Source organism: Puccinia triticina, chromosome 18A (genome assembly GCF_026914185.1).
Source record: "Puccinia triticina chromosome 18A, complete sequence".
Lineage (NCBI taxonomy): Eukaryota > Fungi > Basidiomycota > Pucciniomycetes > Pucciniales > Pucciniaceae > Puccinia > Puccinia triticina.
The window spans coordinates 261,779-323,116 of NC_070575.1; the positions used below are offsets into that span (position 1 = coordinate 261,779).

A 61,338-nucleotide genomic window follows, 5' to 3' on the forward strand; every position below is an offset into this window, starting at 1 on the left:
CTTCTGTATTTGACATGTCCCCGCTTTGTTTATGCACTCCTTGCATTAGTATGACATCATCTTTCATTTCTCACCCCACTTTTTGCCTGTATTTAGTATCTTCTGACACCACTTGTATGCAGCCCACTAGCTAAATTTCCTCATCCAGGGTCCCCCTTGTAGCTAAAATCCCTCACATTTGTCTATATAAGGAGCTCTCTCTCCCAGTTGTTTTTCCCTCAGTTCAGTACCCACCAGTTATACAGACATCACCCATTAGCCATTATCTTTATCCATATACTTTATATCATATAACATACCACATCATCCCTCTCATCTGCAATAACCACTGAACTCACTCTCATATTCTCAACTCTCATCTCTCTTGGTTGACATATCACGTGCCTGTCACAAGTTACCCCGTTCTTGGTACAGCTCCCAACTGAGACATATACACTTCTCAGCCTAGGCACTCCTCTCAACTTTTTATATCACCCTCTTGAGAACCTGTGTTCAACCCCCACCGGAAACATCAGGTCAACTTTCACCCTTCCCACTCCTCATAAACTCTCTCATCTTTCACATACCTGTCATTGAACAACCTCATCTGTAACTAGACCAGACCTATCACTTGATTAAAACTTGCCAAGCTTAGCTTGGTGGGTCTTGATAGTATAGAAGGGCAGATTTTGCACCTCCATCATCCCCTTCTCCATTCAGCAAAAGGGTTTCACAACCATCTTTTGAGTCTTACAACGGGGCAGGTATCAGCTTTGCAATTACTCCATAAAAACTGAAATCTTTGGCAGAATTGTGCCAGCCGGCAAGGAAAACCCAGTTACCCCTTAACTTGCCAGATTCCTGTTTTGCTACACTGTCTGCAATTATTCCTAGTTTCAAAATCACTTCAATCATTTCTTTAAATTTCACACTCTTTTATTTTATTATTTTCATAGCTTATATATGCTTGTATCTAGTGAAACTCAACAAGCCCAATATATAATTTGTCCTCCTCAAACTCTATCACTGCCAAAAAAAAAATGTGTCAACTGTGAGCACTTGACATGTGGTAACTCTGAGGAAGCTTGTGGTGTTACACCAGCCTTACTCAAGGTTTGACTCAACCCAAGCTTCAATGCACAGTCACTGGGCACCTTGCACAGTCACTGGGCACCTTGCACAGTCACTGGGCACCTTGCACAGTCACTGGGCACCTTGCACAGTCACTGGGCACCTTGCACAGTGACTGTGCCAACAAAGCCACTTGTGCATCCAGGTGGAGTTACATTGGCAGATTGACTTGAGTATCCTGCGTGTTAACTGCAAGCAGTTGAGCAAGTCTTTTTTGCAGTGTATTGTTCCCTAGGGCCTGTGGTGAAGTTGCTCTAAGTTTTTTGACCCCACAACACTGACTTAGACTTCAGAACTGGCACTGCCAGCATAATTGGCTGGGTTGAAGTTATCCCAGTTTAACTGGGATGCATTCAACTAATTTTAAATGGGTTGATATCAACCAATGAAATGTAAAACCAAGGGAGGTACCTTGTATTTATATTTCATCAGTTGAGATCAACCAAGTTTAAATTGGTTGGATGCATCCCAGTTTAACTGGGATCAATTCAGCCCCCCAATTATGCTGGCAGTGTGGTTTGCTTTGCTTACCAATTTTCCGCAGCGGTTTTTCATCCCGGCATCAATATCAATTACTCAAACTTGTGGGAGTCCCTACTTCTGCAGCTAACTTAACACAAGCCCCTTGCTTTGGAGGGCCCTGGTACATCCTGGGCTGGTGCAAATTGCAAGCCTTCAGTGACTAATTTCAAAATGTTGGCCTGAGAGCTTGAGGTGCTTTGGCAGGGAAAATTTTGCCCTCAAAATTGCCCCAGATTCCTGGAGGAAATTCTTCAAGCCAAATGGACTGGCCAAAAGGCCTGATTTTCCTCCATGTTTCTGCGCTAGGCAGATGGCTAGGGGTTGTGGAATTGACTGTCCATAAATAATATTATTGAACTTTCTATTTTTCCAAGAGAGGACCCTAGGTTTCTTCTTACTTCTTCTGTGACCTTTCTTCTCTGTGCCTTATGCCGCAATAAATCCTGTATAAGTATTAACCACCTAGCTAAATACATAACCATACTGCCCTCTACAACTTGTTTCATACATAAACTTTACAAATTGATCAAGTTCAATCTGTACAACCCATAGTACAAGGGAAACCACTGATTATGGGATACCTGTAAAATCCAAGCTTCAAGAGAGACTCTCATCAACACCTGAGAGAAGGGATACCCATTCTTGGAAATTTGTGAGGAAAAAAATATGGCCCCAAAGTCAAGATTATTGCCTACATGAAAAAGTGCAAGGCATGTTGATTGGCCAGGTGGTTTGGGAGCTATAAGTGCAATAGCCTCAAAGAGGCAAAAAATCCATAAAGCTTCTGCAGGGGCGCGGGCAGCCCTGGTGACGGAGCACCTCTCCCAAGGAGGTACTTGAGTCTAATACCAAATTACAACCACGTCACGGTTGACTGGTTTTGGTGTAGCTAACTTTTGGTTTGCTGCACCTCCTCCACATCTATCTCCCCAGAGTTAAAAAGTAGGGTGGGAGGTAAAGGAAGATTGTGCAGATCTCCTCATTCAATTTTCAAAGGAACCCTTTTGAAATTGGACCAGCAGGATTTTTTACAAGATCAGTAAAATCCAAAAATATTGGCTCTCAAGGTAGAACACAGGTCATGTATTTTTTTTTTAATCAGTATCTCTCCCCAATAGAATTTCTCAATATTTTTTCTACCATAGGATTTTAGTCCCAACCCTTATTGATTACATAGAAAATGGTCATTTTTAAAAATAAAAAATAAAAAAAATGAAGCTGGGCTGAAATTGGCTTGTAAAGTTTCCTACTCATACAATAGCGGGTATCAAATATGAGAAAATCCACCATTATGTAATTGACGGGTTTGAAAAAACCCACCATTTTTAAAACATGCTGGTCCTTCTTCTACTCAATTTTGGGAACCACTGGTGAGAAATTTGATTTTTGGCTAATTGACTGGTTTCTAATTGTGGATTTCTCATATTTGATACCCCCTAATTGTTGGACATTTGGAAATTCTTCTGGATGAAAATGAAGATCCATAAATTTATCTTTTGGACAAATAAGCTGCTGTATTTTATATGATTTTTATAACCCCAATTGTGACACACAAGCATGCACATTCTAGATACAAGCCTCTCCCGCAATTTGTGCGTTTGACAGAGAGGCTGTACATGCTTGTCAATTAGTGATGAGTTCAATGCCTTTCACCTGGTTTTTTATTCTTAAAGATAGAATACCAATTTAACTTGGATAAGATCAACCCAGCCAATTATTCTGGCAGTGTGCAGTGTCAAATGAAATCTGAGGTGCAGAAGCATCATTTGGCTCTGGGGCTGGTCTGCAGGAGCTGATGGCAGGCTGGCTGAGGCTTAATATTTTCCCAATCTTAACAAAGCCTCTCCAATCCAAGGAGGTGCAAAGTGTCTCCAAAGGAGAGGCTTTCTAATTTCACATCATTGGCCCTACAGACTGGAGTTTTTCTTGCAAAGAACAGTATTTCTTTTTTTGAAAATGATTCAAAAACTGTAGTGTGTAGTTTAAAAAAACGAGTAGACAGACTTGTAGCCTGCTATCTCAGCTTTCATTCCTTGTTTTTTCAGCTTACTAGCCCAATCCAACTACTGTGGACTGGTTCTGAAGTGGTCTTCCAGGCATTTTTGAGCTCAAAATTTGAAATTACCTGAGCTTGTGTGGGCTCAAAGGGACAGAAATCCACCTTGTAAAAACATTTACAGGATGTTTCTTGCCAGGGGGGGGTAAAGATATGAAGGTTTTTGAAGTGGGGGAAAATTAGCTAAGCTTTCAATTTCAATGTTGCAAAAGGCATGGTCAGAATCAGAATTCTAGATGGAGGTATTGGGGAAAATAAGGCAGGGTGACATCTCCCCTGCCATTTGGTAGGATCATGTAGGGCAAGAAATGCCAATTTAGAGGTAAGTCCCTCCTTTGGAGGTTGCTACGCTCCCCCAAGGAGGGTACGCTTGTGTTAATTTCAAATAACATCTCTCCTACCATTGGGAACTTCTTTCTCACTCAAATCTTTTCTGCAGGAGGGGCATTGCCGCCAGCCACAGCAAGCCTCCTACACTGGTCTCCCCTGACTTAACTAATCCTCCAGGGACTGGGCGTGCAGATCACCCCAATGTGAATCATCTCCCATTCCCAATGGGAGGCTTATGAGTTATTGGCATTCTTCCGTGTGAGAGCTTCAGGAAAATTGTGGCTTTTGGCAAACTTTTTTAATCAAATTGACATTACACAGCACACACTCATTTTGATTCAGTTAGCTGAAGTGCAGAGGATTCTAGAAATGGTGAAAAGTACACCAACGGGGAAGTCTTGCCATCCCCCATAAGTGGAGGTGGTTGGAGGATAGAATTCTGTATCTCAATTGAATCCACATGGAATTTTGGGGAATTTACATACACAGTTGTGGCCAAACACTCAAAAATGAGAAAGTTTGAAATGGGAAAGGGATAACAGTGTGTGGAGGAAAAAAAATTGATTGGCACCAAAAGGAAGAGAAAATTCAGGCCTTTAATCTGGTTCCACAAGCGTGAAGTAACTGTAGGCCGGGGAAGACACCGGAAAGGGGGACGGGAAAAAACTCCCACCAAAAGGGTGAAAGCCCTCGCACCCAAATCTTGTGATTACCTGCAAGTCCCTCCTTCGGAGGTCGCGCTTCGCGCCAGGCTCCAGCCCAGGGGCCCCGAAGCGAGGGACCTGTGATCAGTCAGGGTCTCCCTGCGGATGGTGCTCACTGCTCGCGCGCCGCGCGCACGAAATCGGAATGGAGTGGTGTTAGGTTCGACCGGGGGGTGCCGGGTGCCAAAAATCTCATCGAGGCCGTCAGCGTGGGGCTTCTTCCTCCTTGAATCCCGGTGCCCAGTCCAGATGAAGCCATCGATCATAATCCCCCAGATCGCCCTCAGCAAGAACACCTCAGCATCCAGGCTGCCTCCCTCCATCGTCCTTGGATCGAGGAACCCGTTCTCAGGCTACACCCCCAAGGCGGCTTTGCATGTTTCACCGCCGACCACTTCATTACCCTTCTCGATCGATCAAGGACTTGAACCCTTTATATCCGCAAAGACCGCAAGGTCTTTAGCTATCGACTGGCAGGACGGGCTACTGGACAGACTCAATCAACATGTCAAAGGTTTATCATCAATTTACCATCCCTTGTTTTTTTTTCTCATAGATCCTTGCTGGGGTAGCTAAATATTTGCCATTTGATAATGGTATAGGTACGCCGGCTGAAAACAAGTCGTTGTTCGATACCATCGTCGACCTGGCAAAGGATCGCACACAGGTCATCCCATTCAATCTGGCTTCTGAGGCGCTCAATAATTCATTTTTCCTCAACGGTCTCGTCAGTCTCGATTACCAAACTCTAGAAATCTTCCAAAAGAATGGGCAAGCAACACAAAAGAAACTGACATTTATTCCATCGTGACTGCACGCATTGTCCCACAAAAACAAAGAAACCAGCGGATCCTCGCAATGCCCCCAACCGGCCATCGGATGGCTCTCTGCTTGCTACAGCAATAGACGAAACGTATGGCTCGATCACACAGTTTATATCATACTTCTCAAACGCAGCAATGGGTATGTCAAGCTCGGTGAGTTAGCCTCTAGGAGAAGACTCGCGCTGACCATCGGCACAAAAATTAACAATATTTTCTCATTTTTTTGTTTTTACAAAGGGTTATATTTGGTTAGTTTGTGACCAAGATGGAACTCTAGGAATTTGTGCGACATACGGCGCTGGAACTATTCTAGTCCAAAACCGTGAGCAACGTGGGGATTGGCCAACTGCCATCAAGTCATCTCACATCGGATTAGACTCTTCCGGTCGGCCGATTCCTAAACAACAAAATCCCTCAGTCGGGCAACCCACTGGGTCCTCCGCTCAAGAAATATCGCCACACTCACGAGACCATGCTCAAGGCGTATCGAGTTCGAACATGCGAACTTTCTCGACCACCAGGTCGCTCCAGAGGCCCACCGAAACCACTGCCGATTCCAGCAGCTCGGATTCTAAACCCGATAAGGTCAAGCCAGCGGTCTCCTTTGCGGATTCGTTATTTGCCAGCCCTACTCCCTCGCCTCATCCAACTCGCCAAACGACCAGCCTACCAGTCAATCGAGCGATCACCCGGAAGAACACGAACCCTGCTGAACGGTTCAACCACCTCCATCCACTCTTGAATCTTGCGGTTGCCGAACGCGCTTATTTGGCCGATCATGGTGTCTGGGGTAAAGACTCATACCTTCGAAACTTCTGGAAATGCGTCGATTGGAGCAAGGTCGAGCAATCTTTCGTCAAATTTGCTCCTAAACCGTCTTATCAATCTCACTCTAGCATTTGGAAAACTTAAACAGCGACCTGTCTCTCCCCCTCACACAATCATGCTGTTTAAATTTGTCTTTTCCCCTCCGTTTTGTTCTGGTTCTTGGTAATTTGTTGATGCATCCTTCCCTGATCTGACATCTCCCCACTTTGTTTGGAGGGAGGAAAGAGAGGGAAAAAACTAAAATTAGAGATTGTTAATAACAGAATCATTCAACTTTGGAAAAGATGCAAATGATACATGCTCATTAACGTCTCTGGAGCCTGGATCATGTATATCACCAAAATGTAACAGATTGCGGCGATTGCCGTCTGCCTTATCCTGTCATTAACAAAGACACCCGACAATAGCTCGGCTATGAAGCTTAAGAACAATCAGAATACGAAGCTTAAGAACACTCAGAGCCAAGGTTCACCAACGACACTTCGCTATCCGTGCGTTGGGCTTTCCTGGGAGTGTTGCTTACTCGCACATTTTCTATTTTCTCACAGTAGAATTGCCGGGGCAGTAAAATTTAACATTTTAAAAAAGGAGGATGAAAGTAATGCGAGAAGAAGCCATACAGGTCCAAACAAGAACAAGAGAGGAGAAATAAGTGTGGGTGTACCAGCTAGAGTTTACGGATTTTCGTTTTACTAGCGCTTCTCTCGATCTTCCTTTTCCGAGTCCTTCCAGATAAATTATCCTGGTCGAGGGATTGGATGAAATTTTCTTCCTGATCACGAGCGATCGACCCTTTAGACAGACCGATTCCAAAGTTTTCGGCAGCTTTAGGTCGTTGTTGAACGCTCTTCTTCGTGCTGGAGTTTGCAGTAGTGTTTGAAGGGGAAGGATTGAATGAGAATTCCATCGAGCCTCCACCCAGTGATCTGAGTGTTTCGTTCTTGCTGGCCGCGGACTCGGTGGAGGATTGTCCGGCTTCGTTCGGTCGGCCTTTCTTGTTAATGAGTTTTTGGCCGAATGTTTTCTCCCGAGTGTCGAGGTCGCCGATGATTTGAGTAGGATCGTGATCTTTATCTGTATTGATATACATTCTGGGTTTGCTTTGATATGGTTGAAGGGGTGTTGAAGTTTCTTCTGACCGATCGCCTCCTCTGCCCGACCGATTTCGTTCTTGGACGGCGTGCTTTTTAAGCTCGCCCATTTGTCGACGATCTCTCTTCTTCCAAACGTCGTCATCCTCACTGCTATCTTCCGATTCAGACTCCCCGACATTCTCTGGCTGACTCTCTTCACTGTTACTGTTTGAATACTCGTCTTCTTTCGGTTCAATGACTTGATTTCGAGCGGTTGCTGCACTTGATGGATTGATAGCAGCATACTCTCTAGAATATTTGTCAATCTCAAAGTCTTCATTCGTGAATAGATCTCCAAATCGTTCGTCCGTCAAGAGTGATCCAGATGGAATATTCTTGGCCTTGTTCTTCTTCGAGTGCGTTTTCATAGGGATAGAGGTTTGTTCTTGTTCGATGAGTTTTTCTGCCAAGTCTTTGTTGATCTTCACGTTTTGAGCCACCATCGACTTGCTTTCGTTCGATTTGGTTTTTAGTTTGCTTGTCCGGATTCGACTTTCCTGCTCTTTCTGAATTCGTTCTTTGACCAGTTTATCGCGATGTTCCACATAAGCAAATGGGTTGGCTATCGCCTTGGCTTTGGCATACAGCCTCAGATCGATAAAGTAACCATGCATGTATGGACGGAGTGCTGGGGTTCCGACTAAGTGATCCAAGCTCAGTGATGCTAATTCGGAATCCGAAACAAACTTGTAGTCATCATAGATCGCTACTTCTTTTGAGTCTTCCATCTCTTCCGTCATGTTCTCGAGGAATCTACACCATCTGGGTGCTGGACCAAGACTGGGAATGAAGTAACCAGTCATGGGACTTGCTTCGTTTGCCAGAAATACTAAGCCACTGTCTGGGTAAATGTGCATATCGTTAATTGGAGCCAGAGGGTTGACTGAGATAAGATTGTCGGTCGTATGGCGTGACCAAATTTTGACGACTTTGGAGTCGGCTGTCGCTACTAGTCCTTCAGTCTGACCAAATCCACTAGCCGCAACAGAAGTAGGCCATTCAATTTTCTTGATGGGTAATCCGTAACCTTGATCCTTTATTGTGTGAGCCAGGGGTGCTCGTAGATCATAAAGTAATGTATGGCCAGTCGATGTCCCAACGGCTACAGTGAGTCCGTCCAACCTGGAAGCTAGTGCTGAGACGGAAACTGACATGCAAGAGTCATCCCAACTGCCGCCGACTCCAGACAACTTTGCAAAAGGTAACTTGAGGATTCCAGCAGGAGCTCGGGCACGATGGTCCCAGAATTCCACAGTACCTTTGCCATCGTCGGTTTCTGTGCCCAATCCGACCAAGCCATGTACCGGATTGACATCGATAGCATTGATTCCAGTCACGTTGGAGGAAAGCTGAAAGGGGGCCATAAATCGACCCTGTTCAAGGTTTAACCGCCACAGTTCAGATCCAGCACCTCCGCATAGCGCATCGCAAGAGGGAAAATGATAGGCCAACGCTCGTCCGTGTCGGGGGATGCGGACTCTATAGTAGGATGCCGTTTGTGTGTGAAGATCGAGGGTGCGGTCTGTCTGCAAATGTAGCGTTTTTGTCCAATCTGTAGAAAGGATCTATACATTTTGGAAAGAAAAAAAAGATTGGCAACGGTCTTATCGGAATTCATCTGATTAAAGCTAGTTTTTGAGTCACCCTAGAGCTCGATCAACGTACACAAAAGTCGACGTTTTCACTATCAGTAACTCTGTCGAATTTGAGTGCCAGCTCATCCAATTCGTAAACTTTCATTCGAGGTTTATACGTTCCAGTAGCAATTAAGAATTTCCCATCGGAGGTCGATTTAACTTTATTTGATGCCTCGGGAAAGTCCAAGTCCTACGCAGGAAATTGGCAGTGAAATACAGGTTCGGCGATGCAATTTTGGTCAAAGGGTGCGGCTCGCAATGTCCAGAAATGAATAACTTGAATGCTGACTTGGATTAAACTTTTCCCTTCGGTCCCAGGCCCGACCGCTTTTTTCTTTTTCTTCTTAGCCCTTTCCCTGTGAGCTCTCGTGATCGTACTTCCTAGCCAGTCAGGTTGGTTTTGGCCGGGGGCCACTCCGCCATTGACGGTATAGATCTTTGCTTGGTGAGTATTTGAAGTGAAGGGCGGCATCGTGACGGCTTGGGATGGAGGTTGCATAAACTTTCGCAGTTGTCCTCGCACCAAGCATGAATCATAATGCAAATTGAATATTCCTTATCCACTCTGCGCAGCCCCCCCCCCCCCCCCCCGTATGAGCCCCACTCCCCCCGACGGAGGGCGAGTGCCCGGTGCTTGTTCAAGTTCAACACATTTGCCCGACTTGCACTCCACAACTATAAAACAGGGGGTTTCACGTTGTGATTGTACGAATTCTGAGCCTACTTCAAGGCCTTCATCAGCAAAATTTTAAATTTTGGGACCATTCAAAGTTGAACTGCTTAAACTAGGCCCAATTTGTTGTGTTATACAGAATTGTTTCTTTGTGAAATATGGGAAGTTTCACACAGATTTCACTGGAATTGACATCATTTATCACACAAGCAATGGCTTAGGCTCTGCTTGACACATCATAAATGTAGGTGTTATATTGCACAAATCATTAAATAAAAAACAAACTATTCAAAATGTGGTACCTAAATGTTTTTTCAGGCAAGCTGGTGAGCAAATCATCTCCTAAAGATTCCCATCAGTTTTTTTTTTTAAAAAAAGGGGCTATCTTCAATGCCATAATAGCAATATTACACTCTTGACCAATACAAAGTTTAATATTGCTTTTATGGTGCTGAAGTTGGTCAAATTATTTCAATCTGACAAGAATATTGAGGGTATCAGGTGTGTTCACCTTGCCTGAAAGAGATATCAGGTACCATATTTCTAATGTTTTTTTATTGAATGATTTGTGCAATATAACACCTACATATAGGTCAATTTTGGCAGTGTTAGAGAATGTCAACTGGTACCCATTGAGGGGTACCCAGAACCGCTTGATGGGTACCCCGCCTGCTGTCAGTCCACACCTTCAATCAGCCGCAGTCCATCTCTAGCCCTCTGCTCCACTCCGCTATCTGGTCCAGCTACTGATCTGTCCTTCCCACAATCCACAAGTTGTCCTGGTTTTCTGATTTTCCCAAAGGTGCATTCTTCTGCATGGATTTTTCTGAGCTTTCTGACATAATCAAATGGTGCTTATGTCACCAAATGCACAATGGACTCAGCCATGCATGCATTCCCACCCGCTCTACCACCAAGTGAACATTCTTTCAACCTGTGCCCATATAAACCACCACATCAGGTGGCTCTTTTTTGGCAAAAAGTGGCATGGTGCCCAAGTAAGCCTGAACCCTCAGGGGGAACTGGGTAGCCTGGGCCCAGAGCCACCTTGGGCCAGCCATTTAGAGGGGTCAGTACCAGCCAGCAACATACACATTCCCTTGATGGCTGGTAATTTAGCCATCAAGAGCAGCTTGGGTGGCTACTACAGCTGCAGGCCATTGAGGGAGCTGTGTACATACTCCTCCTAATGGCCAGCAGTGTCAATAATGAGAAGTGCATATATACTCCTCTCTAGCTGGTCAGCACCCTCTCAATGGCCAGCACAGAATAGTCATTTAGAGGCCCTCAATCCATGTTGTAATCATTTATTGCACAATAATCACCCTGCCAAACACAACCACATAATGCATCCAAACAGGGCCTGAGTGGTCTTCAAAATTGACATCATAAATGCATAAACATAAAAACATAATTAGTGACTTTGGAAGGTACATGCTTACATAATCCCAGCCAAAAGCCATGTATGAATTTATGTTTATGCAGCTATGATTCAGTTTTGAAAACCACTATTCATAGATGCTTAAATTTCACTTTCTTAAACTCAATTTTCAGGCAATACAAAATTCAAATTTTTCTAGTCTATGAAGGTGTGATTCAAGCATTTAAAAATTTATGCATCCCAAACTTGAACACCTAATTTTAGAAAACGTTGCTGATAAATGGCTTAAAATGGGCCCTCAATCTTTTTCAAATTCTAAGTATCATTAACCCCCCCCCCCTCCCCTAGGGCCTAGAATCACATGTCAAAAATTCACCTATTGGATTTTTTTCCTTAAGTCACAACTGGAAATAAAATTAGGGGACTAGGTGGCAGGTGACATGAAGCTAACTCCAGCCTTCACACCTCATGGTGTTACAACAGGCTTGAAACAAATAAAAATTATGTTGATTTGTGAAATATTATCTATTACATAGCCATCCAATGAAGTCATTAGGGGCCCAGGTGGATTCAAAGTTGGCCATGCATGACTTGCAATCCCTTTTGCAAGTTGGTGTTCAAGGCTTTTCTTGATTAGGGGGTTTCAAACATGGTGCAGGTCCCAGTTCAGGAGCCCCAATTCAGGAAAACAAAGTTCCTGCAAAATGAATTTTCAAATTATTTATTTATGTTTGTTGGGTAAAATTGGGTGGGTGTGTTGCAGGTGCCCTGATTTTGTGAATTGGGGGTTCCTGAAACAGGACCTGCACCATGTTTGAAACCCCCTATTCTTGAACACCAAATTTCAAAAAAATATTCAAGCAGATTTGGGGTGTGTAGTACAATGTGACTTGCATGAATTTTGCAAATCAGTGTTCAAGAATTAACTTGAACACTAAGGCCCTGTATGGAGCCAATATAAATATAGGTGATATAATCACTTGTAAATTCAATAAAAAATACAAAACTCAACATAAAGAATCCAATTTTTTTTGTAGGAAACCTACAGTACTGGTCTCATCAACTATGAAGTCAGATTTAACTGATTCAGCCATCTTCAGCACCATAATACCATTATATTGCTTTGTTTTGGTCAAAAGCGATATAATGGTACTACAGTACTGAATATGGCTGAATCAGTTGAATCTGACTTCATAATTGAAGAGACCAGTATTGTAGGTTGCCTAGAAAAAATATTTGGAGGCTTTATGTTGAATTTTGTAGTTTTCATTGAATTAACCAATGATTATATCACCTATATTTATATCGGCTCCAAACAAAGCCTAACTTGCAAAAGTACATACAAGTTGCACATGGCCACCTTTGAAACCCCCTATTTTGTATGTGAACATTAGTGTCAAGACATGAAGATGACTGCTTGTGCGTGTTTTTTTTTCTTCAGAAAGTATTTCAAGGCTCAAATTCAGCTCCAACTTCAAGATCATTGAATTCTCTAATTTCTGCCAGCCTTCCAAGATACTTGCCGGTCCTCATGGCCTTAGGGATGAAGGTACTTGAAGTCTTCCAACAGCGGCCAGCACTCACCAGCATCTAAAACCTGATTCAGCAATTGTTTTGACTAAGTTGAAAGCTTTCTTCGCATGTCAGATTTGGCCGGTTTGGCGTACATCGAGAGCACCTTTGGGGCCACATGATCGAAGAAGCTTTGATGAGCTTGAACCTCAGAAGAGATTGTGCCTTTGGATGTCAATCAATTGCCTAAGTATGGCTGTCGATAATTGATGCCTGAAGCAAGATTCGGCCCAGCTGGATGACATACAAACTTCTCGACCGGGAAGGACCCATCCTTGCCATTGCACGCGAGGCTCAAGGCAACCTCACGACGTAGCTCTCGGGCTCCCGATTTCAGACCGGTGCATGGCAATAAATTCAGAGTGCCTCTCATTCGGAAATGCGCTGTTCGTCTGGATGAAGAAAAAAAAAGTGCTGGAGAGCGCCGTTTGCATTTACAAACACTTCGGTAGATCATGAAACATAGAAACGCGGAAGCCAATTCGCGCTAAGTTTATGTGGTCTCTTTTACAATCTGTCTGATTTTCCATTGTCGAGTTAAAAAGGCAATCCTCTTGGCCCCAAGAAACTCTCCCTGGCCTTTTGCCGATCCTCTTCAGAAAACAATGGTGGCTGGATCAACGAAGCAAAACGAAACATTAGGTACATTTTGTCTTTGAAATTAAGATTAAGTCATAAAACCCCGTGTGATGCAGGTACAAGAAAGAAATACATACAGGAAGGTTCCTTTCCCATTTGGTTCCGTCCGCGGCCGTTGGGGCTGGATCATCAATTTGAACAATGAGACATTGGATTCAGTGCGAGAAGATGGCTGGGTTTCATAAAAGGGCCAGGAATATCGGAACTGGCAGAGAAGGTGTTACAAGAGGTGAGCTCAAATTAACATTCTACTTACGTCGATACGGATCCGGATGCTCGGTTTTAGCCAGGAGGAGTTCGGCCTCATGCAGTAGCTTTGTCACCGCTCGTGGGTCCCGCACGTCCCGGTTGCGCTCGAACTTCACCCGTATCTCGATGGCCTTTTGTCTCCAAATGTCTCGGAATACGACCTGTTTGGTTGTGGTGACAAAGCCTGGACTGAATAAGCCGAAGCCATCTAATGTCATTTTCTTGATCGAGCACTCACCCAATCCAGGGACTGTTTCAACGCTCTTCGATACAATCGCTATTGGTTCAAAATCGATATAAGGAAGATGTTAGCGAGAGTATCTTGGTAAGATGTGAAACTCGTGGGAGCCTACTTGGACGTGAATCCGATGCGCATCAGTAAAGGGCCGGACGACAGCTGAAGACGAAGCCATTATTGCTGCCTGATAAGTTGAACTTGGGGAGGTGAGGTGAAGTGCCGTCCCTCGCCGAGCCTGCTGCCGCACTTCTCGAGCCCCGGGGGAGACTGCGGGAGACCCGGTCACCCGCACTGGCGATCGAGCCTCAGTTTACCACCGCTCGGGTCGATCGCTCCCACAATGCACCGGCACACCACGACATACGATGACCACTTCTGACCAAGAAACCAGGCATCGGTCTTCGGTCTCACTCGATGGTAGATACTTCATTGATTCAGAGTCTCATCAGGTCATTTCCCTCCGTGGCGTCTCCCTATCTGGCTGCTCGAAACTGCCCTCGAAACCAGACGGGCGGACCCATCAAGCCGAACTTTTCTTTGAACATCGTCAGGTCTCCTTTGTGGACCATCCACTAAAATTGGAACATGCACCCCACTACCTAGCCCAACTTGTCCGTTGGGGATTTAATCTGATCCGTCTGGTCATCTGCTGGGAAGCCCTTGAACATGCCGGCCCTGGAATTTACGATCTCGAGTACATCCAATACATCACTGAATTGGTCAACCTCTGCCAGCAGCATGGCCTCAAGGTACTTGTCGACGCCCATCAGGATGTTTGGAGCAGATTCTCTGGTGGCTCTGGGGCACCCGGCTGGACCCTCGAACTCGCAGGCTTTGAAATAACCAATCTGTCCGAAACTGGCGCCGCTGCTCTCCAACAACTGGGGGCCCCCAAGGGGGTCTGGCCTTCGGGTTATCAAAAACTGGCTGCGTAAGCACCATATTCTAAATGTCACAATAGTGTTTCAGTTTTAAAAATAGTTTTTAGTGGAGCAAAGGTTTTTTTCTTCGTGGCAAAATCGGGCTGATCGATCGGAAAATCTCAATTTGGTCGCAGTGGGACGATGTTCACGCTTTTCTTTGCTGGGGATACGTTTGCGCCCAATCGAAAAGTCAAACGGAATTTACATCGCCAATGGGCAGAAGAAACGACCGGAGAAGAGTTGATTACTTTACAGCAGTTCTTACAGGGAAGCATGGTCGAAGCCTTTGGACAACTGGCTGATTCCTTATCATCTTTCGAGTGCGTCATTGGCTTTGAAGTGAGTCCAAAAATATCTATAGACCCCACAATATTGCGATTGGCCTAAATTGAACCCCTACTAAATTTAAATCGCATGATTTGTTTGCAGCCGATGAATGAACCTCATAGAGGATTCATCAATCTGTATTCTCCTTATCAATGGAACCCGATGACTGACCGTCAGTTGAAAAAATGAAATGCAGTATGACATCAAACTAATCCAATGAACCATCCGGTCACTCTTAGTTTTCATACGCGATTGTCCGTCTTTTCTCGAAGCTGTAGCTCTAGGAGATGGTCATTCACAAAGAATAGATGTTTACACGCCCACTTGGCCGATTCCTTCATTTAGATTCCACACTCGTCGTATAACACCACACGTCAGAGCATGGCAATCCTCGGTAGAATGCATCTGGAAGGAACACGGCGTCTGGAGATGGGATGAGAAACGACGAAAGCCAATTGTCTTGAAACCGAAACACTTCAATCTGGATCCAGCTACCGGCAAACCTTTTGATTTTTATAGCCAGGCTTTATATCCTTTTGTCTCTCGGTTCGCCGCGCGAGTTCAAAGCCATCGACATGAGTGGATCATTCCAGTCGGGCCAATTCCCAATGAAGTAAGTCACAACACATGCACCCTGTAGATTGCTTTGTCAAAGATCGATTGACTGACTAACTTCATGAATTACAATTACGTAGTTTTATCCTAAATGGGATCGCTCTCAACGGCCCCAAAACCTAGTTGCTGGCCCACATTTCTACGACTTATTCTCACTCGTGCATAAGTCACATGGGACATTGACGATGGACGTCCAAGGGATATGTATGGTACTGCAAACTAATCATTTCTTCTCATCTCCTGGATTCTAATCCTGTACGTTATTCACTTGTGCATTTTCGTTCAGAACAAACCAATTTGGAAATGGATGCACTTTGGACATGTCGCAGCCAGGAAGAAGTGGGTCTTTTTATCATCAACTGGCATAGACTAGAGATGTTTTTTTTCTTTCCGTCTAGAAAGTCATATCTGTTTTGACTAATGCGCATTCTCAATCATTCAAGCTATACGGAACAGATCAAAAACATTGTTGATTCGGTCTACAAGAACATCGGTGAAATACCTTGTATGATCGGAGAGCTTGGAATTTGTATGGATCTTAACAATGGTGAATCGTTCAAGACCGGAAATTTTTACTGGCAACATCACCAGGTCAATGCTCTGCTTGCAGCTTGTGAATCGAATATGGTGTCTTTCGTGTAAGAATTTTCACTTTTTTGTTCAATCATCTGGAAGTAACATCTAATTTCATTTACCTATGTAGACTATGGAACTTCAATCCTTACAATACCGACGAGTATGGAGACGGTTGGAATGGAGAAAACTTCAGCTTTATCAGCCAATCTGAAGGTGATGGCTCGAGTCCACACAGTCAAGCTAGGATTCTTTCGGCTATAGTTGTACGTCTTCAGATTTTCACATTGCATATACCAAATACTAAAGGTCTATCTCAAAAAGCTGATCTTTCGAAGGGTCGATTTTGAATATATTCAAGAGACCTAGTGCCCAAAAAGTTGCGGGGATTCCATTGCGTTCAACTTATGATTCAGAACAATCTACCTTCGACTTCGAATACAAGAGCCCTGAAGCCGGTCTGGAGAGTAAACAAGCAAGCCTGTTAAAGACTACGAGGACTGAGATCTTTTTACCCAGTGAACGATTTCCAGCCAACCAGATCAAAATCTCCGTCAGTGATGGAACTTACTCCCATGAAGTAAATGTAAGATTCTACTAGGTTGAAAAAAAGACTCACCTCCACCGCAGTGGTTTGTGCAGTTCCGGTTAAGCAATCTCACTGATCAGCTTGATCTTGTCTATTTGTAGAACCAACTCTTGATCTGGAACCATTCAAACCTCGAGCCAGGAGCGAGACATATCATCAAGATTACGAGTCCAGTGCGAGTTAAAGTTGACAAACCGGATGGAACCCGACGCGTCTCTGGATTCACACTTGTTCTCCTTCTATCTCTCTTCGTCGGCCTCTTGGCTCTCTGGTCGGGCGGCAGCAAATCACTCTAATGTCACCCTCCCTTATCAGATCATCATCGTTGTTCCTCTTTCTTTGTCTTGGTTTTGTAGAGCTTATCTTGAGAAAAATTGTTGTTTCCAACTTGTCGACCAATAGATATATTTATATTTAGATGTGTTACACAGTACTAGCAGCTGATAATCTTGGCAAAAAAAATGTAGATCTCTTGATATTTATGTGATATTTATATCTTTATCAAACCTAGATTATGAAAAACAGAATGAGGTATGAAAAGCACCAATGCATCAAGTTTGTGGATTACAGATTATTTAACCGCAACGTCCATGCGTTGGCAACTCTGGGAAAGACTTTGGCCGTAGATTTCCCCGACAAAAGAAATGTTTTTTTTATAAATTTAATAGTCTTCATTTCTAGCCATCCACGTGTGAGCTGGCCTTCGGATGTCGTGGATGACATTGTACTTGGACCGGGAGGGATTTCTGCCGGCCGGCAAGGCATCATAACATGGTTGGCAGGAAGAAATCCCTCGTGACTGGGGAGCTTGCATAACTTAATCAGCTGGGGTTATGCAGCCCCACTGAGCAGAAGGGATCCCTCCAGATCAGATCAATGTGGCCGCTGGGAGGACTCCCTCCTGCCACTGGAAGGTTGTATAGCCTCGTCAGCCAGGGGTGACTGCGTCTGGTCAACCGGATCTGGGAACATTCCACTCCCATTCAACGTATCCTGGCACTTGATCCCTCTCCTCTTGTCAAGTTCAAAATAATTGTAGGGCAGACTTGCCTTTTCTCAAGTCGGTACTGCTGACTCCCACGATTGCAAAATGGAGGGACGAGAGAAGAGATTGTGTATATTTTAGGGATTGGAACGGAAGGAAATGATAAGAAAATATGTACAAAAAATTGGTTTTGTTGGGTTAAGCTGAAAGGCGAAGGATACATATTCTAAATGTGTGTAGTATTCAAGACTGGAGATGGTTCTACCTGTGTGTGTGCAAAAGATGCTTATTCAAGAAAGAAAGAAAGGGGTATGAAAAAAAGGGAGATCAACTGCGAGAAGAGTGGACTCAGTGGGAGAGGAGGGGGAGATGTAGCGAGAAGGCTCAGATAGTATTTTGAGAGTTGCTTCGGGCTCTCTTGGATTGAAGTCTGGCCGAGACCCTCCGGACGGGGATGTCGGTTCCTTGACTCGCGGAGAGCGGAGGAAGGCAAGGTTTGGTGGCCCGAGTGACCGGCTGACTGATCGGCCTATTCTCGTCGGTGTTCTGTGGGCCAGCAGTCTCCTTTGCCGATGTTCCGGAGAGAGTGCGCTTGCCTCGCAGCTTGGCCGTCTTGCGCTTGGGGAGGGAAGGCAGAGGGGCTTCGATCCTCGACCTCTTCCGCTTGGCCGGCGGAGGCAACGGTTCTTCCGCCTTGGCTTTGTTCTGGCTCCGGGCTGGGCGTAGTTCTTGACGTGAAACCGAGCGCGTCATCCGAGGTCCGTCTGGAGCAGCGCCAACAGGCTTGGATCGTTTTGTTGGAGGCCCGGATGTCGTCGAGGCCGACCGCTTGGCTGGACGCGTGGCAACCGCAGAGACTCGCCGTGTGGATGGGCCAGCAATACTCGTGGAGACTGACTGTTTGGATGGACCAGCAGTGCTCGCAGAGACTGCCCGTTTCGCTGGGGGCGCAAAAGCGGCCGAGATCGAGCGCTTGGCTGGGACCGCGGAAGAAGAGGAAACGTGACTCGCGGAAACGGCCCGGGTAGCATTTCGAGAAGATTTGGTCCGTTTCAAGACTTCTGGCGAAGGGGCTTTGGAGGCGGTGTCGGCAGTTGAGGAAGGACAGGCATCAGCAAATTTTGAGGGGATCGAGCTGGAAGGTTTGGGAGAAGTGCGTCGGGGAAAGGGACGCTCGAGCCCAGTCGACTGTGAGCTAAGCGGGAGTGATGATGCGGCAGAAGGAGAAGGCCGTGAGTAAAGGCGTGGTGCTGGGGGAGGTGATGCTTGGGGCGAGACGGGTGGTGATCTCTGTCGGGCCGGGACTGGCGAAGGCGAGCGATCCTGGGATGAACGACTGCCGCCGACGCCTTGGGGATTGAGATCCCTGGGAGGAGACTCGGATTCGACTCTGCCGAACCGCTCATCGTCGTCGATCTTGAACTCCGGATTCTGACAGAGTGGGTCTTTTTCTTTCTGCACCAGACACACGTCCTTGTTTTCGCCTGAGAAGAACTTTTTGAAGTCTTCCTGGCTGATCAAGCCGCTGGAAGGTATGTCGTCTGCAAAGACGTAGATTTTCCTCGAGCCGGCTGGAGCTAGTTGAGAGTACCCGGGGTATGATGAACTCGGCAGGGGGGCTTCTTGGGAGTGTGGAGGGAGGGGCTGAGAGCATGCAGGGAGACAGCTGGGTACATCGCGTTCACTGGCAGACATGATGGAAAGTGGCTGGAGATAGGAATTGACGGCAGACTAAGTGGAAGTGAAGACTGGACGCGTCGAGGGGTAGGGTAGATGGGGGCTAGTGAGCTGGAAGCGGTGGGTCTATGTCTATTGGGAGGCAATGTGGTATAGGGATACTTGTCGTGGAGGATGTGTGCTGGCACTTGCCGATGGTCGAGGCAGCTTTTATATTCCTTTTCCCCCACCGAGGCTCGAGTTGAGACTTGCGCTGCCGCGTTAGGAAACCAGGACTGAGACTGAGTGGCCATATGTATGCATGGGGGCCATTGGTATCCAGAAGGTTATGTTTGCGCTCAAAGGAACGCCTTTTACATACAAACAAACATCAAGCTTGAATATCATTTTCAAATTATGAGTGCTCGGAGAACTGAGTGAGACAGAGTGAGACCGGGACGAACGTAGAACGGATCTGCGGTTACTTGTAACCATAATTCTACCCTTTTCTACCCTGACTCCTGAGGCTGTATCATGGATGCACGGAAATCTGTCCACAGCACCTTCTGCACGAGGCAACCAGGCTCGCCGTATGTGACGCCTCTCAGCCGCACCCTGCTCTGATCATGACTGAGGGATTGGGATGTCGCAGGGCAGGGAAACCACAAAGGTGCTGTCACTCGAGTAACTCACAAGAGGACGAGGACTGGGACGCGCTAAGAACACGTCCATCCGTGCTCGCAGCGCGCAAGTGATAGAGAGAGAAAGCAACACACATTTTAACAAAGCAGTGAGAATGTGGTGATATGTGCACTTGAAACGGTACTCAAACCGAGAGTACGCCCTGAAAAGTAGAAGGCCACATCTATAAAAACCCTGGGGAAGGAAGAAAAGGTACCACCCGACTACACGATTATAGCGGGCATCAACTCTCCCCCAGAGAGGTATAACACCAGGCCATAACAACATCAAGGAAAGGATCCTATACAGGAAGCCAGAAGGTATAAGACAAAGCTGAAGGAAAGGAAAATATTCAGCACACCTACCTTCCTTGCTTCTCCGCTAGTCTTTAAAACCACCTTCAAGTCCTCAAACCACTTGGGTGCCTTCCTCACATTAATCCTTGCACAGTTTACCGTTGCGAAAGTGCCAGTAGACATCGCTGTGAGTGGTTAGTACATTCAGCACCACTGGCGCGATAACGCTGAATGGTGGTGGGGAACAGCGGTAATAGACAGCTAAACTTAGCTTTAGCGCATCGCCCTGACCGCTGCGCTAGCACTGTTTGGGCTGGCAAATTGCTGATCCTCCAGTTCAAACCAAAGAAATGACAGGCACCATTTTGTTTGGTTTGGGGCCAATGTGAATTTAATTGGCACAGGTGATGAAATCACTAAACCAATGCAACTTCACAAGATTAGCATGCAACAAGAAAGTTTATTTGGCTAGTTAGAAAACACAATACCTGATTACAAAGATGGTCTTCCATTCCTCTCAGTTCCCTGTTTTGAGCCATATTTTAGCTGAGACTCAGATGATCACCTAACAAATTAACACTTCCAGCATAATTGGCTGGGTTGGGGGTATCCCAGTTAAGCTGAGATTACACAAACAATTTAAAATCAGTTGGTCTCAGCCAATTTACATAGTCTGAAGGTTTCTGAACAGAGGTTTATGAATTCTTGATTTACGGTTTGTTTGTAATACATGATCTGGTTGTGAAAATGAAGAAGTAGAAGAATAAACATGAAAGAATGGTAGGAAGTAAAAATGTAATGTTTATGAGTGTATCAAGGAAGGAAGGAAATTTTCAATGTACAATCCAAAGAGCCCAAAACAGGTGATATTCCAAGTTGAAGCCCTTATCTTTCAAAGCAATTGCTGCAAACTGTGAAGTACATGAGCATATCTCATTCCTTTTTTTAAAAGAAGTATTCCAACTAACCAGCATCATCACCTGTTTTTTGCTGACAGGTGAAGGTTCCCTTTTTGTTCTTACAGACTGATATGTTTTTGTTGGATATTTGATGTCAACTCTCTAATCTGAAAGAATATTGAAGTTTGACGACTTACGGTAGCCAGAGTTTGTTGAATCTTTAAGGACCTGAAATCCTGTCAAACATTCCTGAGATGAACTTTGGACCTTTTTGGCATCATAGCAATTGTATCCAACTATGTTACTTGAGCAGTCTCCACTGCAATACTGGTCATTGTTACAGGCTGGGTCCAAGTGGAAAAAGTTGGTGTATGAATTAGGCTTGCTGGAATTTATCATGACAAAAAATAAGCTTACTTGCTGCAGGATCTGACCCTTCTGGTTTTATATCGAAACTGGCACATGTCGTGGAGGAGAATGTGCTGTAAGTAGCTACTGCCGAAACAATGACCAATATGATCACAATTCTGAGCCAGAAAAGCAGACAATCAAACGTGGACATGTTTGTCGGACTTGTTATCAGGCTAATCAACCAAAGAGCTTTGACAAGATGACACGGGATGCCAAGCAGGCGAGAATATTGCGTGAGTCTTTGTTGGATGGAACACCTAGTTCACATTTTCAAAAAACTTTCAAGATGATTGTTTCATCCCCACTTGGCTCCGTAATCATTTGATGGAGTTCCCATAGTAATTTTACCCGAGTGAGGATGGTGCCATAGCAGTTAAGCAGTTCTTGACAACCATGATTGTTGTCTTTCAGATCATGACCAGGGCCACCCCCTCTGCCCTTGGAGGGGAGAACAATGATACCCCTGGCTATTGAGGCATAGGCCGGGCATACTCTCATGTGCCGTGCTGCGGGCTTGGACCGACTGGGCTTGAACCTAGTTGATGAGCTTGCAAACCCTAATCGTAGATGTAGTATTTCAACCGCGTGTATTCTCTGTTGTTCTTATTCATCTTCTTCATTGTTTCCAATCACATTTGACTCACTTCAAACTCATCACACTTGGTCTTAGGTTTGCCTTTCTTTCACCTCATTGTTCTTCTTGTTCTCACATTGTCATTGTTCTTCTCAGGTGCGCCTCCACCGCTTCCGTGTCCTCAGCGTGTTCGTCTCACTCATCACAGCCTCCGTGCTGCATCGGGTTAGTATCATTGTTGTTCTCATTCATCTTCTTCATTGTTTCCAATCACATTTGACTCACTTCAAACTCATCTCACTTGGTCTTAGGTGTGCCTCCACCACTTCCGTGTCCTCAGCATGTTCGTCTCACTCATCACAGCCTCCGTGCTGCATCAGGTGTGCCTCCACCGCTTCTGTGTCCTCAGTGTGTTTGTCTCACTCATCACAGCCTCCGTGCTGCATCAGGTCTCTCCCTTTTCGCCCATTACCGGCGTGTACATAATCATCTCGGTAATCGAGGGCGGTGACTGCCAATGCTGGGATAGCACGTGTTAACTATAGAATTATTTTTTCGCTCTTTTGCTTTCAGAATAGAGGGCGGGCAACTGTGCGTACAAGGATGTACATGCACGTGTGTTACTAAAGCTCCGCTTTAGCTACTCGCGTTCAGCAACTGATGGCAGGCTACGTTTTCAAATCCTACAGAGGCATAGGTCTGTCTAAAATTGTTTGTCAACAACCTTGGAAATCTTCTCGTCAACTATTTCACATGCTCATGATGATGCTATACAAAAGTGGGCAACTTAGCCAGCTCGCATCCATAGTAAAAATCTGCCTAGTTTAGCATAAGCCCTCGGGGCCTTGCCCATGCTACGACATTTGATACTAAACCAATGCAGGTAACTTGTAAGCATCCAAAAGGCTACAGCTTCCATTGGTCGCTTCCCAATAGCTTTTCCATTGAAAACTGTCAGGTAGTTTTTTCTCTTCGAACATTTCTTTTATTCTGTATTTTTTAAGAATGTCTATTTATCAAAGTACAAGGGCAATTTGTGTTTTTCAGAAGCTACAAAGTGAAAGGTGGGAAGAGTGGACTAAAGTAAAAATGTACATGGCCGAGATATTGAGCTCTCTGGTGAACTAGATTGTTTTACTCAGATTTCCTAGCCGTTCTGGTACGTTCATGGGTTAAGATGTGAAATGAAAAAAAGTCTGGGTCGGGTGGGTTGACAGGAAAACTAATCATCCCCGTCACAATCTTCTTCTGGTTCGGAGTCGGTATCTACAATTCGAAAAGTGATTAGATAGCCTTGATCAGGAAGAGCACGAACAACTACCAGAGTTCTACTCTTACCAGTATTAGTATCTCCACCGTTTCCCGAGCCCCCAGGCCCAGGCCCGGGTTTATCGCCACTTCCCGAGTTACCAGGTCCAGGCTTGCCCAATGCGGTGGAATCGCCGGAACCCGTGCCAGTCTTAGACCCTCGGTCGTGTGAACCCCCTCCGCCGCCTGTTCCGGCGGTTTTATGATCTTCCGTTCCACCTCCACCGGGATTGTTACTTTCCGAATGTGTTGAGCTTCCCAAGGTAGGCTGGCCGGAACCCTTCGAACCGATTCCAGAATCAGTCGTGGAACCCAACTCGCTCCCTGCCATCGTATCTGGCGATGAATTTGAATCAGGATTTTTTGATTCAGCTCCATGACCTCCGAAGGTTTCATCGTTTCCTGTGGTCGAGTTTCCCAATGAAGATGCCTCAGAACTGCCAGAGCCTGAGGTTCCTAGCCCAGAGTTTACCTCGCTTCCCCCCAGGTCAGAATCCAAATCGGTCATTGAACCCTCTCCGGAGTTTGTGTCGGTAGAGGCATCACCATCCAGAACGGAGCTATTTGGAGTACCAGTTATATCGTTCAAGCCGCTACTGTTTAATAATGTATCCATAGATCCCATCGCGTCCGCGCTGCCTAAATCTCCGCAATCCGGGCCTTATGTCCTCATTCCACAAATGGGCCCGTTAGACTCAGCCCAATGAAAAGATAGTTATGTATGGAGCTAAAAGCGAAAAAGGGTTCAAAACCTACCTCCTGATCCATTCGAAGACGAGGAGCCGTCCTTTGAAGGGGGATCACTTGAACTATAGGAAGAAGACGAATAAGAAGTGGAGCCAGATTCACTGATAACAGTGTTGCCTTTGGTATGCTTATTGTTCCATGAAGTAGTCTTTGGTGGAGAATTGTGCGTCCCTTTCGGGATACAGGGAAGCAGACCTATTTCATTGGGAGATTGACCACCGTTGATACCAAGCCAACTATTCAAAAAATCTGTGATTGATGAGAGCGATGATCCAAGTGGAAGCCCCAAAGTGAACAACGGAGCGAAGGCCAAAAGTAGCACGTGAGACGTAAAGAGCAGGACGTAGAATTGTCGTGGAGCACTTGAGAGCATTTTGTAATGATACGCCTAATCAAAGTGCTGCTGGTTACGTTTTTTTTCTTTATCTTCTGACTTTTATCTTCTTTTTTTTTTGGATATCTGAGCCGCGTATTGCGAGTACCCGGGAAATGGACTCTGTCCCTGGGATCTAAGTGCCCTAAGCTCTTGCCTCGACCTGCTGTATTTCTAAATTGAAGGAAGTCCGAGTTGAGTGAATTCAAGTTCAGAACTTGAGGGACAGAAGCAGCAAGAATCGTAGTAAACAGACTATCACGACTGCGTTATTGAGTGTCTTTGGAATTGGTGATATGGCCCTATGATATCTGTAACTATTCAGCTTGGTGGGAAGACTTCTGGTCTTTTGAATCTAGAAATGTAATCCCTTGAAGAAGTTTTTCTTTCTTGGGGATAAGAATCTTTGCCATAACTGCGACTTATATGTGTGATTTAAAATCAGCGCTGTTGTCAGGAGCTCGCAGGTCAGATGTGGAAACGATGCCTTCGGGTACAACTTTTAAGATTCCGGAGAGATGGGACTTGGTTTCGAGTCATTATCCGGGCGAGGGAGCGGAGAGATTTGTGCTAGGCGGTGAGAGTTGTTGGTGACCTTGGTGATCTGAACGAGTTCCTCAGTGAGAATCGGGAATAGAAGAGGGTGCTTCGAGCTTGGTTGTGAAGTTGGAAGGCCTTGAGTTGATGTGCCCTTTCAGGGGACAGATCGGGTCCGCCAAACGTCCCCTTCGGCCATAGTGGAACCTCAGAAGGAGAAGCTTCACCGACGACACTCGCTGGCCGATGGCGGTTCACAAGGGTCACTCAACATCATGTTTCGACAAGGTGCCAGTTTTCAGAACTGTCAAGGGCTATGTTTGAAAACTGGATACTATTACATATCCATTTGAGTCTTTTGTTGTATAACAAGTTGCAAATGCAAGTGACATTGGAAGTCGCATTTTGTCGAGGCAATCAGCTGTGCATGGAAAAAAAAATCTCGCTGGTGCCCCTCTACCTTTGGGCCTCCAGTTGTGCAAAGATCCCTTCCTGGAGAGCTGGAAAATTTATTTGCATCAAAACCACATGCAAAATATAGTTTCCTAATGCCTTGGATCACTTAATTTGCACCAGCATTCCAGCTCATGACGTCAGGTCAGGCTGCCATATAATCTGGATATCTGGCTGTAGCTACAAAAAGTCAGCAGCCGCCGGAGCCCCCAGCAGTGCACCACGTTGATGATGAGTGTTTTTTTTAAGTGAAATTTGGCCTATGGCATTGCACACTATGAATCTAAGTGACAAAGACCTAGGGTGGTGTTTATGTTTTTCAATATGTTCACGCAGATGGACTGTCATGTCTGACCTCGGACTCCGGAGGACGATAATCGGTAAGAGTTTCTTTAGGCAACTTGCTGTGTGCTGGCCAGCACTACGTAAGATACATATTTATTTACATAAATCCACCCACCCAGCTATAAATTTCCAATTCCATTCGCAGCACGATATTCCTGTTGACCATTCTCCGCATCGACTGATCAGAACCTCCCAGGACTTGCAACTATTCACGATGTCTTCAACATCTCCCTTGGAGTTTACACCCACCGATCATATTAAAGAGGTCTGTCATCTCTCCTCCTCTCTTGATCGAAATTGACTTCAGACTGACTTCTCGCTGTACTCCGGATCGTCCTCGTAAATGGAATATGCAACCCGATCGTTTCCTCAACACACACCACACACGTCTTTATATCTCTGAAGATATATGCAACTGTCTCTCAAGGCCATTCGAGTGGTATCACCAAATCCTACGAATGGAGAGAGCATGTTAGTTTTATGTTCATGGCTATGCACCTCGCACAAGATCACTCTTGCTAACTTGATGCTCATGAGACTTTTCGTCATTAGCAACTTAAACAACTCGGTTATCTATTGCAAGAGAATGAGTCCCTCCTTGAAGAAGCGCTGCGCATTGATGTATGTTCACACTTTAGTCTTCTTAATCTGCCTCAAGAACTTAGCAATGAGGATGCTAATTTTCTTGCTCTATCAATATCCATTTCAACGTGACTAGCTTGGCAGACCAAACCTTGAAAACCACGTGGGCGAGTTGGTTGGGACGAGGAACGAGGTACTCTCTGCGTTGAAAAATCTCAAGAAGTGGATGAAGCCTCAAAGTGTGAAGACCGAGCTTACATGGATCATTGCCAAACCTCGAGTCTCGCATGAGCCCAAAGGAATCGTTGCCATATTTGGAGCTTGGAAGTATGAACCCATTACCCTGGCTTATTTTCTATCCTACATCATGCACGCGTCCACTGATTTTTTTTTTTCTTGCTTCGAACAGCTATCCTGTAGCGCTACTGTTTGGTCCATTGGTTGGTGCGATCGCCGGTGGAAATTCGGTCATTCTCAAACCCTCCGAAAACTGTCCTGCGACGAGCCACCTTATGTCAACTTTAGTCCGAAAATACATGGATCCTCAGAACATCTGCGTCATCAATGGTGGTCACGAGCAAAGCACCGTCCTACTCGATTGCCGTTTTGATCACATCTTTTTTACTGGTGGCACATCCTTAGGTAAAATTGTTGCCCTCAAAGCGGCCGAGAGCTTGACCACTACCACACTGGAGCTAGGTGTGCAAAACGTTTTCACCTTGCCCTTTTGTTTTATTTCTCATCACTCATCAATTCTTTATTTCAGGCGGAAAGTCCCCCGTTGTCGTATTGGACGATGCCAACTTTTTGGTGGCCGCCAGGAGAATCCTTTGGGCGAAAGGATTGAATGCAGGCCAAACTTGTCAGTAAAATCTTTCTTTTTTCACAAATTAATGGCTCCAAAGCTCATCCTTAACACTACAACCGGCTTTCGCCAAACAGGCATTGCGCCTGATTACATTTTGGTCTCGGAGCAAAGCGAATCAAAACTCATCGAAGCTATGAAACAAGTTTTGAAAGAGTTTTTCCCTTCCGATGCTCAAGGTCGCAAGACTTCCGCCATGCAGGACAGTAACGGCTCATCAGATTCGAAATTCTGCAAGATCATCAACCAAAGACATTTCGACCGACTCAATAATTATCTCAGTCAAACGAGGGGTGAAATTGTCAAACTGGATTTAAATAGCTCTGCCCAACCAGAATCGGCCGATCCTGATTCGCTCAGAATACCGATTACTTTGATACGTAATGTCAAGCACGATGATGTCCTCATGGAAGAGGAGTTGTTTGGTCCCTTGTTGCCGGTCTTGACATATAACAATGATCATGAAGACATCGTGCAATGCCTTCATCGAATCAACCAATCCGCTCCTTTGGCACTCTATGCATTTGGGCAAAGCGAAGAGAAATTGGAATTCAGTATGCAATCTCCAACTATACATGATCGTCACAAAAGGGAAAACCCGCCTTGTCTTTCAACTTGAAGCTGATCATTCATTTACCCAACACCTAACAGTTCGAAAACATACTAAATCTGGGCAATTCGTCTGCAACGATCTTTTGATCCAATTCAACATTCCAGGCTTGCCTTTTGGCGGAGTAGGAACATCGGTTGAGTGGCAGTCACATAACTTCAACAAAAACAGCAAACGAGCTGACTTCTAAAAGCTTTTTGTTACTTGACGTTCTACAGGGTCTCGGGAACTATCATGGATACTATTCTTTCCTCGCATTTACGTATGAACGCCCGATAGTGAATTTTCCATTCTGGGCAGATATACTACTGAAGAGTCGGTACCCGCCCTACACGAGCTTCAAGTTCAAATTCATGCAAGCCGTCTTAGGCCCGTCCAAATTAAAAGGCAAATCGAACCCCCAGCCGCCTGCGCTGACTGATCCGCTAGACTTTAAACGTCTCTTGGATCCATCCTCAGCCGGCTGTCTCGCTAAGGTCCCCGTCAAATTCAGCTTGCTGGTCCTGCTATTCGCCTTCTATTTTTCGCGTCGCCAAGACTCTCTCGGTCAAAAAGGATTATTTAATTCTATCAAAAAATTGCAAGATCAAGTCAAACAGTTCATCTCTTCCTGATCGCTCGTTTTCACTTCATCCTCGACTTCATCCATCTCCTGTGGTTTATACATGCCGATAGTCGAAATTTTGCACGCACGCAAGAAATTTTCCAATTACCTTCGGCTCATAAGCATTTTTATCATTTCTCTCTCCGTTCATCACCGCTGATCATCAGCACACGCGCAAAGAAACAAAAAAAATCCCAACCATTGCCTGTACTCCCTTCCCCTTGTTCAGCCTTGCTTGACTGGCTCTTTTTTCCTTCCCTAAATTGGTCTTACCCCCTTATGTTTTTTGTTTCGTCTTTTCTGAGATACATATGACATCGTTGTTTGTATCATATTGCAATTAGTATGTGTAAAAATACTTAGCACCAAAAAAACGAGCAAAAAACAAACAGTGCAAGAAAAAATAGCACAAAACGAGCAAAAGACAAACAGTGCAAGAAAAAATAGCACAATTGCCACTAGTGGACATGCAGGAACTTAAAAGCAGCTGGTGGTGTTAGTTGAACCTTTGTCATAGGTTACTTCAACGAAGCTACAATGCACAGTGACTGTGCAATAGGACATCATTATTTACTTCAGTGTAGTTTCACCAGTCATTGTGAACAGAGGCATCAGTCGCACAACTTTTTCTCGTAGTGAAATGTTGTACCAGTTCATCTTGTTGATCTTAATCTGATTTTCTTGCCCAGTTTTTCCGTGTTTCCTCCTTCATTTTTTCTAGAAAGCATATTGTGCACATGTCCTTTACATATTCCGAAAAAAGAAAATCAAAGTTAATGAGAAATCTTACCATCTATCTCAGGTAACCCGCACGCCTGACAGGACTATTTTTTTTAATTTTGATGTTATGTGTATCAAAAATCGCCTTATGAACCCAAAAAAATCAATTCTAAATGGAAGGCTTGTCCTTAACTTAACCAACCACTAGGCGCAATATCACAAGTGACAGTGCCAGTGTATCCCTCCACGATCACATCCGATCCGATACGTTGAGTTCGGCGACCATCACGGAAAGCTCCGGAGAGGATCCCAATCGAGGCGCGGGACCTCCCTGGCCTCTCAAGGTGGAACTGATCAACGGATCAGACCTGAGATCTACTGATTTCGTGTTGTCATTCAATTTGAAGGCAAATGACAAGGAAGCCTTAATGGCTTGCTTGAACCAAACTCGAGACAGTTCATAAAAGAAAATCTTTACAAAAGCGTTACTTCCAGGCATTCAGGACATTTTCAAACACATCTTGATATTTTCATCGAGTCGAGCATATAAATATGTAATCATTTGTGAGCAGACCACATATGTTTGGGCACAGTACAGGAAGGTTGTTATACACATGAGAATAGGATTGAGGAGATTCAAGCAATGATTCACGTTGCCATAGGTTGAGGATTCCATGTGGTCAAGGAGTTATGAAACTATTTCAGGGTACATCTTTTTTATTTTTTATTTTTTATAAGTAGTCGAACAATGCCAATCCGACCGAGGGGAGTAGAAATTAAACACTACCTGTCGAGAATAATCAAGCCTTGGTTTAGAGATTCGATTTTACCCGGCAGGATTTCACGCAACGAGCTGGTTTCGGCAGACTCCTGAACCCGAGCCAATGCGGACTTGTCTTCCATAAACCAGTCATGAACCCGGACATCGCACTTTTTGAAGAGCCTTCGTTCGACGACGTACAAGCAGATCGCATCCACGTATCTCGTCGCAGCTGCCTTGCAATACTCCCTCACGAACCACCGCATTCGGGCGTCTCCGGCAGAGTCCACTCTCGTTGACTGACGTCCGACTGGAACCTGTGAATCCGATGAGTCAGAGGCAGTTCTCTCATCACACTCGAGGTCGAGTTGAGGTCCATCAGTTGGTGGTTCAAGAACCTGGGCCGGTGGCAGAGTTGAGCTTCTTGCAAACATAACAGGGTGGAACAGCGGTTCCGCTTCCGATGATTCGCCGTTCGGGTGCTGAAAGGAAACGGGTCTAGGATGGATCGGCGATTTCGTTTCCGGCCATTTGTCGCTCGGGTAATCAAATTCTTGGCAGGTCAGAGGCGTGAGCTCGTCATCGAAGATTTCGGCAGAATCCTGATGAATCTTCTTCTGCTGGTTGTCGATGTACTCGATCATCCGTTCCAAAAAGTAATCGACCAGGATCTTCTCACACTCCTTCTCGATAACTTGGCACGAAATACTCTGGACCATGCTACAGATCTCGGTGATGTGATTGGTGGTGGGTAAGGACCACTTCTTGACCACCTTTCTGCATAGAATCACAAACGGTTCGAATTGAACCATCCCCCGAAGCTCTCGCCCTCTACTTTCGCGTAAGACTTTTGCAACATCGAGGTCATCCACACTCGCCATTGTTAGACAAAGGATTTGTTTATAAAAGTTCCGGTGAAGCTATTGAGGAGGCAATGGTATTTGTGTGATGAGCAAAACTAGTTCCTGCTCCGGTGAAAAGGGGACATCCCAAAATGAACGAATGAAGGAAGTAACAAACTACTCACTGTTTGTACTCGAGCTCTGATATAGTATCTGCGCGAAAATTTACCTCCACTGTAGTGCCCGTCGACGAGGAACTGAATTTGCTGCATGATACGCGAGATATTTTTTTGGAGTACGTTGGATTTCTCGAGATCTGTCCCAACCACTGGCCCCAGCGATTTGAGCTGTTTGATATAATCGTCTCGCATTTTCAAGATTTCTTTCTTGATTGCCGGAAGCTCTCTTGCCACCTGAGCGTTTAAGGTATCCGATAATCTTTCGACGAAACTAGTAATCCCCTTTTGAGTCGGACTGATAGATGACCAGGGAGAACGGGAAAAGAAGTGCGATTCTTTCTTGGCGGTCGTTTCCCGGCTGTCGCCCGCTTTACACTCTTCATAATTTTTGTTTTTGATGATGTGGTATCCTCTAGAAAGATGCATCTTCTTGCCCGAAAGAATTTCCAATACACCTCTTTCAGTTCCCGCGTCAACTTGATCGGGCTTGGTCAAAACACAGAGGGTCCGTTTGCCCTCTGGATCGAATCTTCGGATGTGTTTGATGGCCACGTTGGTCTCGAAGTCTCGGTTGACAGGTATTACCGCCATTATGATCGTCCTGGGGCTATCCAAGTAACCTTCAACTAGATTTTCTATGTCTTGCACGATCGATTCCGGCTGTCCAGTCGAATGAGTGTGGATATATCCCGGCAGGTCAACCAAGGTGAGTATGGGTAAGCCTGGTCCATTCAATTCGACAGTAAGGATATCGTCATAAATCGCCTTCTCGCCATGTGCCTCGACGAACAGCCTTTTGGCTTCTTGGATAACTCCAGCGACCTCCTCTGGCGATTTGGGTTCACTGAGACGGGAATCCGTCTGATTGTTAATGAACACTTTGGATGAGAACTCAGTCGCTGGTCGCATAGAGACCTCAGTTGCGAAGCAGGTACACATCCCTGCATCCTTGGGGAAGGTGACGCCCGAGATGTATTCGAGGAGAGTGGATTTGCCACTCGATTGATCCCCCACCACTGCGATTTGCGGCAAGGAGATCATGTCTTGTAATCCAATCCTTCCAATCTCATCCACTTTGTCCAAAAGTGACGGCGGACATGCGAGAACGGGTGGCTCTCGTGTGGGCGGCATCTCGCTCCTCGGAGTCCTTCCTCGAGGATGCAGTCGAAAGCTGAAATTCACGATCCAAAACATAGTAGATTGGTTGGTCAGGATGCCGTGAACTGATTAACTCTTACTCGCTTGCTTACCGATTGTGATTAAACAGCCCAATTTTCGGCAACTTCAGTGTTGGGAAGAAAAGTCCTGGAAAGAGATGCTCCCAGAAAAACAATGATCAGATGAGGAACGGGATTGAACAAAAATGTTTCTTGGTTGTTTTTACTCACGAGAGCAAAACACCGAGACCAACACCGCAAAGCTTCTATAGATACGTGTCACTAAATTTAGCACTCTGCTCCGAATAATAAGGATCTTATTCAATGCCGTTTCAAACATTCCAAGGCATCCTACGGATAACTTACTCAGGCTTTCGAGGACTATTCAATTGGAATGTGTAATAGTAAGGGTAAGAAACAAGGTTGGGGGCTTTCTGATGGGGGAGCGGAAGTTTGAAATACGAAAGCACTGCTTGTTATGTGTTGATGACTGGATAGAGGACAAGTATGGATACAGCAGCGCTCCTCATCTACGAACCGATAGGTCAATCTAACCCTCCGCGGACGATATTGGCCAATCGAGGGCAAAACAACGACTTCAAGAGGATGCCAAATAAATTTTCCTCGATTGTTGTTAGCGTTGAGCAACGTCAAGGGGATGTATATCGTCTCCTCAGTATCAACAAAGAACAAAGGACTAAGTTGTAGAATTGCTTTCTCCGATCTCATTCCGCTATTTGGTTGATACCCTAAAAGTCCCTCTGTTTGTGGAAGGGGGATGCCGTCCTATGCCGTCCCGCAGGGACCCTCCGAAGAACTGAGGGATCAATTGGATGCAAACCAGGTTGATCGATTCCAAGGCCAGTGGGATCATTAGCCATGAGCATCAATATCAGCTATGTATATCAACAGGATCATTTGGGTCCGGAATGTTTGGTCCCAAAAGTTTGGAGCAGAGTAACCGATAGAGAAAGGGCATATACGTGGTCAGAGCGTTGTTGTCAGGTTCCGAAACAAGGAGCTGACCACTTCCTATCATGTAAGTTTCCTCCTTGAGCAAAACAGCGCTGTAGCTGGACACGAAGAACCAGCCTCGTCCTGAACTGGGTTTGTGTACTAACTATAAAACGGGGGGGTAGAATTTTACAACCCTTCTTTTACAAGTCATAAGCCTTGTAAATTGCATCCATTGTGAAATTATGACAAGCTGGGAGGCATTCATAATTTTCCACACCTCCTCCCATATTTTCCACCATTGTAAAAGAAGCATTTTGAAAGATACATTGTAATTTTTTTGTCCAACGGACTGAAATGCAATTTCACAAGTGATTCTCTTGCAATGATCTCCCTTGTAAAAAATAAGCCCTGCAAAATAGCATGTGGGGCCAAAAAACTTCAAATTCACAAGGCTTCACTTACAAGGGATGTATTTTTGCCTTCACAACGGTCGCAAAATTCTCACCAGGCAAAAGAAAATGTGAAATTTACGAGCCATATAAAAATTTGCAAGTGATAAATTCAACAGTGGGTCAGCTACGCTAACATAGCTGTTAGCGTAGCGTAGCGCAGCGCAAATGCGCTATTTTTTAGCGTAGTGTTAGCGCAATTGCGCGCATCTGCGCTAACGCTACGCGCAAAGGATGCAAAGCTATTTTAACTTTTAGCGTAGCGTTAGCGCAGATGCGCGCAATTGCGCTAACGCTAAGCACGCAAGGCGTAAAAGAGCGCGCGCTATGCTGCGCTAAAGCGTTTTTTGCGGCAAAAAAGTGCCTTTTTTCCGCTAAAAGCGCCTTAGCGCAACGTAGCGTAGCGTAGCGGCTGTAGTGCAGCGCTAACGCTAAACAAAAATTGGTATGCTGTTAGCGCCGCTGAAAATTAGCAAAGCGTAGCGGCGCTAACAGCGCGCTAACGCTATTCAAAAAAGGTTGGCGCTTTTTGCCGCTACGCTAAACTTTAGGGCTAAAATAGCATAGTTTAGCGTAGCGGTCCACTGTTGATAAATTACAAAGCGCCAAACATGGAGAAACAAAAAATAAAAAAGAGACCACGGATACCCAATAGCCAAACCCCGCCATCCCTAACCAAATTTAGCTTTACAAAGCCTTGACTCCCCGGAGGCTTTTTGTTTGCAACCTCCCGCTTGTTCCGATCCAGATGTCGCACTGACACTCTCTTGGGGCTCACAGGCAGCACCCCTGGGCTTTGTTTGAGCCATGGCAACCTCAGTGGCCTCCAAAGATGCCCCATCAAGTACCTTCTTATCTGCCGCCGCCTCGATTTGCTGATCTTTGACTGTCGATCCAGCTGGCCTCAACGGTCGCTCGGACTTTCTTGAAGCGGAGTGCCCGGTCCACTTTGTCCAGTGTGGTCGAGATGATCAAGTGGTTATCGTGGAAGAGCTTGGACAACATCGGCGTGACTTTGAAGTCGTCCCTCAACCCTAGGGAGCGCGGTAGCCGGGTATGCCGGATCCGGGAGATCGTGGTCCCATTGGCTTAGGTCGATTGGCCATCCTTTTACTCAATCAAGACCTGGAACCCGGAATTGCAGTTGTATCCTTGCTATTTGTTCTGGCAGTTCCAATGGATCCTCAGCACTCCGCTGCGGAACTGGACGTCCGAGCGCGCGCCCTGGAGCCACCATGGCCATCGTCTATTCTTCGAGGTAGCTTGGACAGCCTCCCAGGGTACCGAGATCGGGGCAAAGATGATTTTATTCTCTAGTGCGCGTAAGACCAGACGCACCTTTCGCCGCATCTGGACCTGGGCGTTCTGGTTCTGGGCAACAGATGCGCGCAGGTCAGCGGGGGTGGAGATACAGACGGGATCCGCGGGCCGTTGGTCATACTTGAAGACCACCGTGAACGGGAACGGGACAACATCGGCGCGGCCGAAGAAGGTGGTCACGCCAACGAGATCGGCCGCATTATGCGGCTTCCAGAAACAGTCGGGCCCGGTGAACTCGCTCCGGATAACGCTCTGTATTGCGAGCGCTTTTGGGTCTGCCCGGTGGCCCGCTTGGCCTGCAGCTCGGCCGTACCTCTCCGCACCAAGCCCCTCGAATAGTTGCACATTCTCAACCAGTTGTTCCCCATGAGTTCCGTCAAAATTGACCAGACAAGGCGCTCCCGGAACCTCTTCCCACCATCGCAAGCGCTTCCCTTCGGCCATCCGGTACTCGGGCATGCCCAAAATCCTAAACCCATTGGAGTAAGATATCGTCACAAGAACAGAACACGCATTGCCGACATCGCCTATGCGGTCAGCAATCTTTCTCAATTCTTAGAAAATCCCGGTATACAACATTGGGACGCTTTTAAACATGTGCTTTGCTATCTAAGTGGTACACCAGACTATGGCTTGATCTACACGCGCGAATCAATCTCATCTCTTCGAGGATTCACCGACGCCGACTGGGGTAATTGTCCGGTTACTTGCCGCTCTGTGACTGGTTTTCTTGCCTTGGTCAATGGTCACCTCACCTGCTGGCAAACCAAGAAACAGCCCGTTGTATCCCTATCATCATGCGAGGCTGAGTACCGAGCTCTTACTGACTTCTCCTGTGAACTCTTGTGGCTTTGACAACTCTGCATTGAACTTAAATTATCAGATTTCAACGAACCAACTGTTGTCTATGAAGACAATCAAGGATGTATTGCTGTGGCCAACTTTGAAGCAAATAACAACTCAAAGAAGATGAAGCACGTTGAGATTCAGCTTCACTTCATTTGCGAGGTGATCAAATCCTCAAAAATCGTTCTCCAATACACTCTGACCACCGAAATGCTTGCTGACTTCCTCACTAAGTCAGTCCCCCGTCCCGCCCTTGCAAAATCTCTCCTCGCCATCGGACTTTTACGACTAGAGGAAAGGGGGGGTGTTGAGAGCAAACCCGCGCCCTGAATTGAGCTTGATGTCCCTGTCCTGTGGATGTCACATAACAAGAACTTTGACTTCTCTATTCCTCTAGTCTCCAAGATTCCTCACGCTTGTCCTTCAATCTCACTACTTTGGTAAATCTCGATCCGTCTCTCAAACATGACAACAGTTCATCCTGCTCGCTCAACTCGGACAACCCGGTCTTTTCGACTCAAACTTTCTCTCCTGCAAACTCAACACTCTCAGAATATTTAAACTCAACAACTCTCGCTCCTCACCTCTTTTCCTCCGGGGAACTCGCTCGATACACTCTCATCGCATCATCTAAACAGTCTCAACTTCCTGACTACTTTGTTCCTCCAGAAGACATCAAAACTCTTGGTCTTCAAAATCTCTCACAAACTCCTCAAGAATTTCGGCACTCCCTCAATAACTTCTCATCGGTCGTATGTAGTGTTATGTTTCTCTATCCTTGTTCACCGATTGACATTTGTTTCCTTTTTAGTCTGCTCTTCTTTCTTCCTCCCTCATCATCCCAATCTTTTGTCGTGCTCTTCTCTTCTGTCGTGTTTGCCTTCAGGTACCTTTCCTTTTCTTTTTGTTTTGTTTTGTTTTGTGATTCTTGTTTTCTTTTTTCTGATAAAATGCAACCTTCAGTTCAACATTTAACAGATGAACGGTGTGGTGGACAATCTGGTACACGCGTAGGATCAAGCTTTTTTCCGCGCATGGCGCGCGCCAGAGGACGTCAGGATTCAAGACATCAAGACTTCAATTTTCCGGCCCTCAAGGCTTCCTCAAGATTCAATGGCGCGGCGTGGCGCGCATCCTCAAGACGTTTCAGGTTTTCTTTTCCTTCTTTCTTTTTGTTTCTGTTTTTATGTCTTTGTTCCCTTTCTATTTCACTTTCATCATGTTTTGTTATTTTCCTCTTTCATTCTGCGCGCGTTGGATAGGGTTTGGATGAGGAGGGTTGGTTTTTGTCTTGTTTCCTTTTGTTTTGTTTTGTGTCTGCTGTTTTGTTTGTTGTAGCGCGCGCGTGCACGCTAGGTTGTGATGAGCTGTCTGTTAGATGTCACGAGCTCCAGGGTTTGAGTTCAGTTCGAACTCCGGCTTTGGAGCGGCATGGACTCACTCTGAACCATAAAATTCTCAGTTATCCATCAACATTCTAAGTTTAAGTCTTGGCAATTGTCTGCCCGCAAGTCTGAAGTCTTTAAGTTCTTTACCCCGCAAAACGCTGATCTCCTCCACCTTACTGGTTTAGATCACAACCCCGCCGGCAGTATCCCCGGCTTTCTCTCAAAAACAAAACCCGCCGACGCGCATCTCCAGCCGTCGTAAAATCAACTCCCCCCCCCACGCTTACACGAATCTCTCAGCGCTCACTCACGGCCAATCACCCGGAGGGCATACGCATCCTATTCTCAGTTTTCTTTTTTTTCCCCTCCCCAAACTGCTGCCGGCCTAGCACCGACCAGAGTTCCATATTTGGTCCCCCAAGCCGGGATCGAACCAGCGACCTCAAGATTTACAGTCTCGCCGATTTGGACGGTTTTGAGACGCTTGGCGGTCTTTGTTCTTATTTTAAGGTTTCTTTTCTTTCTCTTACGGGTTCTACGGCAAGGGCAAGGAGGATAGAAGTAAGTCCCTCCAATTGTGCACCTCTCGGGTCATCTACTACAAATTTTTCGCAACATTACGTCGCCACGTGTGTGAGCCCCGAATTTGGTCTGCTTCTTTCAACAGGATCATCTTTGGGCGCATCAGGAGCACCCGGCGGCAAGATGGTGAAGATCAAGCCGCAGGATAAGTCCTTGGGATTCGACGGGACCCATATCAAACAATTTTTGAATGATTATCAGCGGGCCGCAAAGCTGGACGGCGCTTCGGACTTTGATATGGCTCAGCAGATCAGATTCTTTGTGCGCGGCGAGGAGGTGAGGGATATCCTCGAGACGCTGGACGGTTTCGACCCACCAAATTGGTCTCTTTTGAAGCCGTCGATGCTCGCGTATTGGGGACGAGTTGATGTTTCCTGTTTCACTCCTCAAGATCTAGATTCTTTAGTTCAGTCATGGAACAAAAATATCAACACGATCAACGATATCTATGAGACACTTCGGTTGTTTGAAGAACAGATGAAGAAGCAAGTTACTGCTACCGTTCCCCATTCGGACACTGATGATTATATGGACGGCGAGTCCGAGATCTCTGAAGAGCCGAGTTCATGGAAAGGTTCTACGTCTGAAGTGCTGCCATCTTCCGATCCATCCGATCCCGCACCAGAAGCTCTTAAAGATCCCAAGCTTTCTGAATTCTTTTCTTCCAATGCTTTTCCTGCCTCTTGTTTGGTCAGAGATCCCATGCTGTCGGTACTCGATTTGGAAGAAGAAGACATAGGCTTCAAGTCTCAGCCTTCTGATCAATCAATTCTAGATCCAAGTTACGCGGGAATCGCTTTGGCGAACCAGAATGTCTTGTCCGATCCGGATTCATCCAGTTCCGCTGCTCGAGTTGATCTATACAATCTTGCTCACGAACGATATGAAGATGTCAAGTCATCCGGGTTTCTTCCTTTGGCATGTCCTCCAGGCCTTGGTCCTGCTAAGTGGACCCCGTGGACAATCCCTGATGTAAAGAAAAATAGGGGTGCTAGTCCCGAGCTTTTCGAGCGATCAACTGAAGAGTCAAAGTCAATGTCGTCGTCCAGTCCTTCCTCTTTTCCTTTGGAATCTTGCTTAGCAGGACAGGCCCCAAATAATCAGATGGATTCTTTGGATGGAGGCCTTCGATCTAGCATGGAACTCGAAATCACTCAGATGTTAGATTTCAAGCCGTCGACGATGGCGCCTTTGGTCAAGAAGGAAAGTCACCCTGCTGATGTAGGAGAGAAAGTCCTCCGCCTGGATCTTTCCGAGCCCCTAATTGAGGTTCCGCGACGTCTTACAACGGTTTTCATTCAACTTCCCAATCATCCAAAGCTTTTGAATGTCACTCGAGGCGGAAACAGGGCTTTAATCCCCCTCGACCTTCTCTCTTCTTACGACTTTATCAACACTTGTGAGGGTTCGGTCCCGCACATCAATACCAGCAAATCGTTTTGCTTTTTGATCACAACCGGCAAGGTGAATCTAAGTTATGCGCAGAGGCGAACAGGAGTAGGCCCCGATCGACTTCTCACATCCAAAGGTTGTCTCCGCAATGAGGGTAAACTACTATGTATTCAATTGGAGCTAGGGCGAGGAAACTGCAGGAAAATCTCCGGATCTATTGGATCAATCGTCAAATTCAGCGCGGATCTCACGGACTCTAGGATCTCGACAGCGCCTCTCTTAGCTGCTGGTTTTTATCTGATCAGGTCAGAATCCTGTTTTCTTGCGGAGGTGGAAAGACTAGAAGTAAGTCCCCTCCTTAGTATGCACCTCTGGGTAGATACCCATCATCTTGTCAAAACCCTACGTTCTGCCACTTTTGTGAGCGACGCCTGGTCGCCCTTCTTTTTGTTTAGTTTGGCTCTATTACGGCCGACCGTTCTTGATCGTCATAGCGAGATACAAGGACCGTTGTATCATCTACAGAAGGTTGCGAATTTGTTTTGGGAGAGTGGCTTGGATGCATTGGCAGCCATTCCTTTTGTCATTGGTCGAAGGAGGGCGCGGTTTTCTCATCGGCGAGTTGGAAACAAGCTGGAAGTGTTGAAGGAGCCGTCCGGTGGTCTAGGCAAAGGATTCAACACTGCAGGCTTTGTGCCCGGTTCCCGATCACAATCTCTCCTTTTGGGATCTCACCCACGCGTTATCGGTGACAACCTACTTGGACTATTCAGCTCTATTCTTCTGGAACAATCTCTCTCATCAGATTGGACCAAATTTCAGAACAAGGGTCTATTTCATCAAACACGTCTCTCCTCAGCTGCTCAATTCATTCAAGATCTTTCATTTCACCATTGTCTCCGCAACGAGGGTAAACTAGATTCTTTCCAGTTGGCGTGCGGTCAAAGGAACGACGGGTGGAGCTTCTCGACTTTTTATGCTGTTGATTGTCATCCGATCTGGTTGGAATTCTTTGTCCTTGCGGAGTTTGAGAAAGTAGAAATCAAGCTTCCTGTCCGTCGAATTGCTCAGACCAACGCTAGCAGTCATTTCGTTCTTAACCCAAAGAGTCTCCAGAATATCAATAACATCGATCATCAAGCTTTGGACAATCTCTACATGCTTCAAGAGAGCGACGGCGCTGTTCTTAGTTGTTGGTTTCACGGCGGATCAGATGAAGAGGTTCTTTTCTCGCGGGGACATTCTTGACCAGAAGCTTGGATTTTCTTTAGGCACGGGCATTGGACAAGCAGTCTAGGGACAGACTGCAAGTCGTGGGTGGATGTGGTGGACAATCTGGTACACGCGTAGGATCAAGCTTTTTTCCGCGCATGGCGCGCGCCAGAGGACGTCAGGATTCAAGACATCAAGACTTCAATTTTCCGGCCCTCAAGGCTTCCTCAAGATTCAATGGCGCGGCGTGGCGCGCATCCTCAAGACGTTTCAGGTTTTCTTTTCCTTCTTTCTTTTTGTTTCTGTTTTTATGTCTTTGTTCCCTTTCTATTTCACTTTCATCATGTTTTGTTATTTTCCTCTTTCATTCTGCGCGCGTTGGATAGGGTTTGGATGAGGAGGGTTGGTTTTTGTCTTGTTTCCTTTTGTTTTGTTTTGTGTCTGCTGTTTTGTTTGTTGTAGCGCGCGCATGCGCGCTAGGTTGTGATGAGCTGTCTGTTAGATGTCACAAGCTCCAGGGTTTGAGTTCAGTTCGAACTCCGGCTTTGGAGCGGCATGGACTCACTCTGAACCATAAAATTCTCAGTTATCCATCAACATTCTAAGTTTAAGTCTTGGCAATTGTCTGCCCGCAAGTCTGAAGTCTTTAAGTTCTTTACCCCGCAAAACGCCGATCTCCTCCACCTTACTGGTTTAGATCACAACCCCGCCGGCAGTATCCCCGGCTTTCTCTCAAAAACAAAACCCGCCGACGCGCATCTCCAGCCGTCGTAAAATCAACTCCCCCCCCCACGCTTACACGAATCTCTCAGCGCTCACTCACGGCCAATCACCCGGAGGGCATACGCATCCTATTCTCAGTTTTCTTTTTTTTCCCCTCCCCAAACTGCTGCCGGCCTAGCACCGACCAGAGTTCCATAACGGTCATCAAGAGGGGTACACACCCTCAATGAACGGTCATCAAGAGGGGTACACACCCTCAATGAACGGTCATTGAGAGGGGTACACACCCTCGATGAACAATCATCAAGAGGGGTACACACCCTCGATGAACGGTCATCGAGAGGGGTACACACCCTTGATGAACGGTCATCGAGAGGGGTACACACCCTTGATAAACGGTCATTGAGAGGGGTGCACACCCTCGATGAACGGTCATCAAGAGGGGTACACACCCTCAATGACCGGCCATTGTCGAGCAGAGTACATACCCCCACATCCCATGCGATGATCGAGAATCAAACGGGGTGATCACGATGGCCGGCCACTGAGCGGGGTGTGTACTCCGCTCGATGATCAGCCATCAAGAGGGGTGCGTACATACCCCATTAAATAGGCCACTTGCAAAATGCAGTGGTGGTACCCGCCTCAAGTACCGCCGGTACCTGTCGGAGGGTGCCGTGTCCGGTTCTGGGTGTCCAAAACTGGAGAAATTTGTAGCAAGTACCCGCAACCGTCGTGGGTACCCGGACCCGTTCGGCCATCTCTAACACAGATGGAGCTGAGTTTCTGAACCATGCTGAGTCAAGGGTGTCTGATAGAATCCATTGATGGTTACAAAAAATTGGCACTAGATGTGTATGTAGTGCACAAGAATTTGTTCCGGGGGATGCAAGATGAAAAGCCAAAGTTCACAGCTGACAAGCCAGTGACACTTTGTGAGTGAGATGAAATGGTTTGAATTCACTGAGGGGGAAAACTACTGTGGTAATCTGGATGGAGCTGAATACAAGATTTCCGGAGTTTTGATTGAAGCATACAACATCAGATATATAAGCATATCTGTATCTCAACAGAATTATTGAGCAGAGGAATGTGCGTGGATGAGGAAGGGAAACTGTGGAGCAAGACAAGGTGTTTTATACTCTTACTTAGTTATTGAGAGACAGCTTGGCTCAAGACATGATTTATCCATGAGGCTCAAGGCAGAACAAGATGAAAAACACTGGGTGTGTATTTGCTGGTGCAGCTAGAGGAGAACTGTGTCTTCATCTTTATGAAACTTGGAGGTGGAAGCCTCTAGCTTGAACGGAGGGTCCGGGCAACGGTGTAACCATTACGATACATTGAGCGTATTGGGTAAACGTTTTTCATTGAAGATGCATACCTACATGTCCAATTTTTTGTTTTTGGCTGTTATTGTATGGATAATGGCTAAAAACAAAAAATTGGACATGTAGGTATGCATCTTCAATGAAAAACGTTTACCCAATACGCTCAATGTATTGTAATGGTTACACCGTTGCGGGGGACCCCTGACTTATCACCAAGTCCCTTGCTTTGGGGGACTTGCAGGTAATCACAAGATTTTGGTGTGAGGGCTTTCACCCTTTTGGTGGGAGTTTTTTCCCATCCCCCTTTCTGGTGTCTTCCCCCTACAATAGGGGGTTTCACAATAAGGAAACCTGGGAAGGTGTTTGAGTGCTCGCAAGTATCGTTATGACTATGAGGATGCTTGGGGCCATTTCTTGCGGGACTTCATGCAAAATTTTTAAGCAAGTATGTCACCCCCAAGTAAAGAAATTTAGTGCCACAGGAAGCAAAAATGCTTATTGTGAAACCCCCTAATTACTTCACGCCTGTGGTACCAGATTAAAGGCCTGAATTTTCCCTTCCTTTTGGTGCCAATCAAATCTTTTTTCCTCCTCACACTGTTATCCCTTTCCCATTGCAAAGTTTCTCATTTTTGAGTGTTTGGCCAGAACTGTGTATATAAATTCCATGTGGATTCAATCAAGATACAGAATTCTATCCTCCAACCACCTCTGCTTCTGGGGGATGGCAAGACTTCCCCTTTAGTGTACTTTTCAACATTTCCAGACACCAGGGGTGATTTTGACGCACTCTCCAGAGAGTGCCATACCATACCCTTTTTCTGGAACTGTGCTGGATGCTTTTGGCAAAAGTCGTGAAAGAAATAATGAACAATGCTTGAACTCATCCAAAACTTTTCTGAAATGTTGAGATAGTATGCTTATATCCATATCTGTATGCTTCAACCATAACACAAACCAATCTTGTATATAGTATCTACAAGATTGCTTCTGGGGTTTCCTTCCTTAGTGAATCAGAACCATATCATTCTCACTCCTGAGTGTCACAGGACTTTGTGTCTGTGAACTTCAGTGTTCATCCTTTGTTCCCCTCAACAGGTTATGAGGCCCATTGCTCAACCTGCTTGCGACAAATTTTTTATCTTGTGCTCAATCTCAAACTCAGCAATCTTCAAACTTGAACTCAATCCCGCTCAATAAATCTCACTAGGTCCGCTGCTCAATCCCCATTGATCAAGGTAACAATGTCTGCTCGATTGATTCAGAACCCCTCAGCGCTCATTGGAAACGTTCTGGTTCTCGATGGCAACTCAGTCAGCTTTCCCTCCTGGCGCACTAGGCTCGAGGAACTTTTTGCTATTGTGGGAGTGCACGATATGGTTACCAGAGGACTACTTTGCCCGGAGACTGACTACAAGGACGTCAAGCCTCTCACTCAAGGATCCCAGAGGCTGTACTATGCTGAAGAATCCGGATCGGACTGGGATACTCTATCCGACATGGCTCAGGCTGCTTTAAAGATGACATTATCGATTGATCTAGCGATCCGCTACAAAGAAACCAAGCCAGTCAGTGTTCTTTTCAAAACAATCTGCGACGCTTACAAGAAAAACACCCGGGCGAGGCAAATGATGCTCCAGGACTCCTTCTGGTGCACTCGACACAACCCCAACAAGCCCATCATGACCTGGATCACTCGGATTTGCAATAGAGATTGCCAAGTGGACCCGCGGGCGGGTACCTGCCACATGGCATCGGGTACCCGCGCGCGGGTGCCGTGTACGGGTCCGGGTGCGGGATTTTGGGCAAAAAAGCACCAGGTACCCAGATACCCGCCAAAAATACCCGCGGCAGGCGGGTCTTCCAGGTACCCGGGTACCCGCTGCTACGGTCACCGAGGGGGTTGATTCCTCAAGATGACCGTGACAGATTCTGGTCATCAAGGGGAATCAGCCCTCTCGATGATCGGGACGGACCCCGGTCATCAAGAGGAATACAGCCCTCTCGATGACCAGGATCTGTCCCGGTCATCAAGAAGAATCAGCCCTCCCAATGACCGGGATTTGTCCTGGTCATTGGGAGGGTTGTTTTCTCTTGATGACCGGGACAGATCCGATTCCTGGTCATTGGGAGGAATCAACCCTCTTGATGACCGGGACAGACCCCGGTCATTGAGAGGAATTGAACCCTCTAGGTGACCCGGACAGATCTTGGTCATCAAGGGGAATCAGCCCTCTCGATGACCGGGACAGAACCCAGTCATCAAGAGAAAACAACACTCTCAATGAACGGGACAGGACCCGGTCATCAAGAGGAAACAACCCTCTCGATGACCGTGGCAGAACCCGGTCATTGTGAGGAAACAGCCCTCTCAATGACCGGGATAGAACCCGCTCAATGAGAGGGTTGTTTCCTCTCGATGACTGGAACAGACCCCAGTCATCAAGAGGAAACAAGCCTCTCGATGACTGGAACAGACCCCAGTCATCAAGAGGAAACAAGCCTCTCGATGAGCGGGGTCTATTCCGGGTTTCCTCTTGATGACTGGGGTCTGTTCCAGTCATCGAGAGGAAACAAGCCTCTTGATGAGCGGGGTCTATTCCGGTCATCGAGAGGGTTGTTTACTCCCAATGACCAGGATCTGAGAGGAAACAACCCTCCCAATGACTGGGACAGAGCCCGGTCATCGAGAGAAACCATCACTCTTGATGAAAAGTCTGTAGCTGTCATCAAGTGAGGGTGTTGGATAAAAAAAAGCACAAGTACCCGCGGTACCCGCAAAACAGACCGCCAGTACCCGCCCGCGGGTGCCGTGTACGGGTACGGGTGTCTGAATATCACAAAAAACACCGCAGGTACCCGGACACGCGGCGGGTACCCGGGTCCACTTGGCAATCTCTAATTCGCAACACGGCTTCTGACCTTAAGTCGGTTAAACTGACCCCTGCGGACCAGCAAATTTGTGATTGTCTTCTGCGCGGCCTGGATGACTCCTGGAAGCCAATCAGAGACCACCTTGTTTACTCACCAAACAAGATCTCCCTTGAAGATGCCATTGGGGAACTTGAGGCACACAAGGTATCCATGCAAGTTTTGTTTGATCAAACACCAGAAACTTTTGCGTAATCAAAGGTTACTAGAAAGAAGAAGCCAGGTTGTTGGAACTGCGGCCAGGTTGGTCACCACTCATTGGCTTGTCCCAACCCTCCAGCAAAGAACGAATCAAAAGCGTGATTCAAAAATAGAGCTGGTGCGGTGTCTGTTGCGCGTCTAGGCAACGGTGGTCCCAGCAGAGATGAAGAAGAACAAGAAGAGGAAGACAACTTCAACCCAGAGATGGACGTCATGTGGGGATGAACCTGAAGTAGAAGAATTCTGTCCCCATAAGAAATACAACCTACTAGTCATTTTAAGGAACGGTGGGTAGTTACTTTACTTTACGATATCTGCGGGATTTTTGTAAAGTAACTACCCGCCGTTACTTTTTGCGCCGTTATTGTTAGCAGTAACGCGCGAACAGCGGAATCACGCGTAACGTAATGGGCCTCTTTTTTTGAGGCCATTACCAGTAAAGTAACGCATTATCCAGCGGATAATGCGTTATTGAGCAATAAAAGGCCAAATTGGCCCTATTTTGGCCTTTTATTGCTTGTTATCTTGCCCAATATCTGTTGCTACGCGCTCAGATATAGTAACAGCCGTCGCAAAAAAAAAACTCTTGGTGTGATATCAATATTGCACTGCCGTTACTGGTAACAATAACAATAACGGCCAAAAAACGTTACATTATCATTACGTTACGCGTTACTGTAGCGATAACTACCCACCGTTGTTTTAAGTAGTCTAATTATTTCATTTATATAAGTTCTGGTTTTGAGCAAGGGGGTGTGTTGAGATAGTATGCTTATATCCATATCTGTATGCTTCAACCATAACACAAACCAATCTTCTATATAGTATCTTGCTTCTGGGGTTTCCTTCCTTAGTGAATCAGAACCATATCATTTTCACTCCTGAGTGTCACAGGAATTTGTGTCTGTGAACTTCAGTGTTTATCCTTTGTTCCCCTCAACATGAAACTGATCCTGGATTCATCCATAAATCATCAAGAAGTCATGTAGAAGTCAAATGGAACTCAATCAGAACACAGTTGAAACCACTTAGACACAATTGCCACAATCAAATCATAACTCAATTCAAACTGTTTGTTGATTGGGATGAGATCTTGGGGTTCAATTCACATTATTCACATGCTCATGAAGGTGTTTAATGTTTTCAATTTGCTAATTTTTCCCTCATGTGCCTGCGTGATAGGTTGTTACAAATTGCAGGCTGGGCCTCTTTGAGATCAAAAACATGTACCCACCAGTTAGAATGATGTGAAAGTCCCACCTGAATTGGCATATTTCCCTGAATAAGGGCAGGTATAATCTATAATTGAGCCAAAAAAGGATGAGAATAGGGTGAAAGTATGTGTCAAGTCAAGCTTGGAGGTTTGTGGTATCAGATTTCAGCTAGACAGCCTGGCTTCATAACACAAATAAGCTTGTGAGTTTTTTTTTTTTTTTGTGTTTTTGTTTTCCAATGTCTCCATGCACATGCATGTGAGCTGTTTTCCATTTTGACAATGTCACCTTTGTGTACGCGCGTACATTGGGGTGAAAGATCACTGGAGGGGCCTTTCACAGATCCATGACAAGTAAAAACTGGTCAGAAAGCCATCAAAGCACCAGCTAGTTACATTCATTTTGTGTGAAACCCCTTGCACATAGAGAAATTGAACAAAATAAATTCACCATAAATAATTAATAATTAGGCATTGATTAACTATCATTTCATTATAGGTTGTGATTGAGTCATCCTTAAAGAATGTAACAGTTCTAGACAACATTGCATGAGGTCCTATGATACTTCCTTGTAAATTATGAAAGACTTCCCATTGACTTCTGAATAATTTATGAATAATTTCCTAATACACATCTGACTGACATCAGACCCAGAACAACATACAATTACATTCAGGCACTCTCTGGAGAGTGCATCAAATTCTCCCCTGGTGAGAGTACATTGAAGCTGAGATGCTCAGCTATCCTCTGCACTTCAGCTTGCTGAATCACAATGAGTTTTTGCTGTGTAATGTCAATTCAACTAAAAAAGTTTGCCAAAAGCCACAATTTTCCTGAAAATCTCACATGGAAGAAGTTCAATAACTAGCCTCCCATTGGGAATGGGAGATGCTTTGCATTGGGGTGCTCTGTACCCTCAGTCCTGGGAGGCTTTTGCTGTGGAACTCCTATGGTGCCAGGCCGTAGGCAGTGCTTGGAAGGGAAAGTGGTGATGAGCCTGCCTTCCTGTGAGGTCCTAGGATGAATGAGATCTGAGAAAACCAGAGAAAGGGGGTTGAACAACAATATCAGTGAGATTTGCTGGCGGTTTTGGGGGTTGAGGATCTGTAAAGGGATGCTGATGAGGAGCTTGAGGGTTGATAAGGATTTGATGAGGTGATGAGGATAAGGATTTGAGAATCTTGATGGCATTCGTGCCACTGAAGCCAAACTCTTGGTCCTGTGGTTTGATCTTGACCATTGGGACGGGAGGAACAATTGAAGTTGTGGTGTGGTTTCCTGGATCCATCACACAAAGCTAAGAACCGGAGTCCTGAGTCTGGGCACAACATCCTACTTGGTTGCACTAGCAGCTAGAGACCAAAAGAAAGAAGACAACCCGTGCGGCCATCCTGAAAACGATGACAACGAACTGAAGATCCAATGAAGAAGAGAATGGCCTTTGACTTGTCCATTCCAAGGGTAGCTAGCGCTCTAAAACCAATCAATTGTCCACACCTATTTAATGGCAGATTTGGAGGTGTTTTGAATAGCACTCTGACAATGTGGAACTACTCTTTGGGATGAATAGAGCTGGAGAGGGAATGGTGCTTTAATGGGCTGCCTCTCTGGGAACAAGAAAAAGATATAAGAGTATGAACTCTTAAGGAAAGGTGTGGCTATAGAGGATTCTTGAGATATGTCTTGAGGGTTACTTTTCTACTAATCTAATATTTTGTACACAGATAACAAGCTTGTCCAATCTGATTTATTGGCATAAGCAAGGCTAATGATAGGTGACCAGTGATCTGAATTACTTTGACAGGATCTGATGGGGAACAAATGAAGAGGAAAACAACCCAGTTTATAAACACAAGAACAAGGAGCCATGAGGAAACAAGGATAACCTGAAGGGAAGCATTAAACATTCTACTTCTATAGGATGAAACAGCCATGTGGTCAGAGTAGTGGATCAAGGAGTCACATGATGGTGTAAAAGTGGGTGGGGATGATGCCATCTTCTGGGGGCTATGGTTCAATCTTCCTAGTTGGAGGAGGGGATATGTGAGACATAACAGGGGTAGAGTATTCTATGATCTAAGATAGGAGGAGTTAGGTGTTTCAGGAAGTGTTTCAGGAAGACATAATCTAAGGATCTAAGATAGGAGGAGTCAGGTGTTTCATCAAGTGTTTCAGGAAGTAATAATCTAGGTGGGGTTTGGGGCTATGTCTAGTATAATGTGTATCATGTTGGGTTTGGAGGGTGAAGGGTTTCAAGGTTGCTTATACATCTTTGAGCACATGGTTCTAAGGAAACACTAGAAGAAGGGGGTAAAATGTGATCTGGGTAGATGTTTGAGACTAGGGAGAGGGTTTATCCAAGAGAGGGGGAGTGTGGGAATAGGAAATACTATTATCCAGGGTATGGCCATTGAGTGGGGATGTTGGGGGCCTTGGGCTTTGCTGACAAGGGGGCCAGAGGTATGGGATTTAGTCTTGAGGTGTGACAGCCTTGTGATTGATGGTTGCTGGTTTTTTGGGTAGATCAGGATTGGCTTACCACAACAACTTGCGGAGGCTCAGGGTCGGCCAGGTACCAGGAACGGCCAGAAGCTTGCGGATTGAGATTGGCGGAGTTGGGGGATCTGATATTCAAGGTTTGAGAATGTGATTTACAAGGTTGAAAATCAGGATTTTCAAGGTTGGATCTAGAAAGAGAAAGGGAAGAAAAGTCCTGAACCAAACATGGAGATCCTGAAACAAGAACTATAGAATTGAGATCCTCAAGGTTTGACTGCCTGTTGTCCTAAAGTGAGACGAGACTGTAAATCTTGAGGTTGCTGGTTTGATCCCAGCTTGGGTGACCAAATGAGGAACTCCTACCGTGTCAGGCGGGAGGCAGTTGCTTGAGGGGAATGAGAAATGTGGGAATTTGTTGCATGTGCCCTTGGGGGTGATTGGCTGTGAATGAGCGCAATAAAATTGTGTAGCGTTGGGGGGGGGGGATGATTTTACAATGGCTGGAATTGTGCGTTGGCGGTGTTTGAGTTGAAAGAGGAGCCGGGGATACTGCCGGCGGGGGTGTGATCAAATCAGAAAGGAGAAGTGATTGACGTTGCGGGGTAATGAACTTAAAGAGCTGAGAATTTGGGCAAAAAGACGCCAAGACAATAAGTTTGAATTTGATGGAGAAACTGAAATTTACGGTTCAGAGTAGGTCCATGCTGCTCCAAAGCCTGAGTTCCCGCTGAGCTCAAACCTTGGATTTTGTGACATCTAGCAGACAGCTCATCACAACCTAGCGCACACGTGCGCACTACAACAGACAAAACATCAGAAACAAAACAAAACCAAGAATAAACAAGACAAAAACCAACCCTCCTCATCCAAAAACTATCCAACGCATGCAGAGTGAAAGAAGAAAACAACAAAACATGATGAACAAGAAACTGACATGAGAAAACAAAACCACCAACACAGAAACAAAAGGGGAGCGGGAAAGAGGGGGAAGCCTGAAACACCTTGAGGAGTGCAACGTGCGCTGCGCTATTGAATCTTGACGTGCTGTGAGCTGTAAACTTGAGATCTTGAGGTCTTGAAGCCTTGACGTCCTTCGCCGCGCGCCACACGCAATAAAAACTTTGATCCCCACGCGTGTGCCAGTCTGTCCACCACACTGCTCATTGAGGGAAGTATGTACTCCACTTGATGACCGGGACAGAGTGGCCATCAAGAGGAGTACATAATCCCCTCAATGACCTGTAATTTGTGCCACATGCACACACGTGCTAGCCGGTCAGAGGAGGAGTGCGTAACTCCGCTCAATGGCCTGTGCCAGCCATCAGCACGGCGGCTGGGGCATAGCCGGGCCCGGAGCTGCTGCCCCTCGAACTTTCTTTTCAAAGGGCTGGGTACCCGAACGCTTAAGTCTTAGCAGGTGAAAATTCCCCGGGGTGGGCTATCGGGGTAGCGGGTGCTTTTTTTTTGGATTAATATTATGACTTTTTTTTACATGACAAGGACACCTCCAAAAAATCCAATATTTTTGGAGAGGGCAGTTTATAAGATCCATCAAAAAAAAAAAAAATATTGGGAAACATCCCCTCCTTCTCTTGGGGGAAGTCGCTGTGTGCGAAGTAGGTCTGTAAAAATAACCATGACAAAGTGAATAGGATTATATACAAAGATTTTTAACCTCTTTCAGCAAAAAAGGTAGTATTCATAAATGAGAAGTATCACAAAGATCATTTCAATTTTTTCTCTTCTCCTTTCCTATAATTTATCTAATTTTTTCAGTAAACGTAAACAAAAAAAAAGTGTTCTTGATAATGGATCATTTTCTCATGGACACAACGCAAAAAATGTAAAAAGCCTAATGTCTGCATCTCTGAACGTACAAACGTTAACGGAGGTGGAGGGAGGAGAGACTCTATGATGACGAGATCAAAGCGCCAAATAAAGGCAGGCCAAGAGCGGGAAAAGCGCGGAAGAGAATGATCTGGAAAGCGCGGAGGTGGCGGAGAGAGTGTCTCTGGGACTGTTACTATTGTTTTGACGGAGGTTGGAGTCGCCACCGTTGGGAGGAACACATATCGACCGGCCGTCGTTTGTCTGGTCGAAGAACACCTTGGCCGCCCGGCCGACACCCAGCTTGCCTTTCCCATACGCTGGAACCTCGTGTCCCTGATGTATCCCCCAAACAACCAAAAAAGCATCAAAAATTCGTATCTGGTCTGGAAAAATTTATCTACGGTGGACTCAACTGCTTCAAATATCTTCAAGTAGCTCAATGAGCCCGCCGTTTTGCAGTTTCCAGCGACCTCGCCGTCGACCACCCAATCGGTAAAGCTTTGATTGGCGAATGATTGCGAGGACGAAGTATTTAGCGAGGTGACCAATGCCTCCACTCCTTGGCTTGAAGATGGTTGTTTGTTATTGTTTAATCCGATTTCCAGATTCCAAAGAGGTAAGCTACTTCATTATACTTGTCTAAGAAAGACAGGAGAAACGATTGAATGATTGGTCGGACTGACTAATTAACAATATAGCCTGCATCGCCCGCATAGAGTCTGAGATAACCGGTCCAAATCATCAGAATGTTTTCAAGACATTGATTTCAGTCATGGTCATCAAGCTCGAAGCTTGCTGCTTACAAAGTTCGGACTCCATAATTGATTATTCTCTCCAGTTCTTTTGAAGAGTCGAGCATCCAGTCCCCACTTTTAGTGTTTATATGCCAACAAAAGATAGGGAAGAAGAGGGAAAAAGATATCAGCTCTGTGATCCGTCGTGCGGGGAACGTGTGTTGAAATGAGGCCTACCTCGAGAAGAAATCATTGTAAACATCTTCGTTGGATTCTGTCCAGTTCAAGGTCGGAGATACTCCGATCATGCTCTTAAACTTCGGATCGTTAAGAATTGGTACCAGGTCAGGTGGATAAGGGTTTGAGGCTACCTGTCTAATCAACCAATTGGTTTAGTCCGAAACATGTTAACATTCGTTCAAAATTGTGGCTCCCGCTCAGCGATATCCGTTTTTCTAAATGTGTGGAGGAGTAGAGAGTAAAGACAGACAGCCAATCGCTCACCGAACATCATAAACATCGCGATCACCCGCCAGAGGCGAGAGAATCTTCCGGTTGCAAAACGATTGCGCCTGTCGGCAACTGGCCGCTTTGAGACTTGACTGGCAGGCCTTGATCAAATCACGGCAGCCAGTCGTCGGTGTACTATAGTCTTTGCTGGCCGCCTGGATCATCTCTTTTGAAACCATTGATTGATTGTACTACGTGCGCGACAAAGAGAGTGAAAACAGTCAGTAATCACTTTTACTCCGCGGCCGTTGGGTAACTCGACTAACTGGATTGGACTGCGCATATGTGATGTATGCAAGGTATTGGACCAAGGGATTGGTTAGCCCGTTTCCGATTCCCATCGAGCTGACAGGAATTATGACTTTTCCGGGCTGCTTGGAGTGTTCCAATTGGGCGTTCATTTCCAGGATGAGGTTCACGAGCACCGGCGCATAATGACCTGTTGTGGCGATCCACCGAGATGACATTAGTGAACTCTAGAGGATCTTGAATAACTCTCGACAAACCTCCATAAGACTCAGTCCACACTCCAAACGGCCTCCCGACGAATTTCGCGAAGAGCGGGTGGGCAAGAAGCAGTTGAATCGACTCGTACAGATCATTCATGGCTTCTGACGTGCTCTTCGCTGTCCTAGTCCCAAAAGAGTAACCGGTTCCCACGGGCTGGTCTACATAGATCCTAGGAATTGTAAATAAGAATGTTTTTTTGGCTCATTGAGAAAGATTTCTGTAACAACATATGGATTTTATGGATTTTATGAGCGGAGTTACCCACATGTTTGCCTGTTTGACCGGAAATCATAGTGGCATTGATTGCACCGACCACAGTGTAATGATATGGTTCAAAAAATCGTACTCTTATTTTTGGGGCTTATTGTCAAGGAACACTGACTCACGTTTTCATTCCAGGCTTCTGGGTTTGAGTCGAGTCCGGTGGAGTCCAACTTGATTTTACATGGTCCATTTTCCTGAAAAAGACCTAGTAAGAACACAGTGAAAAGTGGATAAAAAGAGATCGGCACCCAAGGCGACTAAGTCAATGAAGTGGAGGAAGTTTCGGTACGGCTGATGTAGTCATGAAGTGCATAGGAATCTTCCATGAAGGAGGCTATGTAGGATCGATGATGTTTGGATACTAGGAATTTGACTGACCGATCATTGAACTTGAACCTGGACCGCCGTTGAGCCAAAGTATCAGCGGGGATTGGTCGGGATTGCGCCTGCAGGAAGCGTGCAGAGAGAACACGAAGACAGTGATAGTCAGCATGCATGGAGTGGATAACATGTTTCAACACGGACAGTTTCGAAAATGTGATGAAGGCCAATATTCATCATTAAGATGATAAGATCACTCCCAATGGATAGAAGCCGGCAGCAGCGGATAAGACACGAGCGAGCCGAGATTTACAGAGACGAAAGAGGTGCGCGTCATGGGTAGAAGAAGAGAGAAAGAGAGAGCTTGTTGAGGCGGAAGAAGAATTCGAACCTGGCTTCTAGAAACCAAAAAAATAGGGAACGGGAAGGGTCGAGAGAGATGTATCCGGTGACACTAGCGGGTTGGCCGGGGCAAATCGAAGGGGTGGCCGTGATCTGGACGGAGGAGTTGGTGGCAACAGGAGCCGTATCATTGTGGCTGAGCAAGTTCTTGTAGACGCGGGGGCGATCGACCGGGTCTGTTTGATCGTCAATAAGATCGTCCATCCCCGGAGGGCTGCCGCCGATGATGCCGTTGATCACCGGTACTTCGCCGGGTGCCCGGCGCCGGTCGATCGTCCGCCTCTGGTGCCTGGATTCTAGGAGACCGATCCTACCCCCCGTCGCCGGAGGAGCCGATAAGATGATTATCAAGATTATCTCGAGTGAAAGCGTGGTCAGGCTCAACATCCTAAGTGTACTCTTAAGAGGATTACCAATGACCCTTCCATGATGTTCTTCTTTCGTTGGCCACTTCATGGTTAAAATACCTATTGTCAAGTCTATCTGGCGAGTGATCAGATCAAGAAACCGGTATGTGCGTTACGGAGGGAGGAGGACCTTTGATATTCTTTCGAGTGGGTTTTTGAATATGTATGTGAAAGTGTTTAAGGCCGTGTGCATCCACTTAATATATACTCTGAGGATTTTGAGGATACGATATTACTGATTGTCTGTGTCAATGATTATTCTGAAGGCTGAGTTGAGACTGGGTTGGAGTGGCTAGGCCGGAAGTTAACTTGGCCCCGTATTCTGCTGCAGGAGTCTATTAGACGTGCACTATATATAAATATAATATAAAGATCTATATATAAAGAGCTTTTGGGTGGTGGGAGGTGGAGAACTGAGAGAAGCTAGTCCTTTGTCGATGGTTGAGATGATGGAGGTTGCTCGGAGGAAGCTGTTCGCCTTTAGTCTTGAATCAAATAAATACAATTTGCAACTTTTTTTAGAGCAAGGCTTGAGCTCCAAGAGACCCTAATGAAGGTCGGTTGTTAGTTAAGCTTGTTGGTGGTGGATCGGTTGCTGGCCAACCCAGTGACGGCGAATCGTCTGGTCAGATGAGATTGATTCCATACAATTGTCAACTTTCAAGCGAGTCTGCAAATAACTTTGGCCATCAATCTCAAGAAATTCATGCTTTGGGTACTTCATCCTGTGTGTCCGTTTTTTTTTAAAGATTCGCTGTCACTTCCATTGTTGATCACAGCCCGTTCTGTCCTAACGAAAGCCTGGCTATCGAATTCGCCGCTCTAGGGCTGCACCATTTCAAGAGTCTTGATGCAGGAGAGCCGGTCATGCTGAGAAGACGGCGAGAAGTGTGCTTCCGATCTTGTTTGGTGTTGAATTATCCACGCCGGTTTGGGCTGGTTGACACAACCTTTGGCTAAATGCAGATAATCATGAAGATATTTCTGTGTCTTGGAACTCCCTTGGCTGGCTTGCTTTGGATAGAGTCTGTTTGGTTGCTTGCTGTGGCTTCAAGTCCGAAGGCATCATCGGCCCAGCTGAAGAGCTATGGAAAGCTTGCGGACCGGGTTATTCACTGGCGGGTTTCAAGAGAGGGGATTCATGACAACCGAGCCGGCGTGTATAGGCATTTTTGCATAATTCTGCTGGCTGGTGATGACATTTTTTTAGGCGATCCTCCGCGCGTGCCTTTGATTTCTTCCCTGGCCTCAAGTGCAACGAACTCATCCCACTTTCTCTTACAAATTTAATTAATTAACAAATTGAACCTGGCCTAAAAGACGTCTATTCTCACGGATATTTACACACCCGCTCACCCACCTCTCACTGGCCTGAGCTTTCAGGAGTCCCACCTCACAGCCAATCCTGCATAACATCTTAGGTCAGGATGTTTGTTAGGGTCAGGGATGAGCTCGAATGTTGGCACAACTTTAAAGCGGATTGCAAGGGATCGGTCGTCCGATTGAATTTGCAAGGCGCGGTTCCATGAGCAAAGCTGAAGTGTGATTGTTAATGGCTGTTGGATAATTAAGTGTCACCCAGCCTGAAGAGCACCGGCAGTAGAACCGCTGACTCTGACCAGCATATAACCGGCACTGAGAACCGGTGACCCTGACCAGCATGGATTTGTTATGTCCGTTGGCCGGGGCGTCAGCTCTAGCCCCTTTGGATTGCTGTTGGTTATCGTCCACTAAGATCATTGCAGATGAGATTTACAGCAGCGAATTTAGGTGATGTGTGTCTGGGTGAAGGGAAGGAAGAGCCAGGTAATCTTCGATCCCATCGAAAGAGCCACATTCATGGACTCCTTCGATGGTAATAGTCATCCATCTGTATCTAGTGCACCGGCTTCTCTGAATCCGGACATCGGATCACCCATGCACCTCGAACAAGTCCCTGGAAATTGCACAGTTTGTCGATATTAGATCGATTTGGCTGCTTCAAGTTCTACCTTGGAAAAGAAAGCACCCGGGACCCGATGCCCAGCTTCGCACTCGGCCTTCCATGCTCGGACCTCTCGGAAAAACAGACCATGTAATAATAGGTAGGACCCAGGAAAGCCCCTATGGAACACAGTAACAAAAATGTATGAATTTTTGGTCAAAAAACAAAAAACGTACGCACCCCAGATGTACAAATGGGAAATTTGGCAGATAAGGTACTCACCCCAATTGTATGAAGTTTTTTGGGGGACAAGGGGGGTAGTAGTAACCAAAAATGTATGAGAATGAGGATATGATGCCAGGGTTTTTTTGCACCCCCCCCCCCCCCCCTATATTGGTCCAGCTCTTCCTGTATCAACCACATATCCCACTTGCGGCTGGTTTCTACACTTCCTTGCCGAGTTCCGGGATTTTTGTGCATCTTGAAGTAGCACATCTGCACCATTTATTCCCAGTCACCAAAGGCTTAAATATTACGGATGCTGGTGGGAATTGTGTGTCCATCTCCCAGAGATTACATTCTCTTCTTCTTACAATGACTCAAATTGCTTTTCTAGAACACTGGCAGAACAAATTTTTGAAGATAAAAGCTCTCAAAAAAAGCAATAAAAATGTAGATGAAGAGTAACAATCAGTTGTTGATGATAGTCTATGCAGTTTTCTACTTGAATATGAAATTTAAAATATCTTCTTCTTCCATTTTTAACCTTTGTCACTGCTCCTCTGGGTATGTAGCAGAAATGGTTACTCAAAAAAAGTATGTCTGGGAGTATTTCTTCACGCCCGCGGCAAAAAAACGTACGCACAAAATTTGTATGAATTTTTTGAAAAATCTCTGCACCTACGCACAAAACGTGTATGAATGGGCTCCAAAAATGTATGAACTTTTTGAAAATCTTGGAATTTAGGTTACTGTGTTCCATAGGGGCTTTCCAGGGTCCTGTAATAATCTGATCATGCAGGCAGCCAGGCCGCATACATGCCTCATATCTTCTGGAACACATGATATAAACTCTACACTACCAGGAAATCAAACCTTGCTGTGCAAATGTTGGATTCCATTCTTTATTGGTGGTCAAATCTGGATGTGTCCCACAAGTAACACACCATCAGTTGAGATAGCTTGGGACGGAGAACTTCCTGTTGCCTAATATTGATACATATTGTCTTTTGCTTATTGCTTGGACTTCATGAAGAAGTTCAAGCGGTAAAGTTATGTGGTTATTGGGCACAGGACAAGTTTAAGCTGAAGCAATCTGCTTGTGCCACCCACAGCATGGGGATTGTGACGTCATCAATACTTAGCTGTGTGGATGGCGATATCCATGGTCAACAGCCTGATCCCCCCCCTACCGTTCCGGCTTCCGCCTCACGTTTTCGACTCAACAACGCGACCTCCACGAACAATCCAATGGCTTTCCGACCGTTGTGGAACTTCTACGCAGGGCGCGATCTGAGCTTGGAAGGGAATATAGCAAAAACCAGGAAAGTTTAGGCTAAAGGTGCTTGAAGGGCTGCCTTCCTAAATAAGCTCTGGAAGAATTTAACACTAAGAATTTTATTGTGGCGCAATCTACTGAATTATTCTATTATCTAGATTTTTCAGAACCTAAGAACCAGGTTTTGTGCGCATAAAGAGATGTTATAAATGGTGTGATTGGGTTTGTTTGTTATCAAGGGCAAGTTATAATTATCAATTTATAAATTTATGATCTAATTCCTAACTATGATTATCTAACTATAATAAGGTGATGAATGCGGAAGTAATCTCTTAATATTACTATTTAGTGAAGCATGGGAAGAAAGGGAACAAGAAGGGGCAGAAGAGACCTCCTTATATAGTAAATAATATAGTCTGAGAGTGGATTTTACAAGTGTGAAATAGAATACTACTTTGGGATGCTGTACAGTTGTAGTGTTGAAATACTAATCTATATTGGGAAGCTGTACATGATATTTGTGAAATAGTATACTAATTTGGGTTATGATCACTTGGCTTGTTCCTCTTTGGGGTGAAAACTTTGTCTAAGAGTAGATTTTCTAACATGTGATAATAGAATCTTTCAGAAGTATCCCCTTCAGTCCTAGAGTAGATTTGTACTATGTAATGTATGTGATTTGTATGTGAAACTAGGATTCTACTATGTATTTGATTATGTAATTAAATAGACTAGTACTGGTTTTCTGGGTGATAATATAATTGAGAAATATGTGTAAGATGTTGGTTGTAGTATGTTTTGTACTATAATGATTTTGTTTGTACTTTATAATATATTATTATCTTAATTCTTCCCTATTTTTGATGTGTTTGTAAGTGGATTAGTCTTACCACACCGTATGCACCGGCAACCAAGATTGCCGTGGTCCAGATGGCTCTCAAGGGCATCAGTTTGGCGGAGATCTGTTGGATGCTGAGTCTTTCAGTCTCTCGGCAGTTTTTCTCTCGCTGGCTACACCTATTTGAAGAAACTTGCTGCGTCGTAAAGGATCTGGACGAGTACAAGGCCCGGGGCCGACCGAGCACACTCACCAACAACGAGTGTGAGTTCATTGTTGAACTCGTTTGATCGGAGCCCGGCTTGCTCTTGGCAGAAATCCAAGAACAATTATACAACTCATCCGGGACCCTACTCTCCATTGAGGCGGTCCACAAAAACCTCGTTGATTGATTGTCGATAACGTTAAAGAAACCTGAAACCCGCAACATTTGGAAATCCCTCATTTGCAAATACAGCTATATCGAGCAGATGGAATTTTTCCCCGCCGACTTTTTGGTATTCACAGGCAAGTATCCCGAGACATCTGGGGTATCTGTGCATTAACTAACTTGGTTTTTGTTGTCACAGATGAAAGCTCATTCTGTGACAACAACCTCCTTCGATCGTGCGCTAGGTCAGTGTGAGGGACCCCAGCAGCTTGGTTTGTTGTCAACCAAAATCCTCTCCGCTTGAGCCTACTCGCCGCTATCTCAATTGATGGACTCGCAGCTCTCACCACGACTCCCAAAAAATTCACCGGGAATAAATTTGAACATTTCTCAGAGCATGACTTGGTAAGTCTCAAGTCTCTTTCCCTATATCTGTTCAGTTACACGACTGACACCACAAACCAGCTCCCTCGTATGAATAGCTACCCAGATGTCAATTCTGTTTTGGTTTGTGACAACGCTGCTGTCCAACATGGCAAACGGGTGCGGGACCTTTGCGAGGCGGCTGGGGTCCGACTTTTGTACCTCCCGCCGTATTGCCCCGAGTTAAATCCGATCGAGCTTGGATTTGCAGCCATCAAGAAAAACTTACGGGCGTCTCACGTCCTTAACAATGCCATCAACCCCAATTGGGAAATACGAAAAGTGGCAGGCAAACTCCTGACTGCCGAGTTCAGCTACAAAGTATTTGAACACAGTGGTTACTGCGTCCCGCCAGGCCCGAACTGATGAACTTCCACTCTGACCTTGATCAAGGTTATCCATTCCTGACCCCCCATATCTATAAGTCAACCGACCTGATCACCCATGCCTTGTCCAAACTGATCCTGGCCTCTTTCCAAGTCAACTCTTACCCCTGATGAATGTTTGATAAAAATATCATGTACAGTATTACCCAGCAGCTTAAATCTCTTACCTGTCTGATCATATCATGTCCTCTTGCCGAGCCAGTTGTCTCCGCTGATGAGTGTTTATTTTGCTCAAACAATGGCATGTATTGTGAAATGAAAGTGCGCTGAGGCGCAATCAAAGTTATATCCACACACAATTGATCTGTGGGACCGGTCTAGCACTAGAAGTGGAAGGTCCAACTTGGATATGTCTTTTTTGATTCTTATCAGTTTCAATAACCACTCTGGTGTCCAGTTCTTGTGATTGAGAGGGTGCATTTGCTCTTGAGAAACACAGAAGGGTAATTTTTTATGAGATCAAGACAATAAAAACAAGCTAATTTTGACTGTAAGGTGTTAATCAAGCTGATGTGATTGAGGTGATTGGCTAAGGCTACAATGTGATAATAATTTTTTGGGTTACATGGTGAATAGTTCTGTGATCAAGAAAAGAAAAGGTAAAATTATCAAGCTAAGTTTGACTGTAAGGTGTTAATCAAGCTGATTGGAGAAGTTGGACTGGCTAAGGCTACAATGTGATAATCAACTTGGGTGATACCAAGGCTGAAACGCTGCGCTGCGCTACAAAAAAGCGGTCTTTTAGCGCAGCGCAGCAGGGAACCGCTGCGCGGTCAGCCCAAAAAAGCGGTAGCGCAGCGCCAGTCCCGCTGCGCTACCGCTGAAAATAGCGGGGGCCCGCTTTTTCCCCGACCCAAAAAGCGGTAGCGCAGCGGACGGGGCCGCTCCTTTCAGCGCCGCGCAGCAGCCACCAAAACAGCTGCGCTGCGCTTTTTTGGATGGCAGCGGGGGAGTGCTACGCGGCCAGGTCAAAAAGCGGTAGCGCAGCAATGGTTCCGCTGCGCTACCGCTGAAAGTAGCGGGTTCCCACTTCTTGCCAGACCCAAAAAGCGGTAGCGCAGCGGGCGGGGCCGCTACTTTCAGCGCAGCGCAGCGGCCACCAAAACCGCTGCGCTGCGCTTTCACCCTTGGTGATACAATGGATAGTTCTGTGATCAAGGAGGCAAAGTGAATACAAATCTACTAAGAGGCATTAGATTGGACAAATTTGGACACATTTTTGCGCAACTGGGCCACATAAACCTCTGGTACTCCCCATTGTATCATGCTTTCTTGGGTTATACCCTTAGATTGGAAAACTTTGAGATTAGTGGCCTTGTTCTGGGTGAGAATGGCAACTATACCATCTCTATTGACCAGTGGTATCTTG

General features: G+C 45.7%; 10 protein-coding genes across 10 annotated transcripts; 3 read left to right on the forward strand and 7 right to left on the reverse strand.

Moving 5' to 3' along the window:
* Positions 1–4,971: 4,971 nt before the first annotated feature.
* Positions 4,972–6,458, forward strand: PtA15_18A34 (uncharacterized protein; the record flags this gene model as incomplete). The annotated part of the gene is made up of 4 exons (XM_053164879.1): positions 4,972–5,236; positions 5,325–5,449; positions 5,562–5,699; positions 5,784–6,458. 4 exons carry the CDS (start codon positions 4,972–4,974, stop codon positions 6,456–6,458), a joined length of 1,203 nt encoding a protein of 400 aa, XP_053028534.1.
* Positions 6,459–7,041: 583 nt separating this feature from the next.
* PtA15_18A35 (uncharacterized protein) lies at positions 7,042–9,643 on the reverse strand (the record flags this gene model as incomplete). Its single annotated transcript, XM_053164890.1, has 3 exons — positions 7,042–9,072; positions 9,173–9,334; positions 9,434–9,643. 3 exons carry the CDS (start codon positions 9,641–9,643, stop codon positions 7,042–7,044), a joined length of 2,403 nt encoding a protein of 800 aa, XP_053028535.1.
* A 3,945-nt stretch (positions 9,644–13,588) lies between these two features.
* On the reverse strand, positions 13,589–14,071 carry PtA15_18A36 (uncharacterized protein; the record flags this gene model as incomplete). Its single annotated transcript, XM_053164901.1, has 4 exons — positions 13,589–13,614; positions 13,666–13,819; positions 13,897–13,935; positions 14,012–14,071. The coding sequence occupies 4 exons, from the start codon at positions 14,069–14,071 to the stop codon at positions 13,589–13,591; spliced, it is 279 nt and encodes a 92-aa protein (XP_053028536.1).
* Positions 14,072–14,261: 190 nt separating this feature from the next.
* PtA15_18A37 (uncharacterized protein) lies at positions 14,262–17,219 on the forward strand (the record flags this gene model as incomplete). Its single annotated transcript, XM_053164912.1, has 10 exons — positions 14,262–14,827; positions 14,954–15,158; positions 15,249–15,318; positions 15,386–15,759; positions 15,842–15,970; positions 16,048–16,100; positions 16,205–16,399; positions 16,465–16,600; positions 16,696–16,920; positions 17,025–17,219. The coding sequence occupies 10 exons, from the start codon at positions 14,262–14,264 to the stop codon at positions 17,217–17,219; spliced, it is 2,148 nt and encodes a 715-aa protein (XP_053028537.1).
* Positions 17,220–18,292: 1,073 nt separating this feature from the next.
* PtA15_18A38 (uncharacterized protein) lies at positions 18,293–19,603 on the reverse strand (the record flags this gene model as incomplete). Its single annotated transcript, XM_053164923.1, has 1 exon — positions 18,293–19,603. One exon carries the CDS (start codon positions 19,601–19,603, stop codon positions 18,293–18,295), a length of 1,311 nt encoding a protein of 436 aa, XP_053028538.1.
* A 4,044-nt stretch (positions 19,604–23,647) lies between these two features.
* PtA15_18A39 (uncharacterized protein) lies at positions 23,648–24,853 on the reverse strand (the record flags this gene model as incomplete). Its single annotated transcript, XM_053164934.1, has 3 exons — positions 23,648–23,691; positions 23,764–24,372; positions 24,490–24,853. 3 exons carry the CDS (start codon positions 24,851–24,853, stop codon positions 23,648–23,650), a joined length of 1,017 nt encoding a protein of 338 aa, XP_053028539.1.
* Positions 24,854–30,352: 5,499 nt separating this feature from the next.
* Positions 30,353–33,236, reverse strand: PtA15_18A41 (uncharacterized protein; the record flags this gene model as incomplete). Its single annotated transcript, XM_053164956.1, has 6 exons — positions 30,353–31,249; positions 31,357–32,521; positions 32,601–32,655; positions 32,739–32,803; positions 32,874–32,888; positions 33,046–33,236. 6 exons carry the CDS (start codon positions 33,234–33,236, stop codon positions 30,353–30,355), a joined length of 2,388 nt encoding a protein of 795 aa, XP_053028540.1.
* Positions 33,237–34,745: 1,509 nt separating this feature from the next.
* On the forward strand, positions 34,746–35,006 carry PtA15_18A42 (uncharacterized protein; the record flags this gene model as incomplete). The annotated part of the gene is made up of 2 exons (XM_053164967.1): positions 34,746–34,757; positions 34,812–35,006. The coding sequence occupies 2 exons, from the start codon at positions 34,746–34,748 to the stop codon at positions 35,004–35,006; spliced, it is 207 nt and encodes a 68-aa protein (XP_053028541.1).
* A 62-nt stretch (positions 35,007–35,068) lies between these two features.
* On the reverse strand, positions 35,069–35,692 carry PtA15_18A43 (uncharacterized protein; the record flags this gene model as incomplete). Its single annotated transcript, XM_053164977.1, has 1 exon — positions 35,069–35,692. One exon carries the CDS (start codon positions 35,690–35,692, stop codon positions 35,069–35,071), a length of 624 nt encoding a protein of 207 aa, XP_053028542.1.
* A 15,783-nt stretch (positions 35,693–51,475) lies between these two features.
* PtA15_18A44 (uncharacterized protein) lies at positions 51,476–54,510 on the reverse strand (the record flags this gene model as incomplete). Its single annotated transcript, XM_053164988.1, has 13 exons — positions 51,476–51,715; positions 51,796–51,946; positions 52,066–52,101; positions 52,186–52,251; positions 52,354–52,491; positions 52,621–52,817; positions 52,893–53,065; positions 53,133–53,305; positions 53,402–53,409; positions 53,523–53,605; positions 53,690–53,846; positions 53,926–53,977; positions 54,113–54,510. 13 exons carry the CDS (start codon positions 54,508–54,510, stop codon positions 51,476–51,478), a joined length of 1,872 nt encoding a protein of 623 aa, XP_053028543.1.
* Positions 54,511–61,338: the final 6,828 nt, after the last annotated feature.